Genomic DNA, 72,089 nt, shown 5'->3' with positions numbered 1-72,089 from the left:
AATGTGTAGTGGAATAGTGAGATTCGAATGGAACCTGTAGGAAGGATGACTGATGTGGAGGAGGGAGGGGGTGGAGGGAATGATGGGTAAGACATTATGGGCCGAGGCGTGCTGGGATTGGATGGACCTATTCTAATGGGACCACCCCATAGATGCAAGCGAGAAAGGGGGGGCAGGAAGGTAACTGAGACATACCATTTCCCATGGCAAAGCACGTTATGAGTAATATGTATGTTGCATAACCCATGGAATAACATATATATATATATGACCTGGGGTACTGCAGGAAATGCACATGTGAGGTATCAGTATCATTATGCATAAAGTAGTAGTTAGGTTAAGCAGAAATAAGCATTAGTAAACATATGTCAGCACTAGTAAGTGAGCTTAAGGCCATATTCATGGGTTTGCATGGAGGTAAGCACTGCTAATTTCTGGGTACAGTGTCCTACACCCAATAAGCTTCTAAATTGCTTAACCTTATGTAGGCAGTGCTTACCCCCATGCAAACCCACTTACAACTGCTCAAAAGTACCTTAATCACACTGTATCCAATGGCCCTTGTTCTGCCTAGCAAAAAAATAAGCAGCCTCTGCTAGGAGCAAACCCAGGACCCTGCACACCATAGCCAAAGTAATTTACCACTACACCATCTCAGATATATATATTCGTGATGTAGTCACAAACATATCATCCAGCACAGTCATTCAGCAGTACAGAGAATGTATTCCAACATGTACATGTATGTGTGTGAGTAAATATATTGATGTCTAAATGGTTACAACATATATATATATATATATATATATATATATATATATATATATATATATATATATATATATATATATATATATATATATATATATATATATATATATAGATCTATGTTCATAGGTAGGTACTAGGCTATCTGTCCAAGGGCATTTATAAACCTATCCAGAATATGTTGGCTTTCACCTCCCTTTTGAATTAGTTTCCTGGGCCATTTAAGTGATTCCAGGGGTAAATTTACGATTTCACATCCACCCGTCAAGATTTCTCTTGAAGAGAGTCAGTGAGGGGCTTTGCCTAACATAAACTGGGATTCTATTCCAGAGCGAGGGAAGTCTCTGGGACAGGAATCTATCCCTCCAGCATGTCCTGTTTATTGTTGTGCTAAGGTTTAATTCACTGGAGCATGTGGCTCTAAGAGATTTGGTTTTCTTGAGGTGGAGCATGTCCATTAATTCCGGGTTGGACATGGCCTTATAGGTCAGGCAGAGATCACCTCTGAGCAGGTGGTAAACAACCGAGTAGAGATGGAATTTCTTTAGTTGAGCTGTATAGGGCATCTGTTTGAGGCCCATGATCCTCTTGGTGAGGTACTTTTGTAGTCTTTCCAGCTGTTGTAGGTGTTGAGTACGGTACATTCCAAATAGGGCATTGTACTCTATTATGGGCCTAATGAGTGATGAGTAGAGGGGCACAATGACCTCTCTTGATCTGGATGTGAACCCCCTTTTGTGATTAGGTGGGCTACATAGAAGGAATTTCTAACCACTTTGGCAATGTGATTATCAAGGGAGAGGTTGCTATCTACCTGGGTCCCCAGGTCCTTAATTACCTCTTCCATACTTAGTGGGTTACCACCTATGTGATAATTCGTGGGCACTTTGTTTTTCCCAAATGGGATGACTATGCATTTTTGGCATTTAGTTTGAGGCTATGGTTCTGACACCAGGTATCTGTCTCTGTGAAACCCTTCTGGAGGATGTCTGTATCAGCCAGAGAGCCGATTATGGCCCCTAGTTTGCAGTCATCTGCGAACTTGGTCAGCCATAATCCTCCCATGCTTGCCTGTACCTCAGAGAAATATATACTGAACTGGAGGGGTCCCAGCACCGAGCCCTGTGGGATGCCACTTGTAACTGGTTTAGAGTCAGACATGGCACAAGTAACTCTGACTATGTGTGCTCTATCCATGAGCCAGTTTGCAACCCATCTCATGACATAGGGGTTAATATTCAAGCTGGTGAGCTTATCTATGATGCCAGAGTGGGGAATGGTGTCGAAGGTCTTAGCGAGGTCCAGGTAGGCTGTGTGGACTACCTTTCCCTCATCTATGGCCTTGGTAACTGTTTCAAAGAAGTCAACTAGGTTTAGGAGGCAGGATTTGCCTTTAACAAAGCCAAATTGGGTAAGGTCCAGTGTCTGGAGGTTCCCAATGTCTCTGTTTATCAGTTCCATGATGATTCACTCTATAGCTTTGCAGACCAGGCTAGTCAGGCTTATAGGGTGATAGTTCCCAGGTTCTGTTGTGGCACCACCACTGTGGAGCGGGATGACTGTTGCTGTACGCCAGTCTTTGGGTACATAGCCTTTGGTAAGGCTGAGTTTGAACAGTGAATTTAGGTGAGGGTTTAGTTCATTTTGGAGCTCGTGTAAGATGCAGCCTGGGATACCATCCAGTCCCATTGATGCTGTGTTTTTAGCTTTGGAGAGTGCTGTTTTTACCTGTGTGTCTGTGATGTCTGGGGCTCTGCATTCTTCCGGGATGGACACGGGCCCTTTTGGGGGTGAGAGGGGGGTGAAGTTTGCACTGAACCTGTCTGCCAGGATGTTGGCAATGTCAGTTGGTTCAGTGTATTTTTTTGCCATTTTACACTAGCTCAGAGCATATCTGAGAGTTGCCACCTAGATTCTTGACATAGCTAAAGAAGGCTTTGTGATTATCTTTAGAGTCTTTGACAATTTTTCTTTTGAAACTGGCCTTAGATGATTTTATGAGGGATCGTAGTTTCTTGCTAATATTGATCAGTGATGCCTTTTCCTTTTGAGATTTTGCTCTATCATGCAATAGTTTCCTCCTTCTGTTGTATAGCTTATTTATGGCTGGGGACCACCAGACTGGTTTCCTCTTTTTGGTTTTACTTGGGATGGCTCGATCCATGCATTCCTGCAGATGCTCATAGAATGCATTTGTAAAGGATTCTGCGGTTTGGGCAGCATTATCCTTTAGCAGGGGGGCTTTGAAACTTTCCACCTCAGTCTTGAGAAGTGTGAAGTTGGCTTTTGAAAAGATTTTCACAGTGGTTTCCTTGACTGGGGGTGGGGTCGGGATGTGGAGGTCCAGTGTGATTAGTTTATGATCTGATCTTACCAGTGAGCGGTTTACCTCTGGTATGGAACACTGATTCCCCATGTTGGTGATTATCAGGTCCAATATGCTGTCACCTCTTGTAGGCGTGGTGACCAGCTGTTCCAGGGTGTTTGAGTTTATAAACTCTAGGAAGCGTTGGACAAAGGAGTATGTACTTGAGTAGTTTCCCAGTCAATGTTTGGGTAGTTGAAATCTCCCAATATCATGGTGTTAGGTAGAACCTTTATATTTTCCAATGTTCTCAGGAATGCTGAGTGGGGGTCCTGAGACAAGGTTGGTGATCTGTAGCAAGCTACAATCTTAAAAACAGCTTTGCCCACTCTTAGTTACACATGGATGGTCTCCGAGGCCTCATGCTGTGCTACTAACCTGGAGGTGTGGGTATCCTTTATGAAAATGGATACACCCCTTTTTGTATTTCGGTCTGGGTTTTGGGGCCGAAAGGTATGGTATGAGTTGTAGCCTGGTAGTGCTGGGGTGCTGTCTGAAGCATTGAATCAGGTTTCTGTTACTGCACAGATATCGATTTTCTCCATGCTAAGGAGTGCCTCAAGTGTGTGCATTTTGAGGTTTAGACTTCTGGCATTGAGTAGCATTGCCCTCAGTTTCTGGTTACTTGTGTTGTTTATGGAGGTGGGTTTGTCTTTTGAGCCTTGCCTAAAAAAGGCACTATGGAGGTGGCAAAAGCCTTGGCCAGTATTCCAAAGCCTAAAGGCAACAGGTACAAGCCATCTCTAGCGAATCAGCATAGCTTGTCGAGCATGTCGTCCCATGCTGACAGACACTGGATCCCCTTTGAATGATACCAATAGCTTAGCCAATTGTTAAAACTGATCATTTTTTTCTTTGTACTGTGGCATCATTCTTGGTGAGGCAAGATGCTACTCAGGGTCAGGGTCATACCAACCTGGGCTACATGATCAGAGAGCTCCTCTATGTCTCTTTTCATGTAGTCCAGGGAGGTATGTCTCAGGTCGTTCACACCAACATGTACAATGACAGAGTTATATTTGTACTTGTTTTGGAGTGACCTGAGTGCTTTTGTTATATGGCGGATCATGGCACCCGACAGGCAGCATACAGTAATCTTCTCCTTGTTCAGTCTAGTGAGTGGAATGTCAGTGTGCCTGACAACAGAGTCACCTATTACTAGTGTATTGGGTGTATTGTTATGCCTTAAGGGCTGCGGTTGCATGGCACACTGACTTTGTGAGTATGTGATATGTGATTGTTGTTTGAGGGTGGAGGTTGCTTGGATGTCTGCTTTAGAGGTCTCTGCTGCTTAGGCAGATTTTTATTTAGAGCCTCCAAGTATGTTTTTGTGTATTTATGTGTGTTGATTACTGGTGCATGTATGACTGTTGTATGTGAGACTGGAAGTGTGGTGCAAGTGTTTCCCCTCTCCTCCTGATTGGCTGTTCCTGCCTTGCATGTATGAACATATAAACATGCAAATGTCTACATCTATAGATAAAAATGTCCACATCTACATGTCTAAATATATACGGCAGTTAATATATATATATATATATATATATATATATATATATATATATATATATATATATATATATATATATATGTCAGCAGATAGATACATATATAGGTATATACGGACATACATCTGTAGATAATGGGGAGATAACAAAACATATATGTCCTCATGCAACATTAATGGGGTTGAGAGGCCGCACACAATATATGTCTGGTATGAATAGGTATACACCCCCCAGCCAAGCACGACCTCCCTGTAATACAGTACCAAGTGGTGCAGATCCCATAACCAGGACCAGATACAATATGGCCATCCCTAGGATACACATACACAGACACGTATATGCAGATACAGGTATATATATATATATATATATATATATATATATATATATATATATATATGTAACTACACATACACACACAGAGATTTGTACAGTAATATGCATATGTAGTAGGTGCACACAATATGGAGCAGTAAGTATTCCTACAGTCACCACCTTACCAACTGGAAACTGTATGAGCCACCCATATGAATGACATTCATAGCCTGCAACATATACCCACAGAGATAGCAAAAGGTATAACACCACACATTGGTGTGCATAAATGAATGTGAAAGCTTTATTTGTGTACTATAACAGTTGTATATGTCATGTCATTTAGCTGTTTAGACACTGACATCCATATGGACAGTGTAATGCAACTGTGAAACAGTTATACTATGACAATAGTCTGGAAAGGTCGACATATGTTGCTGTCCAGGCCGAGGCCTTCAAGTAGTACATTAGTAATGACAGACTGGGCCAATGTATACCAGAAAATCAACAGTACATAATGCAGATGTATAGGTCAGCAGCCTCTATCTACACTCTGTACACAATCCCTAGGGAGTACACACCCCAGTTGACACCATGGGATGTATCTGTGACATAACAAGGCATACCTGACACCATCACAATCACACTGACAAACAGAACATCCCATATGGCAGGAGGCAGTAGGCCTGCATTTACCCAAGGTGGATTGTATGGTAAAGTACATCCAGATACCTTAAGGCAGCTTATCACAGATACCCACACATGTTGTAATAGCCTAGGATAGTCATGGTGCACCCCCCATACTCAATAATACTGGGCCATATACCACTATTACATACACTGGCCTCTGGAGTGCATTAGGGCACACATGTATTGTGCAGGTGAAACCCACACATATATGGCCCCAATCCCCCAGAATGTGTGGGGTCATGACAGCAGTGGAGTGATGGCAGGAATGACGGCATGACATTCACACAGCCCACTACATAACAACCTCTGGCAGCATATCATATGTGCAAAGCCTGGTATGTAGGTGGAGGGCAGAGGCTGGAACACAGGCACATATGTGTAAAACTATTGTCATACAGTAAGGAAGATATGTATATGTGTACATATCTATATGGGTATATGTATACTTATTTATACATATATGTTCACCATATATCCAGCATATGGAGTGGAGCCCTAGCTCAGCCCCAGTAGTCCCAACCTCTCAGTGCAAGGGGGTGTCACGTATGTAGTGCAGGTATATTTGTAGACTATTGCTACTGTAATAGGGATTGTCTTCACAAAAATAGTGTGCGTGGGAGGCCACATCTGCTGTTAACATGTGCACCATTGGCTACTTACAGACATTCTAAGGTCAGCATAGTACAGTACCACTGCTAGCAAAGTAATGCTCCTGTGGACTACAGCTGTGATATTGCCAATATATGTGGACAGTCTGACATACTCAGGTCAGTCCAGGGGTATACACAGAACCCCTTCATGCAAGACATGTGGACCAGGCCTGTCAATGTGGATGTTAACAGCCATGTAGATGGGTATAACATGTACACACTGGTATACATTTGCCCACATAGGTTATGCATTCATACACCCCTGTCTGTCCTGACACATAATAACTGATGGTACAGAGGTGCCATGGCCACATACTATCCACTAGTTAGTGACACACATCTGAACGACATCCCACTGCTTTGTCTGACATACATGACTGTTATGATGGCCAGGCAGGAGTACATCTGGCAGGTATCTGGACATGACATCTCACTAAATAAGTACAGCAAGCTGCTATGCATGTAACAAAGCACAGTGCAGGCTACAGGCAGACTGACCCAACACTGGGCTACATCTCCTATGTGGGAATACACATGTACCTGCATAGATAGTAGGCTCTACAGGCATGTCACATCACAGAGTAACAGACATCTGTGTGAAAGTGCATAACCACAACCAAGGTGAACACAGCCACATATGGTAAGCTAGAGTACTATTACAGTATATGAACTATCTGATGTACACCATCCTCATATAGGCCACTCACACAACAACCCTACAAATAATGGGCCACTACACAGTGTGGTCCGATGGCTGTCTGTGGTTTGGGACATGTGTGTGTCTGCCCCTACAAACATGTAAGCTGATAGGGTGACATGCAGTGGAACATCATGTAACCTCAGATAGTACAGGACCAAGAACAATGACATCTATCACAGTCTCTACACAGGCCTAGGTACATATGAACTATACACACACTGTCAACAATTATCAGGCTTATACATACCTCAGCACTGTACACGCAACCACAAAATTCCCAGGCTATGTCCTCAAATATAACCCATACTATATATAACATGTGTAGCAGTCTGATATCTCACTGGCTTGTTATCAGATATGCTGTCTCTGAATATGGTGTACAGAACATATGCACCCCCTACTGCATGACATATGTACAAAGGTTGACAGAGTTGTGACTGGTGGCACAAACACAGGGCCAATATTGACAAGTCACTGTGATAACCTCATACATTACCTGTCATAACAGGGTTTGATGCAACATATGTCCCATGAGGGATATGACATCAGTAACTCTCTCGGCTGTCACCATCTACTGACTGCAATCCTCAAACTACCTTCTGCAGTGGAGAGATAGGTGCTCTGTGGGTAACACAAGGAACACAAGGCACCACACACTGCCCAGTCTGCAGATGACCCTACAGATGGGGATTCCTCATAAACATAGCACTGACATAACAAGTATTAAAACATGTAGGACAGCCATATCCACGCACACCCTGTTAAACCAATATTACCCCAACTGCAGTATAGCAGCACTTACTGTAGTCATGACAGGCACATCCCACTCCTGTGTGTTGGTCCATTTCTACAGTGTATGTTGTCAGAGGTAAGTCCCCAATCCATCTGTGATGCTGTTTGCCAAACAACAGATCTAGTTCCTGCTCACAGTGAATGAAAAGGCCCAACACCAACATGATGTTCCTAGATATTGGAGTGTGTTTCCATGCAATTGACTATGGGAATGTTACCACAGCTGATCCACATGCAATCAGCTAGAGGAGGGCTGTAATCTGTGCAGAGGCCATCAGCTGATCATGAGCATCACTTACAATACACATGCTGCTACCTAAGCAAAGCAGGTGTAAGTCTCCACATCCACCAGAGAGGGAGTGAGAGAGGCAGACAGAGGCAAAGATAAGTCAGGGTCGGTTGGGAGAGTAAAAGGTAAGCATGTTTGTGTCACACACCCACCAGTCCAGGGTGTCGAACTCCTGACCGACTCTGTACTGATATCACATCTGTTATCCCTGCACAGTGGATATTGTGATTTATGCTAGGGGCACCATATAAGATATTATAAAAACCCACTCAAGATTGAATCCAGTTGTTGCACACTCACAACCACCTCCAGACAGGACATAATTGACAAACATCAACACACACACACCTGTCACATCTGGGATTAGAACTCCTACCTAACTAGTTGTTACACTACAGCACTATGAAATTATAAAATGTGCCACAGAGATTACTGAAGTATTCTTTCCTCAAAGGTGTATTTCACAGTGAGTGACATCAGCAGGATTGCCAAAGTAGGGCAAATGAATTGTAGTGAGTTTGACTAGCCAAACATGCATTGCTCTCTACACAGGCATAGGAACAGACACAAAAGCATACACAACTCCCACGTGTGAGACTAGAACCCCTACCAGAGTTCTATATCACACTACAGCATTACGCTGTTATAGCATGCACCACAAAGAATATTGGAGTGCTCTTTCTCCAAAGGTGTACTTCACAGTGATTGACATTAGCAGGATTGCCAAAGTAGTGCATTTGAATTGCATTGAGTGTGATTAACCTAAATTGCCATAATTAGTCTGTATGCATTAACCGCTGTTCTGGCCAGACCAGATTAACCTGCCTTTGCAGGTCATAAACCCAGGACCCTGTACACTATAGTCACAGTAACTAACCAGTAAGCCATCACAACAGTACATGAGACTGAGTTATCACCAAAGTAGTTCCACCATAGGCTAATCAAACTGAACATGTGAAAGGAATGTATATACAGTTATCCGTAAAACAACTCTCCAAAGCCAACTCATGCTACTCAAGACAGATGTGACAATGTTTGTGACACCCATGGAGACAGGACCTGACAGTTCTACTGATGAATCCTGCACTAAGTCACTGTATGAGCACATCCACTTGTGCATGATTCCTGACATCCCACATAGAACAACGATGCTCACCTCCCAAATAAGAAAACCAGTCTGGTGGTTTCCTGCCATTAACAGAGTATACAACAGAAAGTAGACACTGTTGAAGAGAAAAGTATGATCCAAGGATGCAAACAACTCCCTTACTAGCCCCAGGAAGATGTTTAGATCCCTCATGGAATCCTCCAAAGGTGGTTATGTAAGTAATATCACCACAGATTCCACAAACATCCACACATCATTCTATAGTTATGCCCAGATTCCAACTGGCAATGCTCAGAAGTGCTCTGAGCTACAACAGAATGGCATTACATAGACTGCCCCCATGGATTTTGCCAATATCCTGGCAGATTGATTTAGTGCCACATTCAACCCCTCTCACCCCCAAAAGGGCACATGTCAATACAAAAAGAGTTCAATTGCCCAGTAATCACAGCCACATAGGCAGAAACCACACTATCCACAGCTAAGAATACAGCATCCATGGGAGCAGATGACATCCTGGGTTGTGTATTGCATGAACTACACAATGAAATGGCAACTCACCTAACTGTCATGTGTAATCATAGCCACGCATCAGGCCTGGTGCCCACTGAGTGGGGCACAGCTGCAGTTATCCCACTCCAGAAGGGGGATCCACCTTGTATCCCTGGAACTACCGTCACATCAGTCTGATGAGCCTGATCTGCATGGCTGTTGAATGCATTATCAGGAAAGTTCTGAATGCAGACACTGGCAACCCTTAAACACTGGACCCTACACAGATTGGGCTCATGGAGGGCCAGTCTTGTCTGCTGAAACTGATTGACTGCTTTGACTCAGTCTGCATAGCTGTTGAAGAGGGTAAGGCAGTCCACAAAGCCTATGTGGACCTCGCCAAGCCCTTCATCACCATCCCCCAGTCTGGAAACATAGATTAACATACTAATCTGGCCATACACCCCCTATACCACTCAATGGTTTGCCACATGGCTTACTGACAGAACCCAAACTGTAGGTGTAACTGACTCCAAATACATCCCCAGGCAAGTGACAAGTGGAGTACCTCAGGGTTCAGTCCTGGGACCACAGTTGTTTGGCATCTACATCTCTGATGTACAGGCCAACTGTACAGGACTCTGGCTAACAAAGGTAACACATGACTGCAAAATGGGAGTCATTATGAGCCTGACTGCACTGCATGATATGTTACTGATACTAGCCTGACATCATACAGGTGGGATGCAGTACTGTTAACATCTTGTGCCCTTGTCGTGTAAGGTCCTGGTTATAGGATCTGCAACAGTTGGTAGTGTATTGCAGGGCAGACATGTTTGGCTGTGGGGGGATAACTATTGATACATGATGTATGTTGTTTGTGCCTGTCAGCCCCATTAATGGTGCATGTGAACATATATGTTCCTGCTATGTTCCCACCTTATCTACAGATGAATGTCCATATATACCTAAATTGATATAAATATCTGCTTACATATATGTGTGTGTGTGTGTGTGTGTGTGTATACACACATATATATATATATATATATATATATATATATATATATATATATACATATATCAATATGTTGTATCTGTTTAGACATTAATATATTTTCACACACACATACATCTACATGTTGGAATACTGTTGAATGACTGTGCTGGATGATATGCTTGTGAATACAGCAAAGTTATGCATATCTGAGAAGGCTTACAGGTAAATTACTTTGGCTGTGGTGTGCATGGTCCTGGGTTCAAGCCTCACAGAGGTTGTTTATTTAATTGCTAGGCAGAACAAGGGCTGATAGATACAGAGTAATTAAGGCACTTTAAAGCAATTGTAAGTGGGTTTGCGTGGAGGTAAGCACTGCTAATATCCGGTTACAGTTTGCTATACTCAGTTAGCCGCTGAATTGCTTAACCTGTGTAGCCATTGCTTAGCTCCATGCAAACCCGCTTTCAACTGCTTTAAATTGCCTAAATCACTGTGTATCCAACGGGCTGTTTTCTGCCCAGCAACAAAATAAACAGCTCTTGCAAGGCTCAAACCAAGGACCTGGCATACCTTTGACAAAGTGATTTACCACTAAACCATGACAGATACAAAAAGATTTGATGTTTTCAGAAACATCATTCAGTCCAGTCATGCAACAACACAGAGAATGTATACCAACATCTTATTGTATGTGTGTGTAAATATATTAATATCTAAACAGATACAACATATCTAGATATGTAGATATATATATATATATTTTTTTCTAAAACTATATACATATATATCAATATATATGCAAATATATACATGCATATGCCTACATCGACACATATATGTGTCCACACCTATATGTCTACAAATACACAGCACATTACATATGTGTATGCAAATATATATCTATGTAGGTATATACGGACATAGTTATATACATGTTAGCAGATACATATATCTATATAGGTATATATGGCCATACATCTGTAGATAACAATGGCAGTTTAACAAATACACATATGTCCACATGCACCGTTAATGGGGTTTAAAGGACACACACACTATATGTCTGGTACAGATAGGCACCCCCCCCCACAGCCAAACACATGTGCCCTGCAAATCACTACCAAGTACAGTCTGCCTCCCATAGGACATGTAATATGTGGAAGCCATAAACATCCCCAGGATACAGATACACAGACACAGATATGCAGATACAGATATACATATGTATATATATGTATATATGTATATATCTATATATTTATATATATACCTGTGACTATACATACACATACAGATATATGTACAGTAGGATACATATGGAGAAGGTGCACACAGTATGGAACAGCCACTATGCCTACAGTTAACACCTGAACAACTGGACACTGTATCGGCCACCCATATAAATGTCAGTCGTTGCCTGCAACATATACCCATAGAAAGGTCATAGGAAAGACACCACACACAGGTTTGCAAAAATGTGAATCCTTTAATTGTGTACTATAATAGTTCTATATGGCATGTCATATAGCTCTTCAGATACTGACAACCATATAAACAGCGTACTGCAAATTTGGAACAGTTACAGTAATACAGTAGTCTGGAAAGGTTCACAACTGTTGCTGTCCAGGCCAAGCCCTTCAAATTGTACAATAGTGAAGACAGACTGGGCCACAGGATACCAAACAATCAACAGTATGTACTGCAGGTGTGTAGTTCAGCAGCTTCTATCTACACTCTGTACGAACCCATTAGGAGGTGAAGACTTTCAAATGTGTTGTAATTGGTACATAACAAGGTATAACTGACACCATGATGAGCACACCAACAAACAGAACAGTCTGTATGGCAGGAGGCAGTAGGCTTGCAGTACCCCAATTCATGTAAGTAATGTCAGTATAGGTGAGGTATACAGTAGTGTACATCCAGATACCTTGTAGCACCTCACCCCTGACACCCCCTCATTTTGTAACAGCCTAGGTCATTTATGGTGCTCCCTACCTACACTCAATAACACAGGCCCATATATCACTGTTACATACACTGGCCTCTGGAATGCGTAAGGGCACACATGTATTGTGTAGGTGATGCCCACACATTTATGGCCCCAGCCCCACTATATGTGTGGGGGATACAACAGCAGTGGAGTAGTGGCATCAATGGCAGTGTGATATACTCACAGCCCACTACAGAACAACCCCCAGCAGCATGACATATGTGTAAAGCTTGGTATGTAGATGGAGGACAGAGGCTGGAACACAGGCATATATGTGGAACACTGTTGCCATACACTAAGTAAGGTGCTGGTGTTACAGGATAGTTTGCAACATACCCTTAGTCAGGGAATTGAGGTTAGACACAGAAATGGATGTAGCCATGTACTGATATCACGCAACACACACACACTGCCAGTGTAATATCTAACACAGGACGGACAACACATGATAGGCATACCTCTGTCCAGCAAGAGGATAGGCCCACAGTAGTGAGCTATGCAGACAGACTGCATTCCAAGGTACGCTAGTATGAACACACACATACCCTGTAACACTAGTACTATGCAAAGCATAATACAACTCTAGTCACAGTCTATCTGTAGTTCCTGATCCTTCTATGGATATGTGGCCACTCTGAGCATGCAGGATCTCCTGTAAGAGGTATTGCTACCTGCTGTCTGTAACACTGATGCCTACACACAGGGTGGATGTCCATCACACAGGAAATGTAAAGGGGCCACACCCACACGCTGTAGGCATTTATAGTGGGTGGTTGCCATGACAGTGGTAATTGGAAGTAGTACACATGTGTAATTATATTTATATATATATATATATATATATATATATATATATATATATGTATATATATATTTATATATATATATATATATATATATATATATTATATATATATCTATATATGTATATATATATATATATATATATATATATATATGGCTATCTGGATAAGTATATGCACATATATTTCCAGCATTCCAGCATAAGTCCTGGACTTGGAGTGTAGCCCTACCCCAGCCCCTATAGTCCCAAAGTCATAGTTCAAGGGGATGTCTGGTATGTATAGCAGATATATTACTTGACTATTGCTACTGTCATTGGGACTGTCTTCACAGACATGGTGTGTGTGGAAGGTGACATCTGCTTAAAACATGTGTGCCATTGGCTACTGACAGACATCCTAAAGGAATCATTGTAAAGTACCGCCATTAGCATGTAATGCCCCTGTGGAGTGCAGCAGAGATATTGGCCAATATATGTGGAACTTTGGACACACCCTGTACAGTCCAGAGGTTTACACATAATCTCTTAGTGCACAACATGTGTACCAGGCCTGACGATATGGATGTAGGCAGCCATGTAGATGGGTATAACACATAACGACTGGTATACATTTGCCACCATAGGTTTTGGATTCACACACTCCTGTCTGGCCCGACACATAATGACTGCTGGTACAGGGGTGCCATGGACACATTCTACCCACTAGATATTGACATACATCTGTACAGCATCCCACTGCTTAGACTGACATACATGACTTTTAAGGGAGGCCCGGCGGCAGTACATATGGCAAGTATCAGCACATGACATCTCACTGGGTAAGTACATGAGGCTGCTATGCATGTAAAAATGTACTGTGCAGGCTAGAGGCAGACTGGTTGAACACTGGCCTACATCTCGTATGGGGGAATGCACATGTACCTGCATATATAGCTGGCTCAACAGCCATGCCACAGCACAGGGTAAGATACACTTTTGTGAAAGTGCATAACCACAACCAATGTGAACACAGCCACAGCCACATATGGTAAGTTAGCATATTATTACAGTATATGGACCATCTGTTCTACACCATCCTCATGTGTGCAACTCACAGAATGACCCTACATATACTGGGCTGCTACACAGTCTGGTCTGATGGCTGTCTGTGACATGGGACATGTGTGTGTATGGCCCTACAAAGATGTATTGCAAAACAGTACTATACAGTGGGGCAGCATGTAACATCAGATAGAAGGGGAGCTAGAACAATGACATCTACCACAGTCAGTACACAGGCTAATGTACATATTAACAATACACACACTGCCGACATTCACCATCACTACACAAACCACAGTACTGTACAAACATCCACAGAATGTCCAGGTTATGTCATTATATATAACCCCTACTGTACATGACATGTGTAGCAATCTGATATATATTACTAGATTGTTATCAGATATGATGACACTATTTATGGTGTACAGCACATATGCACTACTTCATGCACGACATATGTACAAAGGTTGACAGAGGTGCGGCTGACAGCACATACACAGGGCCAGTATAGACATGTTGCTGTGATAACCTCATACAATTACCATTGTAATGGGGTTTGTTGCAACATATGTCCTATGAGGGATATGAAGTCAGTAACTGTCACGGCCTTCACCATCTACAGACTGCAGTCCTCACACTTCCTTCTGCATTCCACAGATAGATGCACCATGGCTAACACATGAAACCAAAGGCACAACACTGCCCAGTCTGCAGATGACCCTGCAGATGGGGATTCCTCATATACATGGAACTGACATGGCAGGTATTGAGACATGTACGACAGGCATATCCAGACAAACACTGTTAAACCAGCATTACTCCAAATGCAGTATAGCAGTACTTACAGTCTGTAGTCAGGTCAGGCACAACCCTCTTCTGTTTGTTGCCACTTTTCCACAGTGTATGTTGTTAGGGGTAAATCTTCAATCTATCTGAGATGCTGTTTGCCAAACAGCAGATCTAGTTCCTGCTCGCATTGACTGAAAGGGCCCAACACCACCATGATGTTCCGAGGTACTGGAGCGTGTTTTGATGCATTTGGCTATGGGAATGTTACCATAGCTGTTCTACATTCAGTCAGCTAGGGGAGGACTGCAAATCATGCAGAGGCCATCAGCTGATCATGAGCATCACTTAAATTACACATGCTGCTGTCTAAGCAAAGCAGGTGTGGGGCTCCACATCCAACAGAGAGGAGGTGGGGGAGGCAAACAGAGGCAAATACATGTCAGGGAGGGGTGGAAGAGTAAAACTGACACATGTTTGTGTCATACACCTACAAGCACAGGGTATCAAACCTCTGACAACTATGTAGTGCTATCACAGTTCAATGAAGTTACTGGATGCGCCACATGGGTTACCTGTTGTGGAGCACTCGGAACATATATGTGATGGTGAATGACATCTGCCACAGGGATATGGTAGATATATGGTAGGTGATGTACACATGCCTGTCTGCATGAACAGGTGCCAGCATCAACACAGGCACACTCATACAGGGACGCACACACATTGACACACTTGGCAGGGCCAGGAGTGCAACTCATCACTAATAGGATTACCATCACACATCGATGTGCAGGTATCGTATGCATCACATGGGTCATACAGAGGTCATATGGCCAAAGAGTATGGGGAGGTGTCGGACATCAGACAGCATGCCTCAGTATGCCCTGGGGGGGGCTGTAGTGAGTGTGGATGTGGACATACACACCATACAACACACACACATGAACACACAGGGTGCCAGATCTGACATGCATGGGTGCATGTCTGCATGGGTGTGTGGTGGTCAACTGTGCCAGCAGGATGTACAAGGGTAGGCGATAAGTACACCTTGGCATCAGGCCACATGACAATGGTCTGCATTGTGGCTCAGGCCTGTAGTTTCTGCATTTGCCCACACAGGTGGTTACTGCAACCCCCATCCAGTCACCTGGGTGACTACTGTGTGTGGCCAATGCTGTGCATCACTTGCCATGTATGTGTTCCTTAGTCCATGACATGGATGGTGTCTGCGATGTGCACACCTCCCACATGCATGTACAGTGACATGTGCTACTGTACCTGGGGTGTCTGGCCCATGTTGTGAACACAGATTATCATCAGATGTGCCAGTCTTACCCACCTGTGGCAGGAACTGGTAATGGGCCACAGGTTTACCCTGCACCTACATTGAGAGCATGCTAACTGCATTCCCTGATGTCAGTGTCATCTGTCCATCAGGCATGTTATGTCCATTGTGAGTCACATGTGAAGGCACCATAGGTGGTGCAGGTGTCCATTGGGGAACATGGTGGAGGTGCACTGTCTGCATGTATGTGCATATTGAACAGATGGGCAGGGTGATGTGCCCTCTGTAGCCCACTGCTATCACTGCATAGTTACTCTCAGTGGCCAATATGCAGTGTACTACCCACATATTGGCTGTTGCCCAGACATGTGTGAGCATATGACACGTGGGTTGAGCGTGTGCTCTGGGTAATAGTGGGGTGGCTAACTGTGATTGGCTGGCCTTGATGTCACATGTATCGGTATGGCTTTCCACCCCAGCCTCTCAGCTAATGTACATCTGTTATCTCTGTATGGTTGACATTGTGATATAGTAGAGCCACCGTAAAAGAAATAAGCAAAATCCCCTCCACATTGCCCACAGGTGTCACTCACTCATAGCCACCTCTACACAGGATACGAATTACAAACACACACACACACCTGTCAAGTCTGGGAGTTGAACCCCTATCTACCTAGTTTATTACACTACAGCACCACGCAGTTATAGTACACACCACGGACATTACGGAAGTACTTCTTCCCCAAAGGTGTAGTTCACAATGAATGACATCAGCAGGATTATCAAAGAAGGGCATTTCAACTGTACTGCGAGTGACCAGGGTAGAATGCATTGCTCCCTACACAGACAGTGAGACACACACAAAACATCCACAACTGACGTTTGGGTAAAGAACCCCTGACTGAGGTCTATAGCACACTACAGTATTGAGCTGTCATAGGATGCACCACAAGGATTACTAAAGATGTCTTTCCCCAAAGGTGTATTTCACAATGAATGACATCAGTAGGATTATCAAAGGAGGGCATTTCAACTGTACTGCGAGTGACTAGCCTAAAATGCATTGCTCCCTACACAGACACTGAGACACACACAAAATATCCACAGCTGACATGTGTGGGTATTGAACCCCTGATCAAGGCCTATATCACACTACAACAAAGAGCAGTTACAGGTCACACCACAGGGAGTACTGCAGAACTTCTTCCACAATGTTGTATTTCACAATGAATGACATCAGCAGGATTGCCAAAGTAGGGCATTTGAAATGTACTGCAAGTGTATAGCCCATAATGCATTGCTCCATACACAGCCATTGGAACACACACAAAACATCCAGAGCTTTCATGGGTGAAGACTGAACCCTACCACAGTTCTAATTCACACTACTGCAGTACACAGTTACAGGACACGCTACAGAGATAACTGAACTACAGCCTTCCCAGAGGTGTATTTCTAGGTGGGTGACATCAGCAGCCTTGCCAAAGTTGAGTATATGAATTGTATGGAGTGTGAGTAGCCTAAAAAGCTTTGTTCTCTATTCAGTCTGATACACACACAGAGATTAACACACACAGTTTTTAGGTCGGGGTTTAGAACACCTACCTAACTATTTCATCACACTACAGCAGTGCGCAGTTACAGGACACTCTATGGAGAGTACTGTGTTATGATTTTCCCAGAGGTTTATCTCGAGGTGAGTGACATCAGCAGCCTTGCCAAAGTTGAGTATAGGATTTGCACAGAGTGTGAGTAGCTTAAAAAGCATTGCTCTCTACTTAGTCAGACACACAGATTCCCACACAATTGCCAGGTCTGGGGTTAGAACACCTGCCTAAGTACTTTATCACACTATAGCAGTACGCAGTTACAGGACACGCTACACAGCCTACTGGGCTATGATTTTCCCAGAGGTGTATTCTTAGGTGAGTGACATCAGCAGCCTTGCCACAATTGAGTATATGAATTGTAATGAGTGTGAGTAGCCTAAAAAGCATTTCTGTCTACATAGTCAGACACACACACATAAACACACACTCACACAGTTGCCAAGTCTGGGGTTAGAGCTGCTGCCTAACTAGTTTATCACTACAGCAGTATGCAGTTATGGGATGCATCATGGAGATTGCTGAACTACTGCTCTCCCAAAGGTGTATTTCACATTGGATGACCTCAGCAGGCTTGTCATAATACTGCTATGAGGAGGGCGGTATGTGCATGGGCCATAATAGATTCATGTAGGGATTGACATGCCACATGCGGGCACACATGGGGGTCATATGTCACAGGTACGTGTATACAGCTACTAGATGACTACTTCATTGTACAGTCATGTTGCATAGCCAGCACGTGCACCACATAGTCTGTCATGCTGAAGGATACTGGTGGCTAGTATCTGCAGTGAGTGACATCTGCACCTCATGTGTTTGAGGCCCTTTGGCTTTGTGCTGGGTGGGACAGGGCTGGATGGCTCCTGGTCACTGTCATCCTCTTCCACACATCTATGCCCATCTAGCTTTGGCTTATTATAGTGTGTTGTCCTTACATATGTGTCTGTATTCCTATCTATTGTGTGAAAGGCAAGAGTACTGCATGCTGACATGTGTCTGCACTAAGAACTGCGACTGCCAGATATGTCTGGTTTACTGGTGTTTGCAGACATGGCCTTCATGTGTTTAAGTGTGTGTGCATGCCCAGTATGACCTTTCAGTATGTTGTTGACTGACATTGCCTTCATTCCTCTGTGTGAGCATACCCAGTATGGACATCTGTACTGCATGTGTGGATCAAGTCCAGCTAGTTTGTACTGCAGTGCTAAACTTTGTGTTGTACACCGATAGGTAGCATGCTGTGTCTACAGAGTAACCATCGGTCATTTGGTATTGACTGTTGCTACATTTCTGCATAGTGGGGGAGGGACACCTGACTGTTTCCACATTTCTACATAGGAGTGGTGGGGCACACCTGACTGTTACTATAAGTGTGCATACATATACATATATATATAATGTTAAGTGCCAGGAGTCTAAATAAGGAGATCTACCCCCTTCAAGATCTCCTCAACCTGGATAATGTAGACATTTTTGCAGTTAGTTAGACATGGTTTAAAGCCATGGAGAGCATCCTGGCAGTGCAGGACTATAATGCCTTCCACCTATTTAGATCAGCTACTGCACAGGAAGGTACAGAAGGTGGCGGTGTCTCAATTTACATAAAAAACAATACCTCTCAAGGCTGGTCAAAAAGTATGACATGGATGAGCTTCTCCACTTCCAAATGACCACAGGAAAAATCCCATACTATATCTTTACAAGCTATAGGACCTCCTGTATGACCAGGAAATTCTCCCCATTCAACCCAATACCACATTCATGGGTAACTTTAACTACCCATCTATAAGCTGGGAATCATACATGGGTCAAAATATGCAGGCCCAGAGATTCCTATACTTTCTGTACACAAATACCCTGAAATAGCTAGTCCTTGATAGGATCCTCAGAAGCATGGGAGAATGTTGCACCTCCACCAGTGTAATGTCCTCGCTGGGTAGGTATGACAATAAAGCTGTGCCCTTTGAAAAAAATAAATAAATAAAATCAAAGACCTCAGCTAAAGCTGGAACTTGTAGGAATTATTTTAAAGCAAACTTCCTACTATTAGGTATCATTATCATCATCTCCCTTTATCCCATTAGGGTCAAGGGGTCATATCAGCTTTTGCCATCTCTCTCTCGTATCTTCTTCGACAGACATGCCTGACTGCTGTAGGTCTTCTTTCATGCAATCCATCCATCTCTTTACTGGATGCCCTGATCGTCTCTTGCCGTCTTCTTGTCTGTCCTGAATCTTCTCACCAGATTGCCTTTTGATTTTCTGCACATGTGCCTGAACCACCATAATCTGTTCTCTTTGATCTTCTCTGCAATTGGTGCTACTTGGGCTTCTGCTTTAATGTCATAATTTCTTCATCTGTCCCATAGTGTGCATCCTTCCACCTGTCTCAGGCACTTCATCTTCATCACCTCTAGCTTCCTCAACTGCAATGCCTTCATTTCCCAGGTTTCTATACCATACAGTAGTACTGTTTGTGCCACTGTTTTGCACACCTTACTTTTCATTTTTTTGGGCATTCTTCTGTCAGACACTACCCCTGACACTCATTGCCAGTTGGCTGCACCCCCCCTGATTCTAACATTGACCTCCTCATTCAGACTTCCCTTCTCCTCAACCACCCCTCCCAGATACTTGAAGCTCTTAATCTGTTACAGTTTTCTATTCTATCGGAATTCTCAGCTTTTTCTGATTTCCCCCATTTGTTAACATTACAGCTGTCTTATCTGAATTCAGTCTCATCCCAGGTGTCTTCAATTTTGCAATCCATTGCCATATGCTTTGCTAAAATTCTTGATCAGTGTCTACCTGTAAAGCCACATCATCTGCATACAGCAACTTTGTTGATATGTCTTGTCCAGCCTGATCACTAATGTAGTCCATCACAAGTATGAACAGCAATGGGCTGAGTGATGAACCCTGACACAAACCACTCCCACTGGGAGCTCCTCTGTGAGTCCTAACACTGTACTTATGAGCGACATTGGGTCCTTGTGCATAGCCCACATTAATCCAATCAATCCTTCTCTGACATTGAACCATTGCAAGGATGCCCAAATCAGCTTTTTTGGGATCTTGTCATATGCTGAAGTCTAGAAATATCCAGTTTGACTCTTTTCTCATCTCTAGCTTCTTCTTAACTCTCACTGCAAACAAGCTGGTTGTGCTGCATCTTGATCTGAATCTGAACTGCTCGTCTCCTGCCTTGCATTCCACTACTCTATATGTTCATTTATCAATCACCTTCAGAATTTCATGTAGTGTGACAGCAGTTTGATACCTCTGTGTTGCCCACATTTGTGAATGCCCCCTTTGTTATTGTACAGTGGCATTAGAATGTTTATTCACCAATCACTTTTGATGCTTCTTTCTTTTCACAATGTTATGAGTACCCGCAGGAGCCATTTCTCCCATATTTAACCCAACATCTTGATCATATCTGCAGTGAGCCTGCTGCTATGAAGTGACACCCTAGCAACATTTTAAGCCCCCCCCCCCAAACCCTGAGAACACCACTGCGTATGCAGAGCTGTTCACAAAAATTCTGTACAACCATGTTAGTGGCTACATAGACATACCTTTACCTACCTAGAATAAGCAAGAACGAATTCAGCAAACAAGCCACTCTGGTGGAATGCCATCATCAATAGGCTGTATAACAAAAGGAAGAAAATCATGGCAACAATTAGGAAGTGCTGTTCCCAGCAAGTCAGAAACTCCTTCATCAGTCTAAACAAGCAGCTCAGGGATAATCAAGTCTGCCAAAGCCAAATTTAAAGTAAAAAATAACCTAGCAGACCAAGGACAATCACAAGGAATTCTTCAGCTTTGTCTGCAACCTCAAAGGCAATACACAGCAATGAGCTGAACTAATTGTAAATGAAGCCACCTTTACTGAGCCAGAAGATATAGCAAATCTAGTGGCTAACAACCTTAACTCCAATTTACCCCATTATCCTTTTCAGACACCCCTCAGGGAATATCCTCAACCTAACACCTCCAACTATCACTAAGAAACAGGTCCTTGATGCACTCTCCAAGGCCAAAAACACTACTTTAATGAACTCTGACAATATCTCAGAATGCCTCCTTAAAGCATGAAACATAACCTACCCAGACCACTAGACTCATATTTAACAGTAGCCTTCAAATAGGCTTCATGCCAAGTGAATGGGGTACCACGACATCTGTCATCTCTCTGCATAAGTGCAGGTCATCTATGGTCCTGAGTAACTACAGACCTCTAAGTCTGACTAGTCTCATATGCAAAGTCATAGAAAGTTATCATGCAAATAATAAACAATGATACAGGAATCTTTCTGACTCTGGATCCAACTCAGTCTGGTTTTGTCAAGGGCACGTCATGCCTATTTATCCTGGTGGATTTCTTTCAGAAGGTCAGCAAAGCAATAGATAAGGGCACATTAATGCATACTGCCTACCTTAACCTGGCCCATGTATTTCACACAATATCCCATTTTAGACAAACTCACAAAATCAGATAAATCCCCCCATGTCACCTGCTAGATAGGCAACTGGCTCAAAGATAGGATCCAAGAAGTTAGGTTAGAGGAGTCTACCGCCACAAAAATCCAGTCATAAGCAGGGTCCCCTCAAGGCTCAGTCTTGAGGCCACCCTCTTTCTACTTCTCTGAAGTTAAGGCCAACATCAAGGGCCTCTGGCTGACCAAGTCTGCTGACAATCGCAAACTAGGAGCAGTCATAGAATCTCCTGTAGACACAAATACCTTCTAGGAAGGCCTGACACAGGCCAATAACTGGTGTCAGAGCCACGGTCTAAACTCAAAGCCAAGAAATGCATAATAGTATCCTTGGGGAAGATGTCTACTCCTAAAAACTACCACAGTGATAATATATCCCTAACAGTAGACCCAGTGGTCAGGATTTTGGAATGCATGTAGACATACTGTTGATCATCATGTGTGTATTGAAGATATCATTTTATGCTGTGCAATGTATATGCAACCGTATGACATATAGGTCTAATGATGTTGTTGTTATACTGTGCTGCCTCCTTCGGTATGTACCTGACCAGGCATATACAACAACTGGATCATCCACACGGATTCCTCACAAAAAGAATATAGGACATAAAAACATGTTTCATGCAGACATCTCAAAGCCCTATCCCTGTATTTGGCCTCCTACAGACTGCTGACAGGTGATCTAAGCCTTGTCTCCAAAGCATCCTCTAATTCAGCGTTGGTGAAACTTTTGGGTTTGGAATGTCAAAAATTTGGAAAATGTCTAACTTGACTCCACTGGTGTGTCACACCACCCAGAACAAAAATAAATTAAAAAATCAAAATAAATAAAATAAATAAATAAATATAACAAGTAAAACAACATAGCTCTCAATGCATCAGGGATAAATCTCAACAGAATCAGAGATCAATCTAGAAATAAGAGACATGGACAATTTTAAACTACTAGTGCTATTAATCTGAGACACTGACAGAAATAGTGAATATGAATTGATATACATTTTCTAAAGTAAAATAAGTCTATAAAGCTAATTATTTTCATTAAGTGTAAAAAGTTGTCAGTTTTAGGAGGGATTAAGAGGGACATTTGAGAGGAATGTAAAACAGCACATGCTTAGAAATGCAGATTACTTGTCTTTTGCAGAAGTGTAACTATGAAGAGAAAATAATGTCAGCACTGCCCTTTGCAGCTCTATTGAGACAGTATTCCAAAATAGTCTTTGAGGTTAATAACTTCCTTACCTCTGCAGCAGTGTTGGTGAACTGGCTTCTGGCACAAAATAATTCAATGCACTGCACATGAGCAACAAATGCAAAAGCAGTGTCTTTGGTAACTCGGGTGTTGGTGATCGCTGGTGTGTCACCCAAAACATCGTGGCATGTCACCTTTGACACGTGTGTCATTGGTTCACCATCAATGCTCTAATCCCACTTTGAGGGATCTGTTGCATATGCATTAAACAAATAGGAACCTAAACCTCATCTGCTGCAACATTTTAAGAAATGATCATGCAGAACAGCTTAGAGTTCACATCTCAATATCAAAAGCCACTAAACCACTATGGACAACCTTACTAGCTGAACCATTGCAGGTAATTTCCACTAGAAGATAGAAGGCATTAAATCCCCAATTCTAGCATGCTTCTATGTACTAAACTATATGCATGTATGCCATCCTGATTTTGTCAGTTCAAATCATGTCTGAAAATTGCTTAACTACCTGGATAATGAATGTAGAAATATGACACAGACCCCAGGATTTATAAAGCTTGTGCCAGGTGCAGGTGTAGCATCGGCGTTCTAACACCAAATATGGCCACCATGCGATCCAGGTACGAACTGCTCCCATGTGCACTAACTGCGTACGCTATGCCTGCACAACTCCTGGGCCCTGTATGCTAATTACCCCATGTGCAGCAGTGTAGCATGCAAAGGAAGGTATGTAGTGATCCAGGAAGTGGTGCAGGCATAGTGTAAGCATGCAGAAATGTAAACCATAGAAAACGGTTTACATTTTTGCAAACATAAAATTGGAGCCATGACAGCCGACCAAACACATGTATTATATTTTTAATATATGCCAATGGCTAAATATATAGCCACTGGCATAAAAAATGTACAAAATATAAAATTAACATTTAATATATATAGTCACACTATCGCAACATGGAAGCACAGGGCAGCGGTGCGCAAAGGGGATTGCAAGGAAAATATAAAAATATAGAATAAAACTGCAATGTAACACATATCATGATTTCCCATAATAGTCAATGACAGGCATGCTACACCATACTATAGAGCAAAGGTTGCTAAGGGGCTGTGACAGTGTCATACACAGTAGCTAGGGATTAGTAGGCAATGCCATGCAAATGAGATGAGTAACAGTGAATCACAGATTCTCCGCTGGTGTAAGGATGCACCTCACAGCGTAGCATTATAACACCAAGGTGTGCCCTTGAGATAAAGATGACATCAAGAGAGGGGTGTGTTGCCATGGCTGTAAGCACATTGGAGCATTGCTAAACCCATTTGCCCCTAGCTAGGCAAAGCTGCAGGATAGGGGTGTGTTGAACTGGCCATAGCTTAGCTTAACTGAGAGCACAAAAGGTAACTGAGTATGCATGTGAACAGAGATGAAAATGTGTGTAATCCCGGTAAATGGGTTTGCGCGCCATGCACTACAGCTGAAACAGGAAGGATATAGGAAAGAAATAAGGACGTGCTGCAGCAGGGAAATTGGAGTACAAATGACTAATGAACACCTAGGAGCCTACAGTGGGCCATTGACAACAGCTAACAAGGCTGCAAGCAGCTACCTGCAGAACAGGAAAGGGGGGGGGCTGTACTGCAAAGAAAACAGTAAAGTGTCAAAGCAGAACAACTCTGTTTTGCAGTATATCAGCTACAAGACACATTTTACCATAATTGGGTATGGAAAGTACAAAACAAGAAAGACGGCAGGTGGATGCATGCCTGGTAATGGGAGGGGATCCAGGTTTAAAGGTGACTTAAAGGGCAACAGATTAATCAAGGCAGGCAAGCATATCTCCACAGTAAAGGCCCCACACTTGCAGTACTCATTGTAAAACCCATAATTAAGACATGCTGCAGCTGGATTAGCTCATACACACCCACTGACATCAGCAGCATCCATAGCACAATAGTATAAAGTGTGAAAGCACCTCACACACATTTGTGTATTCCCATACACTCTGCACCAGTGGTATATACAGACAGGAAACTTTTAGTATGTACATGTTAGGGGCTGCCATAGCTTTGATCCACCAGCATGTGTTGGAGACTGAAGGTGATGTGGAGGATAATGCACATGACCACCTCGGGTACCAGAGGAGGAGGAGGAGAGTGTTCAGACTCAGGGTAACCTACCAGGAGCTACATGATCTGGAGATAGTAGAGCATTACAGGGTGGACAGAGACATCCTACAGCAACTTGTGGAGCTGTGCCGGCCAAGCCGCAGAGCCAGAACAAACAGGGAAACCATCCCAGTGAATACGAAGGTATGTGTAAGCCTGAGAATACTAGCTACAGGTACCTTTCAAAGACCAACTGGGGATATCATGGGGATCTCACTGGCATCAGCATCCAGGGTACTACACCAGTTCCTGGATGCCATGTTACCACATACCAATGAGCACACATAATTCCCTCAAATGCAGAAGGAGTTGGCCAGCAATATGCGTCTCTCTTCTACCGTGTGGCAGAATACCCAGAGGTACTGGGTGCAATAGACTGCATGCACATACACATCAAGTCACCGCCCGGTGAGCAGAGTAGGCACTACATAATCTGCAAGGGATACCCCTCCATCAACTGCCAGGTCATGTGCAATGCCCAGGGCATTATCATGGATGTGTGTGCTGGCAGCCCTGGAAGCTATCACGACTCCCACATCTGGCATGCCTCACAGCTGTATCAGTTATTGGCCAGGGGGGACATCCCAAATGGCCACCTGGTGGGGGATGCTGGCTATGCATTGGAACCGTGGATGATGACTCCTATCAGAAATGCACACACAGCCATGCAGGAACGCCATAATGAGGCACACACACAAACCAGAATCATCATAGAGAGTGTGTTTGGGATGCTGAAATCACAGTTCCATTTCTTAGACATATCTGGTGGAGCCTTGCAGTACTCTCCAGGCATGTGTGCCCACATCTTAATAGTATGTGTCATGCTACACAATATGATCCTGTGGAAACAGCTGCAGCAGGGACAGAATGGTGAAGGCCCTCACAGCTCACCACCATTGCCAAGGTCACCACAGGCACAGAGGTACTCAGACCATGAACACCCTTTGCCAGTCCCAGTAGGCAGACAGAGGCGTGCCCAGTATGCCCATGCCTTGGCAAGGAGGGAACGTATAGCACACACACTGACAATATAGGCACCTAGGGACTGACACCTTTCTCCACCTGCACACACAGTAAATATGGATGGCACACACACAAGACTACCTGTAAATTGTCATGTATAGGCAGTCTACTGTGTGCATCCAACATAGGCAGCCCTCAACTATTGCACACACAACTGCCATTGGCACAAAGTAAGTCAACACCTGAACAGTAAATTAAGCTATCAGCATGTGCTGATACTGTATGTATAGGTTCATAGGTAGGTACTTGGTCAACTGCCAGAGGCCATTCATAAGCCCAGCCAAAATGTGTCAGCTTTTGCCACCCCATTGATTCATTAACTGTCCCTCTGTGGAGCAGAGCCAATGGCGGGATCCCAGGGGTGCATCTACTGTTCCTCATTCACTCTTCAAGGTTTCTCTTGCAGAGTGTTAGTAAGGGACTCCGTATAATGTAGTTAGGGATGTTTTTCCAAAGTATGGGGAGTGTGTGTGACAGGAATCCGTCCCTCGAGCATCTTCCAGTTATTTTGTGGCAAGGTTCAGCTCACTACAGTGTGTGGCTCACTGTGACATGGATTCCCATAGGTGGAGCATACCCATTAAGCCTGAGTTCGACTTGGCTGTGTTGGCCAGCAGAGATCATCTCTGGGTAAACGAGATGCCACTGAGTAAAGTAGAAGTTTATTTAGTCTGGCTGCATATGGCATATGTTGGAGGCCAGTAATCCCCTTGGCGAGGTACATTCGTGGACCTCCCAACTGTTGGACGTGTCTTCTGAGGTACATCACAAATGGGTTATTATACCCTATGATGGGACTGATGAGTGATGAGTAAAGGGGCACTATAACCCCAGTATGTCTAGATGGGAACCCTTTAGTAATTAGATGGCCTACATAGAAGGATGTCCTAACTTATCTGGAGATATGATTGTCAAAGGGGAGATCACTATCTACCTTAGCCCCCAGATACCCCATTACCTCGTCCGTATTAAAGTGGCTGCCACTTATGTGTTAATATGTGGGTGCTTAATATTCCACAATGGAATGACCATGCAGTTAGTGGCACTTGGCAGGAGGCCATGATGTTGACACCCTGTGTCAGTCTCTGTGAGGCCCCTTGAGGGATGTCTGTGCCAGCTGGACTATCAATCATGGCTCCCAGTTCACAGTCATTGCCAAACATGGTCTGCATTGCCCACCTGTGTTTGCCTGTACCCTTAAGAGGTATATGCCAAACAGAAGGGCTCCCAGGACTGAGTCCTGTGGGACACGAGTCATGACTGGTCAAGAGTTGGACCTGAAGACTGCTAGTCATACCATGTGTGTTCTGTGTGTAAGCCCATTGGCAACCCAACCTGTGATATATGGGTGTATGTGCAGGCTGGTGTGTTTATCAATAATACCTGAGTGGTGCATGGTGTCAAAAGCCTTAGCGAGGTCCAGGTAGTATGTGTGAACCACCTCATTCATCATCTAATGTCTTGATGACTGTATGTAAGACATCAAACAGGTTCAGTAGGCATGAACTGCACTCATGGACCTGGGTTGGGTCACGGGTTCGGAGGTTACCAATGTCTTTGTTAATGAGTGCCATGAGGATGCGATCCATACCATTGCAGACCAGGCTAGTCAGGCTTATGGGGTGGTAGTTACCATGGTCAGTTGTGATTCGACCTTGATGGAGTGGATTAACCGTTGCCACGTGCCATTGTATGGGCATGTAGCTTGTGGAAAGGCTGAGGTTGGAAAGTTTAATTAGGTGGGGGGGTCAGGTTGTCTTGTACAGTTTGCAAGATGCAGTCTGGGACAACATCTGCCTCCACTGATGCTGTGTTCTGCTGTTAGAGAGGGCCATTTCCACCTGTGTGTCTCTGATGTGTGGGATACTGTACCTTTTGGGTAGTGTTGTGGGCTATTTAGGGGTTGAAGTATGCACTGAATGTATCTGCAAGGATGTTGGCAATATCAGTAGGGTCAGCATATTTTGTGCTATATTTCACCGGCACAGTGCAAATCTGTGTGCCACCACTTAGATCCTTGATATAGCTAAAGAAGGCTTTGTGGTTATCTTTTGAATCCTTGCATATTTTCTTGTTGATGTTAGCCTTGGATGATGTCATGAGGGACCTAAGTATCATACTAATAGTGGTCATGGATGTCTGCCTTTCGTGGGATTTGCTGTTTGTCTGGAACACTGTCCTACTTCTGTAGTATAGCCTGTTTATTGCAGAGGTCCACCAGAATGCTATCCTTGTCTAGGAGGAGTGAGTCTTGGATTACCAGTGATGGCATGATCCATACATCCATGTAGGTGCTTATAGATTGCATTTGTAAACCTACCTGTATCTTGAGCAGTGTTTCCCCTTAGCGTGGGGGCTGCGAAACACCCCACCCCTGTCACTAGTCATGTAAATTTAGATGTAGGAAAGGTATACACTGTGGTGTCTGTGGGTGGGGGAGATGCTTGGGTGTGGAAACAGTGAATAGTTCATGGTCAGACCTAACCAGTGACTGGTTAACCTCCGCTGTGGTGCACCTGTTGCCCATGTTGGTGATGACCAATTCTAGTATGTTTCCACCCCTCAATAGGGAGGTTACCACCTGATACAGGGCATATGAGGTGATAAATTCCAGGAAGCACTGGGCCTAGAAGTGAGTACTGGAGTAAGTTTCCCAGTTAATGGTATGGTAGTTGACATCGACCAATACCAGGGTGTGCATTAGGACTGTCATGTTCTCCACTGTCTCCAGGTAGGTGGAGTTGTGGTCCTGGGTCATGGAGGGTGATCCGTAGCAGGCCACAGTTTACATTGCAGTTGTGGCTGATGTTAGCTGTACATGGATGATCTCAGAAGTATCATGCTGCCCCACTAACCTGGAGGTGTAGGTATCCCTGATGAATATGGATACAGCCCCTCCATGTCTGTATCAGTCCATGTTCTGTGGCTGAAATGTGTGGCATGGGTTGTAGTCTGGTAGTGCTGGTGTGCTCTCAGGAGCCTTAAGACAGGTTTCAGTTACTGCACAGATGTTGACGTTGTCCATCCTGAGGAGTGCTGTGAGTGCATGCATGTTGTGATCATAACCCCTGGTGTTGAGTAGCATAAGCCTCATTGATTCTGCTATTGTGCTGTTTACAGAGCTGGTATTCACCTTTGAGAATCTCCTAAATAAGGCACCATGGGGGTGCCAATAGCCTTGGCCAGTATTCCAAAGCCTAAGGCTGACACATAGGCCGGTATGGTATGTTTGCATGCATGTTTCCCATCTGTGCTTGTTTTTCATCTCTCCTGTAGGTAACCTACTGGTAAGCAATAGAAAGCCTTAAACTTATACAAGTCCTCTAGCTTCCAAGATAGGTTTTTGGAGTGACTAAGTATCAGTGTTCTGTATGTTCTCGCTGTACTTAACTGTTTCCTGACTACATGATGATTTCTCACTGTATATTGTGATCTGAAAGTCTGTTTATTCACATATTATGGCTGTGATGGCCTGCACTTTAGAGGTTCACAGAGAGCCTACTACCTATCTGCCCAAGGGCAATTAGAAGCATAGCTACAGTGTGTTGGCTTTCTCCACACCATTGATGAAGTAACTGAGCCTCTGTCAAGCATAGCCAATGAAGCAATTCCAGGCAGAGTTGCTGACAGCTGTTGAAGATTGGGGTGGTGGAGGGTGATGGGGCACTTAGTGATCTAAAGAGGGCATGTTAATGTGACAATTTAACACCATTCAATTTCCCCAACAGGTCTCTCAGCTATCAAACTGGACAGGCTCCCCCACCCCATGGCTGTATGGTTCTGGGACACATGGTCCCAGGGGTGTATATTCTGTTATCCATTCACACAACAAGGTTTCACTTGAAGTGTGTCAGTGAGGGGCTATGCCTAATGTAGTTAGGAATGTAATGTATTGTCTCACAGTGCATTTGTTATATGTTGTTATTTCAAGAGTAAGTGAAGCTCAGTGGGTTTGGGGGCCTCCGCTATTTGCTTAGCCTAGCTTACACATAGAAACCATCTAAATAGGAAATAGGCAGAAGCAACATTAATGTCAACAGTTTAATGGTTACAGCATCTGCATAGTATCTGTGCATTCGCGGTGCCAATCCCAATAAAGGCAGGGATGTTTATCATGTTCAAAAGTATACCTTAACCACAGCTTGCATATATAGGTAGTAATCGTCTGTATAATAAACATTCAAAACACCCATATAAACCCATGTGTGCCGGAGAGTAAAGTCAACAGACAATGTATGTTATGTAAGCACATAGTAAGATGTTACTTCACTGACATGTGTATATCCTGAGTAGTTAGTGGATGTGGCCATGTTTGCGCTCACAGGTTATACATTACAAAGTTTTTCTAACTTTGTTTAACCGCTGCTATAATGTCACACAAACACTTTTAAACATGCTTACAACTGCTTAAATGAGCCTTATTCTGGAGTAAAAAACATTTTTAAAGCATCGCAGGTGTTGAACCCTGGACCATGCACACTATAGTCATTGGACTTACCACTAAGCCATCTGAGGTGTATACATTTTCATGCTCTTGAGACTACACCTTATACCATATGCATTCCACTGTAATGATCACAAATGGGACAGTCACTTTGTGTACATATGTACAGTACATTGTAATGTACTGTAGTTTGTGAACCAGCACATTCAAGTCTACATATGTATTACTGTTACACATTAATATGAAATACATATATATATATATATATATATATATATATATATATATATATGCCTGCACACACACACACACACACACACATATATGCACACACACACACACACACACACACACACACACACACACACACACACACACACACACACACACATATATATATATATATATATATATATATATATATATATATATATATATTATACAGTTACATCAATAGCCATATATATAAACATCTTAAACATCTATGAACACACTTCATGACACAGAAGCACTCCAAAGGAATTGAAGTGTACACAAAACACATGCAGCTCTGGTATTATAACTATTAATATTAACCTAGGAACAATATCCAAACACACCCGTGGAGACAATAATTCAACTGAGCTTCAGAGCAGTCCTTGGTCAATTCTGATTGTTTCTTAAACACAAACTTGTCTCTGCTTTCGCTCATTAGCAGCAGTACAAAAGAACTGCCTGCTCACACCTTTCCACAAGCTACATGCCCATACTAATGAGCGAAAGCAGAAGCTCAGTTGAATTATTGTCTCCACGGGTGTGTTTGGATATTGTTCCTGGTTGTTCTTTATTCTTCGTGAATTAATATTAACCTAATTCACCATAGAAGGGATGGTTGTTGTGTATGTGAAGTCTGGGGTGGGGGAGGAATGATGGGTAATGAAATCATGCATCAAGGAGGGCCTGGGTCGGATGTTCAATAAGTGAACTGGAGGGGGTATACATGGAGTATGGGGACAATATAAAAAGGACACAAAACAAGAACCTTTCTCATTCATAATACACCCTGTCATGTCACATTGCAACACCTAATTTCACAACCATATGAATATTAACATGTATCAGACATATGTACACCAACTGACTGACACATTTGCTTTCAGTAGTGAGGAATGCCTGTAGTAAAATGTATATTCTAAACACAATAACATTTGCACATATCTCAGATGCCTTAATGGTAAAGTCAGTGACTGTGGTGTTCATGGTCCCGAGTTCAAGGTCTATTAAGTTATTTTGAGTGCCAGAATAAGGGCTGTTGGATGCAGGTGGATTAAAGCACTTTTAAGCAGTTGTAAGCGGGTTTTCACGGGTTTGCGAGATGGTAAGCGGTGCTGAAACATGATAAATGGAGAAACGCTTCACAGGTTTAACCTTTGCTTAACGTCGCACAGACCACAGGCAAACCTGCTTACAACCACTTAAACGTGCATTATTCACACGTTCCCTACCAGTGCCTACTCTGAGAGGTAAAATAATAACACCTTCCAGGGTTAGAACCCGCAACCATGTACTCCATCCTCAGATTAACCTAACACTAAGCTTCCTGAGATGTACCTATCCCAGTTGTGTATGCAGACAGGTTAAAACACAAAAGGGAGGAATGTGTTGAAATAGGACAACCCGCCATGTACCCAATGAAAGGTGTATGCTTATATATATATATATATATATATATATATATATATATATATATATATATATATATATATATATATATATATATATATATATAGTGAGAGACAGAGAGAGAGAGATACATAGAGACATGTCGATATATACAGATCTACATATATATGTAGATATATAGATAGGTTAAAAACATCTACACATCTATGGAGGTACAGATAAATGTATGCAGTAATATATATATGTATATATATATATATATATATATATATATATATATATATATATATCCATATCCATATAAACATACATATATATCTATCTATATCTATATATATATATATATCTATATATCTATATCTATATATATATATATATATATATATATATATATATATATATATATATATATATACGGTGGTAGCCACTGGTAGCATTGTTACCTCACAGCAAGAGGTTCTCCCGTTTGATTCTCCGCTTGGCTTGGGAGTGCCCTCTGTGTGGAGTCTGCATGTGCTCCCAGAGGTTGGGTAGCATTCGAAAGACATGCGTGCGTAAATGGGCACGCCTTCGCTGAAGGTTGGGCGTCAAGCAGGCACCTTGGCATTTCGTAAAAAAAAAAAATCTACTGCCAATCATTAGCAGACTGGAGTTCCGCTGTGGTGACCCCTTACCGGGAAAAAGTAGAAAGACCAACAACATATATATATATATATATATATATATATATATATATATATATATATATATATATATATATAGATATATATGTATATATATATAGATATATACATACATACATGTGTGTAGATAGCATCCAAAGTGTTCATATCTGAGTATAACATGGACCATAGCAATCACACATTCTGACCCCCCCCCACAAACAATATGAACATAACATATGAGGAGTATATGCCAATACACTATTACAAATATGTTCTATGTTCACACTCACCAACACAACTGCAATGACTGCAAATATCCATGACAGAAATACATAAGACAGCTTTCATTTTGCAAAACTTTATTACATTCCAATGTATTGCCAAAAGGATTCAAGGACTAACAGTACCTGCATGCTATGCAGGACGCATTTAACAGTGCCTTAATGAATCAGCCTACAATTACCATAGTATTAGTCCACTAAGGGATAGGTATTCACAAAGGGAAAGATACCCACACACACATATAGATGTTGTATAAAAGGGGTTCCTGCACACCTGCATGTGCTATGTACACCCACCAACATTTACCCCACAACCAAAATAATTACATCAGTACATACTGTCATACCATAACCAATTATTCAACTACTGTACAACATCTGCTGAAACCTTAACATACCTGGACACAGGCACACTAGCATGGCCCTATGTGAAATAGTTGCTGTTATACAATTGAACAGCTGCTGATGTTAAAAGGTTTGCATGAACAAATCTGGTTTCAGAGGGTTAAAAGGTTCATACACCAGGAAGTGTTACCAATTACTGATTATCAGCACAGTATGATACACATTTACACCAAACTAAATATGTCTGGTAAGCACACTGTAAACCCCCTAACATTATATGCATAGCTATGCAGCCTTGAGCTGGTCAAACAACCTGGCCAGACTGAAACATATGCAGAAGTATTAGGTACAGACAAACCCTGCACAAGTAGCAATGTTCAGAAATATAACAGCAATACTCACATTTAGAACAAATCCTCTAGGCATTACACACAATATATTACTGTTTGTCTCCATACAGCTGTTGCAATAGATTCCAAGCAACACTTTCAGGCTGTCTTCCTCACAAGTAAGGCAAAGGGACAATGCCCAAGTGGAGTACTGAATTATATTCCACTGTTGCTGTGATATTGGTTAAGGCAGTAGCAGCACAGCTGATGTGCATGTAATTAGCTACTTATAAACACCAATTGGTTATTGGGATAGCACATGTTACTGATCTGTAACTATAAAAGGTTGCCTTGTCACACATTCAAGCCATCTGTATCTACCTGTAGGACAGTACAAAACACAGAAAGACAAACCGAAAATGAGTATTATACTAGTCAATAACACCTCCAGTTACTAAGAAGGTATGTATAACATGTAGTATGTCTGTGTATGTAGTACAAGAATTACAGTGTAATCAATGCATATAGTGGAAATAGCTATCTTGTAGCGATGTATTGTTGAGCAGTAGTAATGCTTGTAGTATTCTAGGTGTGTACTGCTGTAGGTCACAAGGCAAACTCCTCATACACCACAAGGGATTATATGGGCTTGGAACTTACCAATTTGTTTCCAGCCACTGTCAGTGTCAGGACTGGTCCAACAAGTTTGTGCTACAACAGGGGATAGTATATGTCAATATATTGTAACAGTCGACATATGTATGGGTGTATAAGTAAGATGAACATGCCAAAGGTGGGCTTACTTTGCAAATATGGTTTGCATTGTGGGATATTGTGCCAATAACTGTTTAATGTACAGTATTTTAGGCAGATCTGTATTCCATTCTACATAGCAGTTCTGTTATGTTATGCAAACAGTAGTTATGTCTCTTGGCAATTACAATACTCCATAACAGGATACATATCACTTGTATTCATCTGACAGTTTAGCAGCATGATAGCAAAGACAATTGGAAGAGCTAGGTAACTATCCATGCACATAACACATGTAATATCCATCTCTCTAGTATCGTTTGCAAGCAATAACAGCTGTGCATGTCTACATGTTATACAAATGTGTAGTGACCCTTGTTACAGGGCTGGACCTCTCTAGTATCGTTTGCAAGTAATAACAGCTGTGCATGTGTACATGTTATGCAAATGTGTAGTGACTCTTGTTACAGGGCTGGACCTCTCTAGTATCATTTGCAAGCAATAACAGCTGTGCATGTGTACATGTTATGCAAATGTGTAGTGACCCTGGTTACAGGGCTGGACCTCTCTAGTAATGTGTAGTGACCCTTGTTACAGGTCTGGACCTCTCTAGTATCGTTTGCAAGCAATAACAGCTGTGCGTGTGTACATGTTATGCAAATGTGTAGTTACCCTTGTTACATGGCTGGACCTCTCTAGTATTGTTTGCAAGCAATAACAGCTGTGCATGTGTACATGTCATGCAAATCTGTAGTGACCCCTGTTACAGGGCTGGGCCAAATGGCTATGTGCACACCTACATAGAGTGGATATTGAGAGTAGAGACAGACTGGTTGAACTACCAGGTTTGTGTAGCCTAACCTCTCATTGCCAACCTAACAGCCGCTTGCACATACTGTATGTATGGTAGTGCACAGTACTGGTAATGAAACAGATTGCATATCATCTTTAACTCCAGTGTAACATCTGCAGTAGGAGTATAAGATGTAGGAGTCTGCTGCCCATGTGTAATAGCCACTTCATTGGTGATGGCTTAGACTATCTGATTATATCCTGATCATGTTGATAGTGGCATCAGAGTCTACTGATACATGACTCTGTTTGGAGAGTGGGTATCTGTGCCCAACAGAGCTCATGGTCCTGGTGGATATGTGAGTATATACCCAGAGAAGGAAACAGACCTGTAGACACTTGCATCATCTGTAATCAACTAACAGGATGTGATGTGCTCCTCAGAGGAGGATTGCTGCTAAAAGTAGCTACAATGTTTCCATAATAGTGTTGTCACGTCCATAATACAAATATTTACATGTGAGCATCACTGTCTAAAACATCTTCATAAGCAATAAGTAAACTAAATACAGTACTTGGTACTTGTAGTACTGAATGTTCATACAGGCATGTCCACTAGTCAGTTACTGGTGTTTACTAATGTCAGCTTTGTGTATGTGGCCTTCCTGGGGGAATGTAATCTCTATGCCATGTACACTGCCAAACCAACCTAACACCACATGCCACACATTGTTTGGGATGCAGCTACAGGGGTAAGCTGGAAGGCAGCCCAGAAAACAGCCATGACTAGACTGGACAGTCATGAGGTGTAGGTTAACACATGCATCTCATCATCACAACCAACACATACCCTTACCAGAACACAGTAAGGACACCCACACACACACTACCAGAAATCACACACATTCACAGATGCTTCTAAGTATCTGGCCAAACAAGTGACCTCATAAGCTGGAAGAGACAGACAATGAAATACACAAATTGCATGACGTTGTTTGCATAATTGTGCCACACCTCAAAACACGTGGCCGGAAACATGCCCGACAGTACTCATTTGTGAATGCAAACTCTAGCAATATGTTACACACCAACCGATATGAGGGCATACATACTGTCAGCTGCCTGTCTTCCATTATTAGCCACATACCCATACACTCAGACCACCTTTTGAACTATACACATGGCTCTGGCATATTCCATGTTGTTCTGCAGGACCTGTGATGCAGTAGCCTGGACTGTATGGAAACACATGTAGGAACTGTCAGGTCTTGTAGCCCATACAGGTATGTCCCAAGGCCTGGGTAGCATTCTGCTATTGGCCAGAATGATACTGCAGTACAGGGACAAAAGGATTGTATTCCACAATTGTCTAATGTAGTGGTGCAAGTCAAAGGGTATCCAGTATCTGTTTGCCTGGGATAACATGGTTGACAGACCATGATGCTTTGCCAGACAGGGTCTGCACCTGTCACCCCTGGGAATCTGGATACTGCCTAGGGCTCATGCTTCCCCTATAGTGCTTTCATCATGCACAGTTCAAGTGAAAGTCCACTGCTGTTACAGGGACAGCCAAGCAATAAACTGTGGGTCTCGCTACACAATGATACATGTCAGAAACACTGTATGGACACACATATGTCAATCCCTAACATGGAGAACATATCTGTGCAGTGGCTAATACATGTTTCAATGCTCTGGAGAGCACCCCTGCATGACCATGTTATAACGCATACCTCACCTCTTGCCCATGATCCTTTATTGGAACACACGGGCCACAGGTGTGTCCATATTCCTGAAGGATATGTACACCCCCACACTAGTTGCACTTGCATAACTCCAGATGCATTATGCCGAGGAACTACCTTTCTGCCAAAGTGAAATTCAAATTGCACCTTGCAACAGATCACCCACCATGCCATGGATTTCCCAACTGTCATAATGTGCTGTAATGGGGAAGATTAGGTCTGAGACAGAAAACCATAATAATGGCTACTCTCAACTATTCCATTATGAACTGGGAAGATTCCTCATGTACCAACACCTGCGCTGAATGCATGTTGGATTCCGTCAACCCCAATGACCTGGATCACAGTAGTCACACAAACAGGGCTAACAGTATGCTACACATAGTCAGTCTCCAATGCCAATGTTATGTTTCCTAAACGTAAAGTGGTGACTGTCATGGCACCCATGCAGATGGACAATGCATGTGCAAATGTTGAATCCTACACAAATGAACCTTAAGCAGTCACATACGTGCAGTGATTGTGCCATTGAAACAGAACCAAGATTCAACCAAACACAAATAAGAAGGCAAACTGGTGGTACCATACTTTAAACTGTACCACAAAAGGTAGTAACTGTTGCAAGAGTGAACACACATGAGTGTAGGTTACCATTGGTCAGCCTCAGTAAGATGCAGATACACCACATAAAACCAAACAAATCTACTGTAAAACTAATCAGCCACATATTATGAGGCCAAGCACAGAGCATTCTGTAGCTGTGCCATTAATCATAATGGCAATAAGATCTGCCGTGCTGCACAGCACTATGGCATGGGAAGTACTGCACCTACAGAAATAGCACCTATTCATCCAGATAGGGTCTTGAAAAACCTAAACCCACTCCCACCCCCCCAAGCAGGTACGCTTAGTTATATATCCATGTACACTACAGGGCCCCTGTAATAACAAATATGCAGGTATAAGCTGCACTCTCTAAAGCCATGCATACAGCTTTCATGGGACCTGTCAACATCCCAGGGTGTATCCTACACAAATGTGAGAAAAATCAGGTATCCACATACACATCATGTTCAATCATAGCTCCATGTCAGGCTGTGTACACACTGAATGGTGCACAGCAAAAGTTATCACAGCCCACAAAGGGGGAGACACCACTGATAATGTGAAATAGTGCACAACTACCCTGCTGAGTCTGGTCTGTAAGGCCATGAACCGTGAGCAACGTATTTGATGTACTCAGTACAGATGTAGATGACAGTAGGGTTGATTCACACTGCATACCATGACCTTGCCAGGTCGTAAGACACCATCACCCATACTATGTTCCAGCTACACTCAGTAAACTAGGTGTATATTCCTATGTCACAGGACTGGTTAGCAACTGGACTGCTGGCAGAACCAACACTACAGAAGGTGTCTGATTAATACACGCACATCAAACCAGTGCCAGCCCTTCCTGGTACTCCCCCTCTTTGTTATCTATACCTCACAGACTAACACAGAAGGCATCTGCCTATTGATGTTTGAAAATGACTATGAACTAGGGGCAATAGTTGACTCAATGTTTGCTGCTTTCAGCATACAGAAGGGCCTTTGTGTGTCAGATGTGTGGTGTGTGACGTATGGCCACAATCTGACAACTAAGTATTGCATTGTCATCCCCGATGTTAAAAACCCTGTACCCATGAACTACCACCTCAGCAGTGGTCAATATAATGGCAACTGTGTGTGTATGGGATGCAGCTGGACAGTAGTCTTTCCTTTGATAGTTACTTCACCACACTAGTCAGGTAGTCATATGTGGCACCCCTATTCATGACAGGGTGCCATGCATGAATATAGAGATAATTGTTGATCCATACTCAACAATCATGTGACCCATAATAGATCACATATTTCCTTTAAGGTTTATTGCCCATGTGAAGATGGCCTACATTGCCCTTCTCAATCCCTAGCTCCACTATGTAGCATGCAGCCTACCCTGAATAAAGCCATGTCCAACCAAGAAATGTTGGACGTGCTACACTTAACACATCCTGATCCCAGATAAACACATACTTCATGGACATCCACTTTTCTAGTACAAAGATCACAACATGCCTGACAGATCTCTGTCCCATACACTTAACATACTCTTGCCATACTATGCATCCCTGTCCAGTGAAGCTGCACATCGCCCCTTTCTGTGACATGGTGTGATGACCATATGCCAAATATATCAGTAACCCTGTGGATCAGTTCTGTGGCACTGCTTGAACTGGCCACTGAAATGTACCTGTCTGTTGCCTACAGCTAGGTAACCTGTCTGCCTAGGCTCATAAATGGCCCAGGGTATATAGCCTACTAGTTCACCATGACCATACATGCTATAGTTGATATCCAACCCTGCAAATACCATCAGGCTAGCTATTGTCCCATGTGTTACACATGTGCAACACAGGCAATACATGGCAGGATGCTGCACAGCTGTACAGTGCCATGTAGATGTATATCGCAAAACACATACATGCTTACAAGTCTGCAGGTCACAGGTCATGTCCCTAATGGCTATGTATGACTATATATGTGACATATACACAGCATTAAGGTCGATTGCATTAATGTGATCACATCCATGCATGTGCTGAAAGGTAAAGACACCAGTACAGGCAAACAGACATGCCCACGTCAAGGCAACATCCACATGGAGTATGAGCAATGTCATCACATGACACACACATATATGGTGATAACATCACATCACCAGTAAGTGTCAACTGTGTGTGACTTAAACATGTCAGTGGTGTAAGTGTCATGTAGATTTGCAAAGACTTATTTGTAGTCTTAATAAATGTGATGCACATGTATGTTCAGCTGTACCTCTGTACTTTTCTGTGAGTTACTGTGACCTGTCTCCATCATTATGTCTTCCAGGTATGCCACATAGCAGGCTGCCAGCATACACCCGCTTGGAGGATGAGGTCCTCATCCCATACCTCCTCGACAACCATTCAACACTCTTCAGCCATGTGCCACAGGATGCACAGCAGTGAGATGCACTGTGGGAGGAACTCCACAGGAGGGTAAATGATGTTAGTGGTCACAATCACACCTATCAGCAGGTGCGCCAGCACTGCACCGACCTCATAAGATGGGTGAAACAGCGTGCTAATGCAATCACCATGGAACAAGGTGCAAAAAGTGGGCGGCTACTCACCCAGCCCCCACTCACATGTACCGAGAAGCTATTGGCCAACCTGGGGACACCTGCAGACCCCCATCCACAAGCTTTAGCTGGTATTGTGGAGATGGGTGTCTCTCAACCACTGAGCCTGGAGTTGCCGGGTAAGTCAGTACTGCACATATAACACAACTATATTTCACATAGTTGCATGTGTTACTGTACAATATGTAATGCAACATCATATGCAAGGCATGTATGCACACATGCCACATACTATAGTCTGCTACTCTATGTATGCACAGATGTGCATACTCCATAGTATAGTGTATTGTACTGGCTTATGTGCTAACATGGACATTGCACTCTGTAGCTATCACACAGGTGTGGATAATGATCTTACTGCTGTGAAACTCCTGTTTAGGTACCTCTGACGTTTTGCAGTGACAGCAGCCTGTGTCAGGTGAGATTGCTATTATTTACTAGGCTTGATAATGCACAGATCATATTAATTGGATGCTATCTGCCATAACACACATGCACATAATGTATGGTGGCCCTGTTAATAGACACTGGTGAGACCTGCAATGCATCACAGTGGTTACCCATCTGAAACAATTGCAGACTATATGAAACACCTACACTAAACCTTCCAAACTGTCATTGCCAGATGTGTGGACAACTGTGAATACAATGGTGGAGATGTGTTGCACTGTAGGGACAGGGCCTACATATCAGCATTACACATGTTGGGAATACAAGCAGTACTGTACAGAGAGCATATGTGTGCACACACTCTAAATGTGTTGGAACAGGAGTATGACTGGCCCATAGGATACACCCTTGTGGATTATACCCTTGCTATGAATGTCACACAATATCATGTGCTATCTGACATGTCCATGACATGTAGTGGGCTGACTGCAACACTGCTCAACTATCCTGCAAAACATGATGTCTCACATCCCATACATACCACCCTTTGTCTGCATAACCCTGTCCTCAGTGGAGCATATGACATCTATGGGTGTTTGTCATATGGGATAACACTAACATGTGAAATGGATGGCCATCACAACCATTGGACAAAACATGTGTACACATGGCCATGGAGGATGGCCAGAGACATGAAGCAACACAGACGGTAGAAGTGATGTACATGTGTGTACACCCTGTTGTACATTGGCTCGACACAATACAACTATGGCCTTTGTGTAATGGTGATATTGCAGATGTGAAACACTAAACATCATACAGGCCAGTGCACAGCTTGTGTAGGCATAACATGAAACCACTACATAACATGCCTTGAACATCTTGAGTGTGTCATGACATGAAAACATTCACCTATATAGTATCCAAATACATACATGTGTTGCACAGCATACACATACAACCACATCAGGCCACAGATACAGTAGATTCACCTTGCTGGTGTCAGACATCACTGTCATGCCTGCTCATCATGTGTGTGAAGTACACAGATGGCATGTGGGACATAGAGTACTGCTAAGTTAACCATGTGTGGGCATAGTTGCCAGGCATCAGTCAAATGGTTTCAGATGTGCAAGGGGTGTCATCTGTATACCCTTTTGTGACCTGTGTCACACATTCCACGTTAGGGTTTAGTGTGTATATACCTCAGTGACGTGGGTCACGTTCCAGATTAGATATGTATTGTATGTGAACACAGTCATGGCTATGAACTGTGTCAGTAACTCACACTGTATAGCAATAGTGAAGCCACATAATGCCCTGCAATAGCTATGCACATCAGCTCAATGTACAGTATGTTATTGCTTATTTGTAGGGTGGACAGACAACATTGCATCAGCTGAAGGCCCGTGTTAGTATAACATGTCCTTGCATTCGGGCAGTATTACCGTACTGTAGATTGGCAAGGACACCATTGTGTTACACATGTATGCATGTCATTCAACACATCAACAGAAGACATGTCATACTACATGTGATTGGCAAGGTCATACGCCACACATCAGGCCGGTGTACTGTAAACCTGTGCTGGTCCGTGGCACCATTGCAAAGTAGGGAGAGCCATGTCAAACATGTGTGTACAGCCACATGCACAATGTCTGTAGACTCAGCTCAGGGGTAGGCAGAATAATGTTGAACAGACATGCACTGCTTTGGAGGAGATATGCAAGCTAGGGCTCAGGCAAACATAGTATTCAGTCGACATACCCTTCTACTCATGTCCTCACACATAGGGGCAGTGGCCAACACAAAGCATCAGTGGCAGATGTACAAAGGTCAGCGATGGTCTGTTAACATGTGGTGTATGTTGCACACACCATGGCGGTGTGGTGCAATGGTGCATAGTGCATGCATTGTGTTGCAGGTATGGATCATAAGCTACTAACACAAATGGTGCAATACAGGTATGTATGCTAACCACCACTATAATTGTGTAAGGTGCATGCCGTCTGCTATAACACATGCATGCTGTGGTGTGCATCTCAGGGATGTATGATAACTACCACTATAATTGTCTAAGCTGAATGCCATCTGCCATATCACCTGCATGTTGCATGCTGTTGGGTGCCATAGCATGTGTCTGTGTGTGTCTGTGTGGTATAACTTGTAATGTACAGTTCTTGTCGTCCCCTCACAGGTGTTGATGTAGGTGCGTTGCCTTCCTGCTGTCCACCTGATGTTAGTGTCCCCACAGACTCTAGCAGTGATGATGAAAGTATGACTGAGGAACAGGCAGGGTTGTCAGGGGCTGAATCTGTGCCATTGGTTGCTATTCCACCTGTATCCCCCTCATCCTCACCTACACATACCCCATCACCACTGGCCATAGAGGAAGGACAGTTGGTGGGTGGTAGCATGGAACAGGGAAGTGTGGAGACTATGGAAGGTGTTCTTGTGCACCATGATCCCAGTCAACTGACTGGTGATGTCCCACAAAGGCATGTGCCCAGTGCTGCTCATAGGAGGACCACTGGCCAACATGCCCCTTTGAGACAAAACACATCAGCTGGAATCACCAGATGCATGTTTCAGGCTGTAATGGAGGCACAGGCACGTGCTGAATGGCACAACAGAGAAGGTCTGAGGCTTCAGAGGTCTGCTGTCCATTCATTAACTGACAACATCCAGGCAATTGCAAATGCTCACCATCATCTTGCAGATGTTTTGGATAGATGATTGTTTGACATGGTGGGAGTCCTTGACTGTGGCATGTCAATCCTTGAACGTGGAATGTCTGTGCTGGAACATCTGGTGGGAGTGAGGCATCGGGCATGTGGACGTAGGTCAGCTACAGCACCTGCTGAAGGTCTACGTGAACATGCTACTGCACATGCCCGCTCCCACAGTGGTGATAGCAGCAGCAGTGCAGCTGGTGCTGTGCAGTCCACAACAGGACACAGCAGGCCACATGCACGTGGTCCTGGATGGTCCCAACAGGGACAGAATTCCAGTGGACATGTGTCATCAGACAGTACCCAATTTGGACATCTGCCTGGTAGTGCCTGTGCACCCCCTGGCAGGCGCAGGTCATGTGGCCGTGGCCAGACACCGTGAACTGTGAAACCTGCCTTGTACAGCCTGCAGCTGTCAATAATACCCCTGTGTAGGCCAGCCACATGCCAGACCTGTATGAATGCATACACACACACCAGAAACAAATGTAGGGCACCTCAACACACACACGCATAACATCCACACACGCCCAATGATATCACAGACCCTAACACACACACTTGATGTCATCCAATGGCACAGCCTAGGCCCCTGGCAAACATTATCACCCTGTGCATATGATGAAGCCTGTGCCGCATCCCTGTCATTCACACCATCGGTGCAGGGACATGACCATATGGTCTGATGAACAGGGTGAATATACTAGGTAGACTATTGTAGATTAATATTGTTGAGTAGTGTTGACAGGCAGCAGACATACCATGTATTACTGTTTTAGAATGCATTTTGTACATTTGACAGTAAGCAGCAGACATACCATGTATTACAGCTTTAGAATGCATTTTGTACATTTGACAGTATGTATCATGTGTAACAACGCTAACAGCATGTTGATCTTGATGTTCTGCCTTCCTCTTTCAGGTGTAGTTGCATGTGCCGGGGGATGTCAGTGTTTGCGTTTAGTGTCCCATATGTACATGTTGACTACCCACAGGTCTGTATGACAATACCTACATACATTTTGTAGCTTCTACATCACAGTTATAGTCTCCCATGTTTCAATTATGTTTACTGTTCTAATGATCCAAGAGCATGACAGCTGTGTAGTAAGCTACTGTGTTCAGTTCCATCAGATCCATTGTGGGTGACATCACAGGTATAGTTACCTGGAGTGGGGAGGAGGTAAAAGAGTGGTATAGTGGATGACAAGGGTAAAGGCCAGTGGAAATAGTGGCTTCTCATTGGGAAGCAGTAATACCCGCTGCCATGACAGGATGCAAACACACACACCCACACACTCAGGGATTCACAGACACCATAACACACACTCTGACACACACAGTTGCCAGTGTTCGGAAGAGAACCCCTGCCTATGTGCAAATCATCATTATAGTACTACGCAATTACAAGACGCGCCACAGAGATTACACATGTACAGGTAGTCAGAATGGCCTAAGATCGAGGACATTGACAGGGATACTACAGTGCAGTGAGTGTATGTGTGGAGGGGGGTTCATCAGTAGGCTATGTAACAACAAGTCACACCCCAGGGTGTACATGTTAACAGGCGGTTAGAATGCCCATCTAAGATTAATGATATCAACACGGATACTAGATTGCATTGAGTGGATGGGGAGAGGGGCCATTAACATTTCACTATGGTAAAATACAGCCTCACTCCAGGGCAGGGACCAGGCAACCATACACACAGACAGCCACACACACACACTGTGGCATTCACAAATATATACACCTATGTCACACACATACAGACACTTTACATGTGTGTGGTTCAACCACCTGCCTATGCCTTTCTTTCTATACTTCACTCTGTCCTGATGTCAACAACAGTGTTCAGGATAGTGAAAAATATGTGGGATATATTCCCAACCCTACGGGATATGTATGGACACATACACGCCTACACGTGCCAGTACTGTGAATCAAACACCTGCCCATCTCATGATAGGTATTACAGAAGTACAGCACTATCGCATTCACTACAAAGTATACTGACTCCCTTCCTTTGCCAACTTTGCTGATATATGCACAATATATGCACAGGGGAGGTATTACTGTTACAGGTGTCAAGAGGTTTGCCTTCAGTGTCACTCTTACTGCATTCTTCATTGTCTGTCTTCCACTTCAATTAACAAAACCAGACTTTAGCAGTTACACAGGTTATTGTAGGAATGGTTGTAACACACCAGTGAGCTGTCCTCATTAATCATTCATCTGCAAAGTAGCCCCACCACTTAGTAGTCATGTCCAAACATCTGTCCATACCTCATGTACAGCTTATTGTACTTTGAGCATATCACCATATACAGTTGGCAATGTTGAGGCTGTATTGCAACAGCATGATGTACTAAGACAACAGTAACCTACAAACATCAGACACCGCACACACAGAATCTAAACAAACATCAAATGTACACATATGCGGTCTACATCAGTAAGTGGACTAGCAGATCAACAGGATACATTCCACACCTTCCTTACTCCATGTATGAAACATAGCCGAGCATTACACCATAATGGATGTTGTATTCATGCACTGGTAGGACAAAACCACCTTCACCAAGTAGCCAAGTGTACATATATGACAACAGCACATATCAGCAAGACACACACAGCATTATTCCATGTCATGCTCCTACAAACTGTTACTTGACAGTGCCATGGTGAAGCCAGGGCATTGTAATGGTCAACAGTGAGCACATCATATTTGCCACACACACCTCATGTTTACTGGAAGGGTGCTAGCAATGTGCTCTGTTAGAGCTAGGCAGTACACTCATTCAAGCATGTGCAGGGTCTGTGGCTTGTAAACATCTCACCCCAGCATGTACTGGCTATTGTGGTACTAAGGCTAATGTCCAGTCAGAACACAGCATGCATGGCTTGCAATTGTTGACATGGGGTATATGTAGGAGCTGTGGGCACACATGGCTGTACATGTCATGAACATATCACCTGTGACTAATCAGGAACATACAGAGCAGAGCTGGACTTCCCTGAGTCTGTCAATGCAGGCCTTGTGTAGGCCCTATGATCCTGTTATTTGGGTATGTTTGTAGGCATTGCATTAGGTGGACATGTCTAATGACATACATGCCACATGGGTTGTTGTATAATATGATAGTGTCATGGGTGACCAGTAGAGAGGGAATATTATCTCTGTCAACACAGATATCAAACCTTATGTACTGTTAGCATGCTATCTGCCATGTGCATGTGTGTAATGACTGTAACCATCTGTATGTAGAAAGGATAACGAAAGCTATGGTAATGTCATTTATGTTGTATGAGTGTGGGATGTACATATCTAGGGCAGGTACAGTTAGGTCATATCCAACCATGAGGGTGTTGTTTACTGGTGTACAGCAACAGTCGACTGTGTTAATGCTGACAACATCTGAGGGACCCTGGTATGTGTACAACTGAGCTGGTTACAAACAGTGGCATTATTGCATTACATAACACATTATGCAGCTGTGTCTGTACAGGGGTACTTTGCATAGTTGATGTAGGCCTAGGTACAGTCCACCAATCGAAGTTTATCTGGTGGTCTACCATACTTTATCATACCATATATGGATGTGTGTTGGTAGTCTGGGAACAAGGTGGTGGATGTATATGAGGATACAACCTAGAATGCAGCATTTGCCACTGTCACCTGTACTTGACTCATCTGTGATGCGTTATGTCAGAGTAGTGGTCTTTACATGTGAGTAGCCTTTATGAATATGTGGGCACCACCACCTGGAATGTTCCATACCAGTGTTATGGCCCACATGTCTGGATCTGAGTTATATGGTGGTAGTGCAATTGTGCACTACAGAGCTTTCAGCCAGGTGTTCCTCGCTGCACAGATGTCAGTATTCCCCATTGTAGGTTCTACATTGAGCAAATGGATTACAAAAGCCACACATCTAGCACTGGTTAGCATAAGCATCCAATGCAATTGTCTTGTAGGTGTCAGGGTGTTACTTCTGTGTGTAAGACATTTGCCTTGGAATGCGACTATATGGGTAAATGTGACCTAGGTCTTATCCACACTCACTTGAAACATGGATGCATATGCTCTAGGTCGAAGGCTTGTCATTCAGTCATGACAGTCTGTAATGACAGCAAGACATTGGCTCATTGTTTTGGTCTAGCAGTTGCCACTCATACCATGACATCACTGCAAGTGGCAGTAATGTGCTTGGTATCAAATGCCACATGTAAGGTGACGGACAGCAGCAGAAATTGTGTATATAACCAATGTGAGATATACTTAGTGCAGCAGACTTGCTAATAATGACAACTACTAACACAGCCGGGAGAGGTCATCTTGACACCTGCACCTCAGTACCATTACACAATGTGGCTCATGCATCCCCACTGTTACAGGTATAATGCCACTGTCCACAACCTGCTATCAATGTATGCCTTTCAGGGCAGCAAGGTGTGCGACATACACTGTAGGTAGCATCTGCCTGTGTGTCCCAGTTAACCTATTGTCTGTCATGTCCACACATGCATGATTGTGTATACTTAACATATATATGTCAGTACCTAATGTACATGTATGCATGTGTATCACACAGCACAGGCATATCATTTATGGGCCACATACAAGTATCTGGTAGTAACCAGTATGATGTGCATATACACTGACAGGTAAGGTGTACATAGCTGTAAACATGTGTGTTTACAATAGGAGTCCATTATAACATGTTCTGTACATGTAAGTGTATGAGCATATACGCTGTGGCTTTCTGTGGTTAGAATCGGAGTGCATCCCAAACAGCCCTGTACTACTAAGTGTATGAGCATACCCACTGCCACCTTGTGTAATTTGAGTCAATGCATCCAAACAAGCCCTTGGTTACTAAGTGTATGAGTATACCAAGTATAACCTTGTGTAGTTGTAGTCATAGTGCATCCCAAATGGCCCTGTACTACTAAGTGTAGGAGCATGCCCACTGTCACCTTGTGTAAATGGAGTCAATGCATCCAAACAAGTTCGGTGATTCTATGTGTATGAGCATAGGTTCATAGGTTCATAAGTAGGTACTAGACTATCTGCCCGAAGGCATTTATAAGCCTAGCAGGAATGTGTTGGCTTTCACCGCCCCCTTAGATTAGTTCCCCGTGCCTCTGTTCAACAGAGCCATTGAAGTGATTCCTGGGGTAAACTTTCGGTTTCCCATCCACTCGTCAAGATTTCTCTTGAAGAGGGTTAGCAAGGAACTCTGCCTAATGTAGATTGGAATGTTTTTCCAGAGCATGGGAAGTCTCTGGGACAGAAATCTATCCCTCCAACATGTCCTATTTATTGTTGTGGTGAGGTTTAAATCCCTGGAGTGTGTGGCGCAAGGGGATATGATTTTCTTTAGGTGGAGCATGTCCATCAATTCTGGGTTGGACATGGCCTTGTATGTCAGGCAGAGATCACCTCTGAGTAGGCGGTATGCAACCGAGTACAGCTGGAGTTTCTTCAGTTGAGCTGCGTAGGGCATCTGCTTGAGGCCAGTGATCCTCTTGGTGAGATACTTCTGTGGTCTTTCCAGTTGTTGCAAGTATCTTGTAAGGTACATCCCAAATGAGGCATTGTTCTCCATGATGGGTCTGATGAGTGATGCATAGTGGGGCCCAATTACCTCTTTCGATCTGGATGCAAACCCTTTTGTGATTAGGTGGGCCACATAGAAGGATTTTCAAACCACTTTGGCAATGTGATTATCAAAGGAGAGGTTACTATCTACTTGGGTCCCAGTTCCCTTATTACGTCTTACGTATTTAGGGGGCTACCACTTATGTGGTAGTTTGTGGGTACTTTGTTTTTTCCAAAGGGGATGACTATGCACTTTTTGGCATTTAGCTTGAAGCCATGGTTTTGACACCAGGTATCCGTCTCAGTGAGACCCTTTTGGAGGATGTCTGTGTCAGCCGGAGAGTCAGTTATAGCCCCTAGTTTGCAGTTATCTGAGAACTTGGTCAGCCATAGTCCTGCTGTGCTTGCCTGTACCTCTGAGAAGTATATGCTGAACAGGAGGGGTCCTAGGACTGAGCCCTGGGAGTGCCACTTGTAACCGGTTCAGAGTCAGACCTAGCTCCTGCAACTCTTACCATGTGGGTTCTGTCAGTGAGCCAGTTGGCAACCCATCTCATGACGTAGGGGTTTATGTTCAGGCTGGTGAGCTTGTCTATAATACCTGAGTGGGGAATGGTGTCGAAGGCCTTTTCAGGGTCTAGGTAGGCTTTGTGGACCACCTTTCCCTCTTATATAACCTTGGTAACTGTCTCAAAGAAGTCCACCAGGTTTAGGAGGCATGATCTGCCCTTAACAAAGCCGAACTGAGTAGGGTCCAGTGTTTGGAGGTTTCCAATGACTCTGTTAATGAGATCCATGATGATGCACCCCATAGCTTTGCAGACCAAGCTAGTCAGGCTTATAGGGCAATAGTTCTCGGGGTCCGTTGTGGCTCCACCTTTGTGGAGTGAAAATAACCTTTGCTGTGCACCACTCCGTGGGCATGTAACCTGTGGAGAGGCTGAGTTTAAAAGTGTGTTTGGGTAAGGGGTTAGTTCATCTTTGAGCTCATGTAGGATGCAGTTTGGGACACCGTCCAGTCCCATTGATGCTGTGTTTTTGGCTTTGGAGAGGGCTGTTTTAACCTGAGTGTCTGTGATTTCTGGGGCACTACATTCTTCTGGTATGGTTATGGGCCATTTTGGGGGGTGAGAGGGGGGTTAAGTTTGCACTGAACCTGTCTGCCAAAATGTTGGCTATATCAGTGTAATTTGTGCCATTCTGCACTAACTCCGAGCAGATCTGAGAATTGCCACTTAGATTCTTAACATAGCTAAAGAACGCCTTGTGGTTATCTTTGGAGTCCATGGCAATTTTTCTTTTGAAGCTAACCTTGGATGATTTTATGAGAGAATGTAGTTTCTTGCTGATACTGATCAGGGATGTCTTCCCTTCTTGGGATTTTACTCTTTTATGTACTAGTTTCCTCCTTCTATTGTATAGCTTGTTTATGGCAGGGCTCCACCAGAATGGTTTCCTTTTATTGGAGGAGTGAGTCTTGGTTTTGTTTGGGATAGCATGACCCATGCATTCTTGTAGGTGCCTGTAGAGTGCATTAGTAAAGGATTTTGCAGCTTGAACAGCATTATCCTTTAGCATGGGGGCTTTGAAACTTCCCACCTTGGTCTTAAGTAACGTGAAGTTTGCTTTTGAAAAGTTTTTCACAGTGGTTTCTTTGACCAGGGGTGGTGGCGGAATGTGGATATCCAGAGTGATTAGTTTATGGTCAGATCTAACCAGCAAGGGGTTGACCTCCAGTGTGGAATACCGGTCGCCCATGTTGGTGATGACCAGGTCCAATATGTTGTCACCTCTCGTGGGGGTGTTGACCAGTTGATCCAGGGTGTTTGAGTTTATAAATTCTCAGAAATGTTGGGTAAGGGAGTTTGTACTTGAGTAGTTCTCCCAGTTAATGTTTGGGTAAATGAAATCACCCAATATCAGGGTGTTTGGTAGGACCTTTATGTTTCCCAGTGTTTCCAGGAATGTGGAGTGGGGGTCCTGAGACATGGTGGGTGATCTGTAGCAAGCTATAATTTGAATAGCAGTTTTGCCCATTGTTAGTTGCACATGGATGATCTCTGAAGCATCATGCTGTGTCACTAATCTGGAGGTGTGTGTATCCTTGATGAATATGGATAATCCCCCGCCTTTTGTATTTTGTTCCAGGTTTTGTGGCCGAAATGTGTGGTATGAGTTGTAGCCTGGTAGTGTTGGGTTGGTCTCTGGAGCCTTAAACCAGGTTTCTGTTACTGCACATATATCGATTTTCTCCATACTGAGGAGTGCCTCGAGTGCGTGCATTTTGAGGTTTAGACTTCTGGCATTGAGTAGCATTACCCTCAGTATTTTGTTACTTGTGCTATTTAAAGCAGTGGGTTTGTCCTTTGAGCCTTGCCTAAAAAAAGCACTATGGGGGTGGCAAGAGCCTTGGCCAGTATTCGAAAACCTAAGGGAGACAGGTGCAAGCCATCTCTAGCAAAGCAACATGGCTTGTTGAGCATGTCAACCCAGGCTGTAAGACACTGGATCCCCTCTGAATGACACCAGAAGCTTAGCCAATTGTTGAAATTGATAATTTCTTCTCTATACTGGGGTATCATTCTTGGTGAGGGCAGGATGCTACTCAGGGTCAGGGTCATACCGGCCTGGGCTATGTGATCGGAGAGCTCCTCCATGTCTCTTTTCATGTAGTCCAGGGAGGTATGGCTCAGGTCATTCACACCAACATGGACAATGACAGAGTCATATTTGTACTTGTTCTGGAGTGACTTGAGTGCTTGTGTTATGTGGCGGATCCTGGCACCTGACAGGCAGCTAACAGTAACCTTCTCCTTGTTCAGCCTAGTGAGTGGGATGTCAGTGTGCCTGACTATAGAGTCACTTGTTACTAGTGTGTTGGGTATGTTATTTTGCCTTAAGGGCTGTGATTGTGTGGCACACTGGTTTTGTGAAGTATGTGTTTCATGGTTTGTGTTGAGGGGGTGGAGGTTGCTTGGATGTCTGCTTTGGAGGTCTCTGTTGCTTCTGCAGATTATTATTTAGAGCCTCCAAGCATGTTTTTGTGCATTTATGTGTGTTTTTTGCTGGTGCTGGTTTCATAGGTCTATGTGAGACTGGTGGTGTGATGCAAGTAATTCCCTACTCCTCTTGGCTGCCTGGTCCAGTCTTGGATTGAGAGAGCTTAGCCTCCAGTTTGGCTGTATAATTGCATCTCTCGCATGTATTAGTGTTTGGTGGAAGGAGGAGAGGGTTGTCTGTGTACATGAGGCAATTGTAACATTGCCTCAAAATGCCCAGATTCACCAGTTGGATGGGAGAGTAAACCTGAAACTGCCCTTTGGACATGCCTGGATAGGTACAGTGAACTGTTTTACTGATTGGCTGGTAAGGTCGAAGAGCCTTGTCCTTCTCTACAGTATGGGGGGATCTAGTGCTAAGGTTTATTAGTGCTTGCTATGAGTTTTGAGCAAGTGCCATTATGAAAAGTGAATGGATTGAGTGCTTAAGTTGAAAGTTTGTCTAGATCCAAGGGAAAAATTGAAGAGTAGACTTTGTGGAGCTGGGAATAGTTATACTCTAGCTAACCTGAGCTGCCTGGTGTGCAAAACCTTACAGATGAGGGTTTTATAGCAGGGAAATGAAAGCGATAAAAATTAGCCCAAAATGGCCAATAAACAACTAATTTCTGGGCTGAAACCACTCCTCCAGAGATAGATTTGCTGCTATGGGCAAACAATAAAACTTGTAACACAGCCCTGAATTCAGCAATAACCTGAAAACTGGACTATACTAGCTTAGAAAGCCGGAAAACAAATGTAAATATATATATATATATATATATATATATATATATATATATATATGTTTTTTCAGAAAACAAAGCAGATACAATCAAAAAACACTTTAAGTGCACATAAATGGCTATCACAATTGAGTGTGTAGCCTACAACAGTTAAACAGGTAATTTAAACACAAAAATGACTGTTAAAGTGCAAGCAGTAAACTAAGTACAATATGTAGCTGAAACAAGCTTTTTAAATCACAGAAACTCTAGTAAATCTGCATTTTAGGCAGAATTAGCTAAAGGCAGCAATAAAATGCTGAAAAAATGATACTTAATCACACCAAAGTCTCTCTTTTGTCTCTGTGCTGCTGTAGAATTCTGCAGGGCACCAGGCAGGAGCTTGCTGAGCTGTATACCAGCACAAAAACCTTGCAAATGCGGGTTTTATAGCAGGGAAAGGAAAGAGATAGAAATTAGCCCCAAATGGTCAATAAACTACTAATTTATGGGCTGAAACCACTCCTCCAGTGACAGATAGGCTGCTCAAAGTTCCCTCTCTCACAGTGAACAGAGAAACTTCCTTCTATCCAAGTAAGGTATGGGCAAACACAGAAACTTGTAACATAGCCCTGAATTCAGCACTAACCTGAAAATTGGGCTTAGAAAGGCAGGAAAACAAGTATTTATATATTTTTTCAGAAAATAAAGCAAATACAATCAAAAAAACTTTCAATGCACATAAATGGCTATCACACTTGAGTGTGTAGCCTACAACAGTTAAACAGGTAATTTAGACACAAAATCAACTTTGTTAAAGTGCAGGCAATAATAGAAGTACAATATGTAGCTGAAACAAGCTTTTTAAATCACAAAAACTAGAAAATTGGCGTTTTAGGTGGAATTAGCTAAAGGCAGCAAGAAAATGCAGAAAAATTATACTTAATCACACCAAAGTCTCTCTTTTCTCTCTCTGCTGCTGCAGAACTCTGCAGGGCACCAGGCAGGAGCTTGTTGAGCTGTATACTAGCAAAAAAAACTTGTAAATGTGGGTTTTATAGTGGGGAAATGAAAGAGATAAAAATTAGCCCAAAATGGCCAATAAACTACTAATTTCTGGGCTGCAACCACTCCTCCAGGGACAGATAGGCTGCTCAAAGCTCCCTCTCTCACAGTGAACAGAGAAACTTTTTTCTATCCAACTATGGTATGGGCAAACACAGAAACTTGTAACACAGCCCTGAATTCAGCACTAACCTGAAAACTGTACTATACTAGCTTAGAAAAGTGGGAAAACAAGTATATATATATATATATATATATATATATATATATATATATATTTTTTTTTTTTCAGAAAATAAAGCAGATGCAATCAAAAAACACTTTAAATGCACAGAAATGGCTATCACACCTGAGCGTGTAGCCTACAACAGTTAAACAGGTAATCTAAACACAAAAAACAACTTTGTTAAAGTGCAGGCAGTAAAATAAGTACAATATGTGGCTGAAACAAGATTTTAAATCACAGAAACTCTAGAAAATCAGCGGTTTATGTGGAATTAGCTAAAGGCAACAAGCAAATGCAGAAAAATGATACTTAATCACTCCAGAGTCTCTCTTTTGTCTATCTGCTGCTGTAGAACTCTGCAGGGCACAATGCAGAAGCTTGCTGAGCTGTATACTAGCACAAAAACCTTGCAAATGTGGGTTTTATAGCAGGGAAATGAAAGAGATAGAAATTAGCCCAAAATGGCCAATAAACTACTAATTTCTGGGCCGAAACCACTTCTCCTGGGACAGATAGGCTGCGTAAAGCTCCCTCTCTCACAGTGAACAGAGAAACTTCCTTCTATCCAAGTAAGGTATGGGCAAACACAGAAACTTGTAACAGCCCTGAATTCAGCACTAACCTGAAAACTGGACTATACTAGCTTAGAAAGACAGGAAAACAAGTATATATATATATATATATATATATATATATATATATATATATATATATATTTTTTTTTTTTTCAGAAAATAAAGCAGATCCAATCAAAAAAACACTTTAAATGCACAGAAATGGCTATCACATTTGAGTGTGTAGCCTACAACAGTTAAACAGGTAATTTAAACAAAAAAACGACTTTGTTAAAGTGCATGCAGTAAAATAAGTACAATATGTAGCTGAAATAAGTTTTCTAAACCACAGAAACTCTAGAAAATCAGCGTTTTAGGCAGAATTAACTAAAGGCAGCAAGAAAATGCAGAAAAATGATACTTAATCACTCCAAAGTCTCTCTTCTGTCTCTCTGTTGCTGTAGAACTCTGTAGGAGCTTGCTGAGCTGTATACTAGCACAAAAACATTGCAAATGCGGGTTTTATAGCAGAGAAATGAAACAGACTGGAATTAGCCCAAAATGGCCAATAAACTACTAATTTCTGGGCTGAAACCACTCCTCCAGGGACAGATAGGCTTCTCAAAGCTCCCTCTCTCACAGTGAACAGAGAAACTTCCTTCTATCCAAGTAAGGTATGGGCAAACACAGAAACTTGTAACACAGTCCTGAATTCAGCACTAACCTGAAAATTGGACTATACTAGCTTAGAAAGGCAGGAAAATAAGCATATATATTTTTTTCAGAAAATAAAGCAAATGCAATAAAAAAAAAACTTTCAATGCACATAAATGGCTATCACACTTAAGTGTGAAGCCTACAACAGTTAAACAGGTAATCTAGACACAAAATCAACTTTGTTAAAGTGCAAACAATAAAATAAGTACAATATGTAGCTGAAACAAGCTTTTTAAATCACAGAAATTCTAGAAAATTGGCGTTTTAGGTGGAATTAGCTAAAGGCAGCAAGAAAATGCAGAAAAATTATACTTAATCACACCAAAGTCTCTCTTTTGTCTCTCTGCTGCTGTAGAACTCTGCAGGACACCAGGCGGGAGCTTGCTGAGCTGTATACTAGCACAGAAACCTTGCAAATGCTGGTTTTATAGCGGGGAGATGAATGAGATAGAAATTGGCCCAAAATGGCCAATAAACTACTAATTTCTGGGCTGAAACCACTCCTCCAAGGACATATAGGCTGCTCAAAGCTCCCTCTCTCACAGTGAACAGAGAAACTTCCTTCTATCCAAGTAAGGTATGGGCAAACACAGAAACTTGTAATGCAGCCCTAAATTCAGCACTAACCTGAAAACTGGACTATACTAGCTTAGAAAGGCAGGAAAACAAGTATATATATATATATATATATATATATATATATATATATATATATATATATATATTTTTTTTATTCAGAAAATAAAGCAGATCCAATCAAAAAAACACTTTAAATGCACAGAAATGGCTATCACATTTGAGTGTGTAGCCTACAACAGTTAAACAGGTAATTTAAACAAAAAAACGACTTTGTTAAAGTGCATGCAGTAAAATAAGCACACTATGTAGCTGAAATAAGTTTTCTAAATCACAGAAACTCTAGAAAATCAGCGTTTTAGGCAGAATTAACTAAAGGCAGCAAGAAAATGCAGAAAAATGATACTTAATCACTCCAAAGTCTCTCTTCTGTCTCTCTGTTGCTGTAGAACTCTGTAGGAGCTTGCTGAGCTGTATACTAGCACAAAAACCTTGCAAATGCGGGTTTTATAGCAGAGAAATGAAACAGACTGGAATTAGCCCAAAATGGCCAATAAACTACTAATTTCTAGGCTGAAACCACTCCTCCAGGGACAGATAGGCTTCTCAAAGCTCCCTCTCTCACAGTGAACAGAGAAACTTCCTTCTACCCAAGCAAGGTATGGGCAAACACAGAAACTTGTAACACAGTCCTGAATTCAGCACTAACCTGAAAATTGGATTATACTAGCTTAGAAAGGCAGGAAAATAAGCATATGTATTTTTTTCAGAAAATAAAGCAAATGCAATCAAAAAAACTTTCAATGCACATAAATGGCTATCACACTTGAGTGTGTAGCCTACAACAGTTAAACAGGTAATCTAGACATAAAATCAACTTTGTTAAAGTGCAGGCAATAAAATAAGTGCAATATGTAGCTGAAACAAGCTTTTTAAATCACAGAAATTCTAGAAAATCGGCGTTTTAGGTGGAATTAGCTAAAGGCAGCAAGAACATGCAGAAAAATTATACTTAATCACATCAAAGTCTCTCTTCTGTCTCTCTGCTGCTGTAGAACTCTGCAGGACACCAGACAGGAGCTTGCTGAGCTGTATACTAGCACAGAAACCTTGCAAATGGGGGGTTTATAGCGGGGAGATGAATGAGATAGAAATTAGCCCAAAATGGCCAATAAACTATTAATTTCTGGGCTGAAACCACTCCTCCAAGGACAGATAGGCTGCTCAAAGCTCCCTCTCTCATAGTGAACAGAGAAACTTCCATCTAGCCAAGCAAGGTATGGACAAACACAGAAACTTGTAACACAGCCCTGAATTCAGCACTAACCTGAAAAATGGACTATACTAGCTTAGAAAGGTGGGAAAACAAGTATATATTTTTTGTTTCTTTTGTTTTTTTTCAGAAAATAAAACAGATACAATAAAAAAAACACTTTAAATGCACAGAAATGGCTATCACACTTGACTGTGTAGCCTACAACAGTTAAACAGGTAATTTAAACACAAAAACAACTTTGTTAAAGTGCAGGCAGTAAAATAAGTACAATATGTAGCTGAAACAAGCTTTTTAAATCACAGAAATTCTAGAAAATCTGCATTTTAGGTGGAATTAGCTAAAGGCAGCAAGAAAATTCAGAAAAATGATACATAATCACTCCAAAGCCTCTCTTTTGTCTCTCTGCTGCCGTAGAACTCTGCAGGACACCAGGCAGGAGCTTGCTGAGCTGTATACTAGCCACTGGCAGGACCACGGTAACCCTGTATAGTGATAGTAGTTGACCATTTCCCAGATGGGCATACTCCAGTTTGGGTTCCTGTTGTGCTACAACTTTACCTCTCAGGCCTACCTAAGTACTACCTGCAGATGATGTGTCTTGTTTGTGCATACAGGTTGTAATATACAGCTACTTTAAACACACAGGTTTACAGCTATGTAGATCGTGACTGCTAGTATTCCTATTGTTGTCCTCAATCTTAGAAGGGCATTCTAACTGCCTTGGAATGTGTAATCTCTGTGGTACATCTCGTAACTGCATAGTAGCTGTATATATAGGCATGTATGTAGATAGGCAGGAGTTCTGATCCCACCACTAGTAACTGTGTGTGTGTCAGCAAATGGCTGAGTGTGTGTGTGTATTTGTGTCTGCATCCTGTCATGAGAGTGGGTTTTGCTGCATTCCAAAAAGATACCACCTTTTGCACTGGCCTTTATCCTTGTCAACTGCTAAACCTCTGTTTTCCCCTCTCCCCACTGAAGTAATCAGTCCTCAAATGTCACCCAGCTCAGAAGTAGAATCAGAGTAAGTGTAAATGTATGTGTTCTGTGGCACATACCCCAAATGCATACCACTGTACTAGTTACCTTTAGATAGGCAAAACGTGTATGCACAATATTGGCAAGTGTGTGCGTGTTTGTGTGTGTGACTACCCTGTAGCCAGGCATAAACATGTGTGATGTCTTTTAACATGCTGCACACTATGGTAGCCATCAGTGGTTTCTGGTGTCTACAAAGTATTACATAGGAATGGTAAAGAATACACAGTCAAGAATGACTACAGTTGTGTATGTTATTTTCCTGTGCCACTGTCGAGCAGTGACACAGAAGTGGTCGCCGGAATGTAGGTTCATACACATCATTCCCCCACCCAAACTCTACAATCCCCAGGGCAGATTACATTAGCCATCATTTCCCACTCCATACTCCCCATACACAACAACCATCATTTCTCTGGTGAACTGATTAAGATTTAAATGTTATTAAACAAGAGATGCCTCTTTTTTGTGTACATGTCAGTTCCTTTGGAACCCTTCTGTGTCACAAAGGGTGTTCAGACATGTGTATATATATATATATATATATATATATATATATATATATATATATATATTTATAGCTATAGCTGTGTCTGTGTCTATGCATATATATATATATATATATATATATATATATATATATATATATATATATATATATATATATATATGGTTTCACTTGAAACCATCGAATTAACACTACGTCGAGTCTCACATCATCGAGACTACAACATCGTAAACTGAAACCAACGAAAACTGAAATCATCGAGAGTCATAGCATCGACTTCAATGAAAATTTAAATCATCGAGATACATACCATCGAGTTTAAGGTATACATGTAGCTATACTGTCAGAGTTCCATATATGTTTGCTACATAGTGTATATTCGTACATACCTTCTCATTTTCAGTTTGTGATGTTATGCAGTTTGTTTCGACGGTTTGCAACTCGATAATTTTACTTTTTGTTGGTTTCAGTTTACGACGTTGTAGTCTCGATGATGTGAGACTCGACGTAGTGTTAATTCGATGGTTTCAAGTGAAACCATATATAAATATATATATATATATATATATATATATATATATATGTGTGTGTGTGTGTGTGTACACATCCCGTAGGTGCATATATAGTTGTACGGATGTAGACTTGTCTTTGTTGTTTCAGAGAGTACAGTACATTCAAGGGTACTGTACATATGTACACAAAGTGACTGTCCCATTTGTTTTCAGTACTGTGGAATACCTGTAGTAAGATGAGCATTATAAAATTCATGAACCATGTATACAACCCAGATGGCTTAGTGATAAGTCCAGTGACCTCAGTGTGCATGGTTCAGTGTTCAAGTCCTGCAAGCCTTGTCGATACTGTCCGATTAGGATTGAATAAGACACTTTTAAGCAGGTGTAAATGTGTTTTCATGACAGTAAGCAGCGGGTGCACACAGGTAACAGACATGTACAACTCGCAGTACACTTGAAATGCCCTTGTTTGGCAATCCTGCTGATGTCACCCACCTAGAAATACACCTCTGGGACTACTGTAACCCAGTAATCTCCATAGCGTGTACTGTAACTGCATAATGCTGTAGTGTGATAAACTTGTTAGGTAGGGGTTCTAGTCCAAGACAGGCCAACTGTGTGTCTGTCTGCCTGAAAAAGAAACAATGCTTTTTAGAGTATGCCCACTCTTTACAATTCACATACTCACCTTTGTCAATCCTGCTGATGTCATCCACCTAGAAATACACCTCTGGGAATGTTGTAATCTCTGTAGCATGTGCTGTAACTGTGTAATGCTGTAGTATAATAAACTAGTTAGGTAGGGGTTGTATTCAAAGACATGGCAGGTGTGTGTGTTTGACAGTCAAAGCCTGTGTCGAGGTGGCTGTGAGTGTCTAACTACTGGACATGTTGGGGAGTGTTTTTTGTAGTTTTCCTATATGGTGTCTGTATTATATGTCACAATGTCCACCTCATGAGGAGTACAGATGTCAATCAGCCAAAGGACTGTGTTGGAAAGCCATACCTCTACATCTGGCAAAAGGCCTGGTGAACAAAGCATGCATACTATTACCCGGAATACATTCTGAACCCATGTGTCATACACAAACACACTTGCCTAGAATATCCCGCTATGTTGCTAGTACCCTGCACATTGATGACAGATAGTAGGCAAGGTGTGATTGCAGTGGGCTGCAGAGGGCATGGCACCCTGTCCAGCAGTACAATAGGCACATAATTGTGGACAATGTGCCTTCACTATGTTCCCCACTGGATGCCTGCAACATATGTGGTGAAATCAAATGTGATCCACAAAGGCCATACAATGCCTTACACACATGCCCTGTATGGACAGATGACACTAACACCAGGGAATACCTGTATCATGCTATCAATGCAGGTGCAGGGTCAACCTGCTGTCTATTAGCAGGTCCTGCCATACCAGACCAGTACTGGCATATCTGATGATAACAGTCTGTGTAAAGAACATATGCCAGCCAAACCAGGTACACTTGTACATGTCACTGTACATTATTGTGGGACGTGCACATCCCAGGCAATGTCCATGTCAAGGACTATCAAACACAGACATGGCATGCTTTGCAAAGCAATGGCCATACACAATGGTAACCAGGATGACAAGACAGTTCATACAATACCCATCTGTGTGGGACATTGCAGACACTGCACCCCTGAATCACACTGCACACCATTGTCGGGTGGCGTGATACCAAGGATTACCCCTCACCCAGCCTTGTACAGCCATCTTGCACAACCAACCATTACAGACCCATGATGCAATGCACATATGCATGTCAGTACTGGCACCTTGTGTCTGCATGTGGGGTATGATGCTCCCAACCACAGTCACACCTGGTATAACTCCCATTGGCATACCAACTGATGTCAGACACGTTCACATGACCTAGCCCATAGAACCTCAGGATATCCCCTGTGGTGCATGCAGTACCTTTGCATTACTACAGTGTGGCAAATTAAGTAGTTAGGAAGTGTATTTGTGAGCCTGGCAAAGTGTGGCAATTTGTCTGCATCCCTTAGAAAGTGTGGTTGTGTTGACAATGACATCTGTTCATGTGGACAGCCATGTGTACTACACCTAATGTATGTCTACTATATCTCTGCTGCAGATGTCGCTCACCAGCACACATATATGTTCTTACAGCACAGCAACATGTCAGCTTTGTGGCACATGGAGTAACTGCATGCTCTTGTAATAGTAATGGCTAGTTAATCAGGGGTTTGAACCCCTGTACTGGTAGGTGTGTGACAGACGATGCTTAGGTTTTAGTCTTCAAGCCCTTCTCTGGTGTACTTTGTCTTTGTCTCTCCCTCCCACACGCTCTCTGGTGGATGTGGAGTTGTACACCTGTTCAGCAGCAGCTTGTGTTTTGCAAATGATGGTCATGATCAGGTGATGGCCTCTGCACCTATTGCAGTCCTGCTGTAGCTGATTGCATGTGGAACAGCTGTGGTGATTTTCCCATAGCCAATCTCATGGAAACACAGTACAATATCTAGGAACATCATATTGGTGTTTGTCCATGACAGTCACTGTGAGTGGTTGCCTGGATCTGGTGTTTGGTAAACAGCATCACAGATGATATCTGGATATTCCTCAAACAACATACACAGTGGGAAATAGCCTAAAGACAGGAGGGTGATGTGCCAGACATGACTACAGCATGTAAGTGTAGCTATGCTTCACTGAGACTACTGCCAGTTTAACAAGTTGTGTGTGGCAATGACTATTCTGCATGTTTTAAAACTGACAAGACAGTGATCTGTTTGTGAGGGAACCCCCATCTGTAGGGCCATCTGTGGACTGGTCAGTGTGTGGAACCATTTGTTTCTTGTGTTACTCACTGAACGCACATCTGTGAACTGCAGAAGCGTAGTGTGAGGATTGCAGTCAGTACATGGTGATAGTGATGAGAGTTACTGCCATTGCATCCGTGACTGGACATATGTCACATGAAACAGTGGTATGGCAGTCACTTTCTGAGGTTCTCACAGTGACATGCCAATAATGGGCCACTGTTCATAGCTGCAGTCACAAGTCTTCTACACTTTGTATAGATGTCATGCAGTATATATGCATGTGTTGTGCTCCCTCTGCAAATGTATGCCATCTGTTGTGTTAAGTTGTTGGTCATATCTATGCATGCTGTTATAAGTAATCCTGAATGCTATTGACTATTACTAAGCCATATCTGTGTTAAAACTGCAACACCATAGGCTGTATGGGATTGGAGGTCCCGGTGGAACCTCCTGTCCTACTTCAGCTGGCCATGGCACCAGGCACCAGCACAGCTAGGGCCCGACCTCCACCTCTGTTGGCTCTGCACCACCTTCTGGTGGAACCGCCACTGAGGATGGGGCTTGTCCCCCCCTGGGATCAGGTCCAGACAGGAACTTGTCCGCTGTCGTACAGTCCCGGACGTGGTGCATAGGGGGCTCAATAAGGGGTTTTGAGGCCAGATACGCCAGCTCGAAGGCAGAGTGTCACATTTAGAGGATGAGCCTGCCCCTCCTAGACAGCCCCCAGCACAGCCACCTTTGCGGCTGTTTTGGTGCAGTGGTGGCTGCCCATGGGTGGTGAACTCCATCCCTCTATTTCCATCTGGGGGCTCATGGGCTTGTGACTGTTGAACACCCCTCCCCATCCAAAGTGTATCCCCCCACATGTGTCATATACTGACCCTGTATGCTGTCTTGTCTGTCATCCTACCCAACCTATTTTCCACGAGCATACCTACTCTCCTTCCCCCACATCCCACTCTCACCCTACAGAGACAAAAGGCCAATCTGTTCCTAGAGCAACATTTGCCTCACACATTGCTGTCCATTTCACACACGGGTCCACTAGACACATGTAACCTTTCTAATGTGCATCACAACATACTCCAGTTGTCCTCACCCCTGTCTTTTAGGCACACAATCCTGGTATGCACATGACTTGTAAAGGTTCCAGGTACACATGATGCAGACAACCCCATTGTACACACGACACTACCGGTCCCTCTATGGTTACTCCATTTACCTTTTTCATGGTGATGATGTCACACATAGCACCTTGCAAGAGTACTGTTCTCACATAATGATTGGACAGGAACTGTTGTGTTAATGTAAATAAAATGCACAGAGTGATCTATTTGGCCAATGTACAAATGTTTGTGTGTATTAATGACACATGTCTGTCTGAGGGAGTCTTGATATTACATAGGACAACACCACAACATAATACAGGCATTGCTGGTGTTTCCCTTCTCATTCCTTTTAAATGCTTTGTTGTCACATGGGATGTTCTTGATATATCTATATATATGTATGTATCTATATCTGGACATAAACACACACATACATCTACATGATGGAATACATTTCCTATACTGTTGAATGACTGTGCTGGATGATATGTTTGTGATAACATCCAATGTCTGTAGATCTGCCATGGCTTAGTGATAAATCACATTGGCTGTAGTGTGCAGGGTCCTGGTTTCAAACCTTGTAGAGGTTGTTTATTTTGTTGCTGGGCAGAACAAGGCCATTGGATACAGAGTGATTAAGGCACTTTAAAGCAGTTGTGAGCAGGTGTGCATGGGTTTTCACGGAGCTAAGCAATGCTATTCTCTAGTTACAGTTTCTTACAGTCAGTTAGCCTCTACATTGCTTCACCAGTGTGATACTTGCATACCGGTGGCCAAACAGGCTTGCACCCGCTTGCTCCCGCACTTGCAAATGCACTGCATTTGGTGTTTGCATCTGACACTCACACCCTGGGTGGGAGTGAGGACTATGATATTACCTTGGATGCCTATTACATAGGATTACATGCCTGCAGTATTGGGAATGGCTGCCCATTAGGCGTAAGCATGCCGTTCGACTGTATGGAATCCGCGGCCTGTCCAAAGTTTGATTCATACTATCGGTGTGTTCCTCTTACAATCTGCACCTGTCTGGCTAATACATGGGAACTGACACCATTCAATACAAACAAGTAATTGGGTTTTGGAACCCACATCCTTCAGCCGAGTCATGCTACTGCATACCTATTATTCTATCATCTTTCTAAGGTTGTAAGTGGAATAAGTGCTTTCTGTCCCTATCAGACCTCTCAAACGATTTGGGACAAATATCAACTGAATCAGGGACAAGTCATGACAACATCAGGGACAATCAGGGATACATTTAAAATATTAATGCTATTAACTTGACACATTGACAGACTCAGAACATATGAATTAATACACATTTTTTGAGGTAAATGAAGTTTATAACTCTTAATTGTTGTCATTATTCATTCCGTGTAATTCACCACTTTTCCTCCAAAAGTCACTAGTTTTAGGAGGGATTACGTGGGACAGAGTTAGAATTTGAGTCAAAATCGGGGACGTCCCTGGAAATCAGGGACACTTGAGAGGTATGGTCCCTATTTGTTCCCAAAACGGTTTATGTCCTGTCCAGTGGATTTGCTCTTAGGGGTTGAGAGGTATAGGCATAAGCTATGCCCATTTCGGAATATTACTTACATCCCCGGGGTGGTCCTAATACGACTGCGCCAGACAACACCTGCATGCTTAGGCCCATAATTGCATACCCATAGTTCCCCCACCTGCCACTCCTCTACAGCACTCATCCTTACTGTGGGTGCAGGTAGGGTATAAACACACCACTACACACTGCCAACTCTCCGCGTGTCGGGAAACATGTCGTACATTGTGTTGACCCATGGGTTATCAGGCTTGCACAACCTACTGGTCCATGTACATCTACAGCCTGGTTTGATGAATCATTACAGGGACTGACTCCGATGATCAGTAACTTTTGGGTGTCCCACAAGGGACATTGATGTCTTTGTTTCAAGATTAGACTTGGCAGGTCTCTCCCACTGGTAGTATCCTGCTGGTGGTCTTGGAAGCAGTGGTGTCATTACTTTTATTGTGTCTGTATGTCTCACTGGCCTAGCTGGGGGGGGTTTGATGCTATGTGTTACACATTTGTTGATTGGACCCCTCACCCCCATATGCACGACCTGTGAACATATGTAATTCATAATTGCTATATCATATCCTAGCTATATACATGTGTATATTTACAGTCACACATATCTATATATATATATATATATATATATATATATATATATATATATATATATATATATATATACATTACTATATACAGATATATCTGTATATGTATGCATACATGTATATATTTATATATTGCTGTCTATATATATCTAACAACATATGGGTCTATGGGTGTCTGCATATGTATATATCTATATGTGGGTATGTATATGTATTCTGTCTCTGTATGTATACATTTGTACTACGGAGAGGGAGAGGCATATCTCTATGTCACTATGGGTAGATATACATATACACATACCTCTACATGTATACATCTACATCTGGTTATTCCGTTCCTTGCCATGTAGATTACACTTTGCTGCAGTGGGACTCAAAGCGGGTGTGGCTGCTCGTTGGGTGATGCCTCTGCCCAATGAGCACTTTTGCTTACATCCCTGGGGCTGTCCATATAGGCCCACATCAGCCAACACCTGCACACCTAGACCCATAACTAGTTACCCATAGTTTCCCCACCCGCACCTCCTCTACAGCATCCATTCTTACTCTGAGTCCTGGTCAGGTCTGAATGCACCACTACATGCTGCCCATTCTCCACTTCACGGGACCCATGTCATATATTGTCTCAACTCATGGGTCATCCGGCTTTCCCACCCTTCTATTCTGGGTATGTACACACCCCAGCCAGAATGGTCAGTGTATCACCTTCTTTTGGTCTTGTCAATTTTTGGGGTGTGGACGCTCTTGTCTGTGTTCTAAGACTAGATTTCATGGGTGCACTGTGTACCCCCCCCCCCGGTTGTATCCTGTCTGTGGTCTGGGAAGCAGTGGACTATTTATATGGTTTGTGGGTTTGTGTGTATGTTTCCTGTGTCCGGCTTGCGGGGGGTGGGGTGGAAGGTCATGCTACCTGTTTCATGTTTCTTGCTTGGGCCCCACACTTCCATTGGCATAGCCTGTGAACATATGTCATTCTTGTGTGCTGTTTCCTATCATAGCTGTACATCTGTATATATAAACACACACACACACACACACACACATACACACACACATACATATATATTTATATATATATATATATATATATATATATATATATATATATATATAAATATATATATATATATATATATATATATATATATATATATATATAATACGTATATGTATATGTCTGCAACTATATATATGTATACATGCGGAAACGCACTTACACATGCTTACTGGTGTTTATATATGCTTAAACCTGCTTACTAGTTCCTTATTTATTATGACACTGACACTTCGCTCCAGTTAACTTTTAATTGTTATTTTGCAGGTTATACAGTGGACAGATGTTGAAATATGTTCATGTACAGATTACCGATGGAAAATGGTATGCGCTGCAGTGGGATTCGGAACGGGAATGCCTGTTTATTAGGCAGATGCTCTAACCAATACACTATTGTTGTGCTGCTTCATTTGCATATATACCCATATACCCATGACTCCTGGTTCCCCAAACACCCACCCCAACACCTCACTAACACTGCAGTCATCCATTCTCCAGTTGGATTCGCGGTCTATCCACACCACTACACACTGGCCACTCCCTACTCCTGTAGACCCATCTCATCGGTTGACTCACTCTACGTATCCTCAGAAATCCCAAACTTTTAGTCCACAAACATTTGTGACATGAGCGACCAAAAGGACACTATTCGCAATTTTTGGGTTGTCCACATAGGACACGCATGTCTTTATTTCAAGATTAGACTCTATACTTCATTACATCCTTACTCCCGTTAACATGACACTAAAATAAATTAATAAGTATGACTATGTGGTAATGCAAACGTTACACATGCGAGCCTAATTATGTATGAGTTTGGCATAATTTTTTTACAAATAGACCGGTTTAGTAATTGGCGTTGCCGTAGCAGGCAGATCGCAGGAATGATTCCGTGTGTGAGAAAGTCCTCACATTTGATTTTTTCAGCACAGCATTGACTTCAGACATTGTACACACTTCTGCATTTTAGTAGTTTCGTCCCTTCCCTCTTATGCACAACCTATTATTCTATCTACTGTCAAAGTTTATTAGGGCAGATTTATGTTATTTATGTCTGCAAATGGAATGAATGTGTTACAGAGAATATACTTCTACATACAAATGTATGCAAGTGTGTACGCTTATATACTTATAACAAACTCGCTGACCTCCGTGAGGTGGTCCAATTAGAACCAGCCCATCCAACCCTGACACGCCTGGATCCATAATTTCATACCCATAGTTCCTCCACTCCACCCGAGTTCAACATACACACACACCATCCATTGTCCAGTTGCTGTCTCAGCCATGACACACCTCCACATTGCCCTCTCCCGAGCGTTAGGGGCCCTACATGTATGGCTTCCCAACCCATGTATTCATAGGCTCTCCCACCATTTAGTCCTTGAACATACCTACCCTTGCTTGTGTAATGGTCGGATGGCCAAACATCCTATCAGTTTTTGGGTAGTCCCACTAGGGACTACCCTCTTATTGTAAAGTAGACTCAGCAGATCAACAATGTTACTCCCACTGGTAATATCCTGCCTATGGTGTGAGTAGCAGTGCTTTGCTTACTCCTGCCCAGCTTAATACGACATATGCTGACAGCACTATATAATACTGGGGTTGCTGTTGATTCCCTTCTTATTCCTTTTGTATGCTTTATTGTTACGACGTTCATTCATCATATATATATATATCTATATATCTATATATATATATATATATATATATATATATATATATATTTATGTATGTATATATATATATATATATATATATATATATATATATATATATATATATTTATTTATGTATGTATATATATACATATATATATATATATTTATTTATGTATGTATATATATACATATATATATATATATCTGTACATACTTATATACATTTCCTATACTGGGCACTGCTTAGACCCGCACAAGCGTACTCAGACTTACTTATTGGTACTTATATATGTTTACTGCTGCTTATTTGTGCTTACACCTGCTTACTAGTGCCTTATTCGTTATGACAGTACCACTTTGATTAAATTACATTTAGTTAAACATCTCATGCGATACTCATGTCAGTTTTACAGCAAAACGACATTCATTCCACATGAAAAATGATATGTGCTATTGTTGGACTCGAACTGTGAATGCCTGTTCATCAGGCAGATGCTCTAAACACTACACTATTGACATTTACGTTGATTCTGCATGTTTTTCTCCATTTGAATGATTTTGATGTGTAAGCTACACTCGGTGGAGGGCAGCGATGCGCAAACACGCTGCGCTTTGGTTACACTTTCAATATTGCAGCAATACAAATGTATAATAAGGACACGGGGAATCTATTTGTAATTGTTCTAGGGGCAGGGCTCAACATTCCACTACGTGCTTGTGTGTTTACTACTTCGATTTTATTTCACTGTTTGTGGACACTCTTGTATGCTTAAAATACATTTCGGTATCCACGGACACTGAATTACTGACTTACTATTAGAGGCGGGCTCTAATAGTAAGCATAGTAGGTTGTGCAACTGTCGGGGCATGTTTACGCCTCCGTAGAGCACTTGTACATGCCCCCTGCACTCGCACACATTTCCTGTGCACATCGAAGGTGCAGCAATGCACCCTCATACATATTCATATGGCGCTGCTGCACCATCTGTAACGAGGACGCTCGGCGCAAGGCTAAAACCGTCCTTGCACCAAGCTTCATGAATCCCGGGGAAAATGTTTCATGATTCTTAATCAGATATTTAAGGCATGTTGCTCCAGATTACTGTTGCTACCTAACTGTTCTAAATGATTTGCAGTTTCACTTTTGGAATGTTTATATTCATGGATTCAACATGGCAAGGCTCAAATTCTAAACCTACCACCCTAGAAAACAAAAATGGGAAGAAACTGAGGGTAATGCTGCTCAATGCCAGAAGTCTAAATCTCAAAATGCACGCACTCGAGGCCCTTCTCAGTATGGAGAACATCAATGTCTGTGCTGTAACTGAAACCTGGTTCAAGGCTCCTGAGAGCACCCCGGCACTATTAGGTTTTACCTCATACAATGCGTTCCGGCCCCAAAACCCGGACCACACCACAAAAGGAGGGGGTGTATCCATATTCATAAAGGATACTCACACCTCCAGGTTGGTGGCAACGCACGAAGCTTCGGAAACCATCCAGGTGCAAATAACCATAGGCAAAACTGCTCTACAAATTGTAGCATGCTACAGGCCACCCTCTCAAACTCAGGAACCCCACACAGCCTTCCTGAAGACACTGGAGGGTATAAATGTATCTCCAAACACCATCATATTGGGTGACTTCAACTACCCGAATATAGACTGGGAACATTACTCAAGCCCTAACTTTCTAGCCCAACGGTTCCTGGAGTTCATAAATTCAAATGCCATGGAACAGCTAGTCACTGTTCCCACGAGAGGAGAAAATATACTAGATCTCATTGTCACAAACATGGGGACAAAATGCTCCACACGGAAGTATATCCCTCATTGGTGAGATCTGATCATAAACTAATCTCACTGGAAATCCACATCCCGCCCCACCCCAAGCAAAAGACCATAGTGAAGAACTTCTCTAAAGCAAACTTCACACTACTCAAGACTGGTGTGGTATCCTTCAAGGCCCCTGAGCCAGAGGAAACCACAACCCAAGCTGCGGAAGCCCTTACAAATGCCTTCTATGAACACCTCCAGGACTGCATGGATCAGGCAATCCCAAATAAAACCAAGACTCTTTCCACAAAGGGCAAGCGTCCAGTCTGGTGGACCCCAGCCATTAACAAACTTTACAATAAGAGGAGAAAGCTATTACATGATAGAACAAAATCCATAAAAGGGAAGTCACCCCTGATCATTATTAGTAAAAAATCTGAGCACTCATAAAATCAACTAAGGCCAATTTTGAGAGAAAAATTGCCATGGATTCAAAGGACAATCATAAGGCCTTTTTCAGCTATGTTAGGAACCTGGGTGGAAACTCCCAGATATGCTCAGAATTAGTCCAAAATGATACAAAAATCACTGAACCCACAGACATTGCCAACATACTGGCAGACAGGTTCAGTGCAAACTCACCCCCTCTCCCCTAAAGGAGAGATAACTATCCCAGCCGAGTGTAGCCTCCCGGACATCTCAAATGCGCAGGTGAAAGCTGCTCTCTCTAAAGCTAAAACACAGCATCAATGGGACGGATGGTGTCCCGGCTGTGTGCTACACGAGCTAAATGAGGAATTAAACCCGCACATAAGGCAGCTGTTTAATCTCAGCCTTACCACAGGATACGTGCCCAAGGAGTGGCGTCACGGCAACTGTGGTCCCACTCCACAAAGGCGGTGCCTCTCACGGACCCTGGTAATTACCGCCCCATAAGCTTAACAAGTCTAGTCTGCAAAGCTATGGAGCGGATCATAATGGAGCTCATAAACAAAGATATAGGGGACTTGCAGACATTGGACCCGACCCAGTTTGGCTTTGTCAAGGGAAGATCATGCCTTTTGAACTTGGTTGACTTCTTTGAAACAGTCACCAAGGCCATTGATGAGGAAAGGCAGTCCATACAGCCTACCTTGACCTTGCAAGGCTTTCGACACAATACCCCACTCGGGTATTGTAGAAAAACTACCAGCTTAAATGTAAAC

Source organism: Protopterus annectens, chromosome 1.part1 (assembly GCF_019279795.1).
Source record: "Protopterus annectens isolate FY-2018-M chromosome 1.part1, PAN1.0, whole genome shotgun sequence".
NCBI lineage: Eukaryota > Metazoa > Chordata > Ceratodontiformes > Protopteridae > Protopterus > Protopterus annectens.
This window is presented reverse-complemented; position numbering follows the sequence as displayed.